Below are 70220 nucleotides of genomic sequence, written 5' to 3' on the forward strand. Positions count from 1 at the left end.
TATCGAGGTCTTTAATCCATTTGGATTTACCTTTGTACATGATGTTAGCTGGGGGTCTAAGTTTAATTTTTTTGCAAGTGGCTATCCAATTGTGCCAACACCACTTGTTGAAGAGCTTTTCCCTTCTCCATTTAGGATTTCCTGCTCCTTTATCAAAAATTAGATGGTTGTATCTCTGGGGAACATTTTCTGAGTATTCAAGCCTATTCCACTGATCTGAGGACCTATCCTTATTCCAATACCCATGCTGTTTTGATAACTGTTGCTTTGTAGTACAGTTTAAAGTTGGGAAAAGTATTCCTCCCATATTCTTTTTCCCAATGATTGCTTTAGCTATTTGAGGGTGTTTATTGTTCCAAATGAATTTCAAAAGTGTCTGATCCACTTCTTTGAAGAATGTCATGGGTATCTTTAGAGGGATGGCATTAAATCTGTATAATGCCTTGGGGAGTATTGACATTTTGATGATGTTAATCCTGCCAATCCATGAGCAGGGTATGTGTTTCCATTTCCGTGTGTCCTCTCTTATTTCTTGGAGCAGAGTTTTATAGTTTTCTTTGTATAGGTCCTTCACATATTTAGTCAAGTTGATTCCAAGATATTTGAGTTTTGTGTGGTACTATTGTGAATGGGGTTGTTTTCCTTTAATGTCCATTTCATCCTTATTACTATTGGTATATAGAAAGGCCATTGATTTTTGTGTGTTAATTTTGTAGCCTGCCACCTTGCTATATGAGTCTATTGTTTTCTAGAAGCTTTTTTGATAGAGTCTTTTAGGGTTTTCTAAGTAGAGTATCATGTCATCTGCAAACTGTGAGAGCTTGACTTCTTCCTTTCCTATCTGGATTCCCTTGATATCCTTTTCTTGCCGTAATCGCTATAGCAAGTACTTCCAGTGCTTATGTTGAAATAGGAGTGGTGAGAGAGGACAGCCTTGTCTTGTTGCCAGAATTTAGAGGGAAGGCTTTCAGTTTTTCTCCATTGAGGATAATATTTGCCACTGGCTTGTGGTAGATGGCCTTCACTATATTGAGAAAGGTTCCCTCCATTCCCATCTTGCTGAGAGTTTTGATCAAGAATGGGTGTTGGACCTTATCAAATGCTTTCTCTGCATCTATTGATATGATCATGTGGTTTTATTTTTCTTGTTATTGATGTTGTGTATTATGTTTGATAGATTTACGGATGTTAAACCAGCCTTGCATTCCTGGGATGAAACCTACTTGATCGTAGTGGATGATCTTCTTAAACGAGGCATTGAATCCTATTTGCCAGGATTTTGTTGAGGATCTTTGCATCTGCATTCATCAGTGATATTGGTCTGTAATTTTCTCTTTTTGGTAGCATCTCTGTCTGGTTTAGGTATCAAGGTGATGTTGGCTTCATAAAAGCTATTTGGAAGTGTTTCTGTTTGTTCAATTTCATGAAAGAGTCTTGCCAAGATTGGCAGTAGTGTCCTCTTGGAAAGTTTGATAGAATTCATTAGTGAATCCATCTGGACCTGGGCTTTTGTTTTTCGGCAGACATTTGATTACTGTTTTTAATTTCATCAATGGTGATGGGGTGTGTTTAGATATGCTACATCCTCTTCCTTCAAACCGTGGAAGATTATAAGAGTCCAAGAATTTATCCATTTCTTCCAGGTTCTCATTTTTAGTGGCGTAGAGTTTTTCAAAGTAGTTTCTGATTACCCTTTGAATCTCTGTCATAATCAGTAGTGATCTCTCCTTTTTTCATTCCTGATACGAGTTATCAAGTTTCTCTCTCTCTCTTTCTTTGTTAGGTTTGCCAGTGGTCTATCAATCTTGTTTATTTTTTCAAAGAACCAACTTCTGCTTTCGTTGATCTTTCGGATTGTTTTTTGAGTTTCCACTTCGTTGATTTCTGCTCTCAGCTTTGTTATTTCCTTCTGTCTTCCTATTCTTGGGTCCTTTTGTTGAGCATTTTCTAGTTCTATTAGCTGTGTCATTAAGCTACTCAGGTAAGCTCCTTCTTCCTTCCTGATGTGTGCTTGCAAAGCTATAAAATTTTCCTCTCAGTACTGCTTTTGCTGTGTCCCCATAAGTTCTGAGAGTTTGTGTCTTTATTGTCATTTGTTTCCAGGAACCTTTTGATTTCCTCCTTGATTTCATCTCGGACCCACTGGTTATTGAGCATGAGGCTGTTTAACTTCCAGGTGTTAAAGTGTTTCTTCTGAGTCCCTTTGGGGTTCACAAATAATTTCAGAGCCTTGTGGTCAGCGAAGGTAGCCTGCAAAATTTCTATCCTCTTGATCTTATGGAGGTATGTTTTATGTGCCAGCATGTAGTCTATCCTGGAGAATGTCCCATGTACATTGGAGAAGAATGTGTATCCAGGTTTCTGGGGATGGAGTGTCCTATATATATCCACTAGGCCTCTTTCTTCCATTTCTCTCCTCAGGCCTAGTATATTCTTGTTGGGTTTCAGTCTGGTTGACCTGTCCAGTGTTGACAAAGCCGTGTTAAGGTCCCCCACAATTATTGTGTTGTTGTTGATATTATTTTTCAGATTTGTCAACAGTTGTATTAAATATTTTGCTGGCCCCTCATTCGGTGCATATATGTTTAGGAGAGTGAATTCTTCCTGCTCTACGTACCCCTTGATTAATATAAAATGTCCGTCTTTGTCCCTTACAACCTTCCTGAGTATAAAGTTTGCATTATCTGATATTAGTATGGCCACTCCAGCTTTTTTATGGGTGTTGTTTGCTTGGATAACTTTTCTCCAGCCTTTTATTTTGAGTCTATGTTTGTTCTGACTATTCAGGTGCGTTTCTTGTAGGCAGCAGAAGGTTGGATTGAGTTTTTTGATCCATTTAGCCACTCTGTGTCTCTTAACTGGTGCATTTAGTCCATTGACGTTGAGAGAAAGAATTGTCCTGGGATTTAACGCCATCTTTATTTCAAAATTTGGTGTGTCTTTTGGGTAGTCTTGTCTTAGATTAGGTCTTTCAGTTTTTCTCTTAAGACTGTTTTTTTGTCTGTGAAGTTTCTGAGCTGTTTTTTGTCTGTGAAACCATGTATTCTTCCATCAAACCGGAAAGTGAGTTTTGCTGGGTATAGTATTCTGGGTGAAGCATTCATTTCATTCAGTCTTGTCACAATATCCCACCACTGCTTTCTGGCATTGAGCGTTTCTGGTGACAGGTCTGCTGTAAATCTCAGGGAAGCTTGCTTGAACATGATTTCCCCTTTTGATCTTGCTGTTTTCAGAATTCTGTCTCTATCTGTGGGATTTGTCATTGTGACTAGGATGTGTCTTGGGGGGGGTTTTTCTGGGGTCTCTTTTGGTTGGTACTCTTCGGGCATGCAGGATTTGATCACATATATTCTTTAGCTCTGGAAGTTTCTCTTTAATGATGTTCTTGACCATTGATTCTTCCTGGAAATTTTCTTCCTGGGTCTCTGGGACTCCAATGATTCTTAAGTTGTTTCTGTTGATCTTATCATAGACTTCTATTTTCGTCTGTTTCCCATTCTTTGACTAATTTTTCCATTGTCTGCTCATTTGCTTTAAGTTTTTTGTCCAATCTCTCCTGCTGTATGGAATTGTTATGTATCTCATCTTCCACAGCACCAAGTCTATTCTCAGCTTCTGATACCCTGTCCCAGAGCTTATCCATTTTGTCATTCACTTCGTTTACTGACTTTTTCAGTCCTGTTAGTTGACATGTTATTTCAGTTTGGAGTTTTGTCATTTCTGCCTTCATATTTTCTTGGTTCTTATTAGTGTTCTGTTCAACTCGATCCATGGTTTCTTGGAGTCTGTTGAGCACCTTCCATATTGCTAGTCTAAAGTCCTTATCTGAGAGGTTGATTAGTTGTTCAGTCATTATCTGGTCCTCAGAATTGTCATCTTCATTCTCTATGTCTGATGCTGGCCTGCGTTGTTTCCCCATTGTCACACTTGTATTGTGGGTTTTTCTACGTGTTGTGGTGGTATTCATTATCTATATGATGTAGGCAGCACACTCCTCTGGCTCCTCCCTTTCTGGATGGGCTGACTTGCCTCTAAGGGAGGGGAGTCCTCCGTGGATGAAGCCTCACACTGGGTCAAATCTTAGGCCCGAGCATGCAACAGAGAAGACAGTCCAGAGAGAAATGTTTGCTTCTGTGATATAGCGCCGTTCTTAGTGTGATTTTTCCTTCTTGTTGCAATGGTGTTCTTTCCTTAGAAAGAGTGCACGGCCGCGTAGCAAAGCGGAGCGGCCGTGCTCCTCTGAGCCTCTTTTTGCCCCACTCGCAAGAGTTTCACGCAAGAGGACAGTAGACAGACATAGACAGGTCACACTCACAGTCTTTCACAGTTGAGCCCCACTGGGCCAGTGTACTTTCGCGGATTTTCCCCGCCTGGTGTCACACACAGGGAGCCAGCTCTTGCAAAGCTTAGCGGTTTTTATGCTCTGAAGTCCCTCCCTGAAAATGGCGTCTCGAATCAGTTGTTTTTTAAAAATTAAAAGAAGCTCAAAAATCTCCTTGACCTTTCATGTTTGTTAAAAGATAGGGATTTTAAAATAAAATAAATTTTATATGAAAAATATGAGAAATATTTAAAAGGAAAAATGAGAAGGAGTGTAAGAGACATTCTATGGGGGAAAAGAGAAATTATGTCTCCTGAATCAATAAAAGGGAAAATAAAGATTCTGGAAGCAAGTCAATAGAAGGTTTGTATATGTGGCAAAAAGAAATTGTGAAATAGCTCAGCAATTGAGAGCATGGTCCCAGACACCCCTGTCAACCATAAGAGTGAGGTCCTCAAGATCTTTGATAACTGAAACAGGCAGAGTAGGATGAGAAGGATAAAAGGATCTAAAAGTAAGTAGAGGTGTTGACAGTCCTCATCAAGTCCTTTCAGGCATGCGCCCTGCATACTAACTCTAAGAAATATGGTGTTGAAGGATGGAATGATGAGGAGGCATCAGCTTGAAGTAATGGGCATGATGAGGAGGATCTGAAGGAAGTAAAGAGGCAGGCAGCCATAAATAAAAGCCTTCTCTGACCAACCTCTTGGCTGAGAGGAGCATTTACTGCAGATGACAGAAAGAGCCTGAGAAGCTTCAGGGCTCCATCACCATCTGAGTCCATCGTTGTTTCACCAATGGAACATGAGGTAGGAAAGCTATGTTTTCATTTGATATGGGAGCCTCCTACTCTCTCCTGACTCAACCTGCTGGACTTCTCTGATAAGAACCCTGATAAGAATTTATGGTGAGACTCGGGTAAGGCATCCTACTTTCCCTCTTATCAGTTAAGAAAGGCCCAATAGCTTTACTTAACCCTTTTTCACATGTATCAAAATACCTAAGTTACTATTTGCTATGGAGAGACATACATTTTTGACATCATAGCCCCAACTTGTTTTCTTTTTGGTAATTAAAGATGCCAATCCCTTAATGGCACATATTTATTTATTTCCTCTCAAAAGTCTGGGAGAATTCCAAAGTACATTTTGGGAAATGACAGGTTTTTTGTAGTCTTGGAGTCTTGGATTTTGCCTTAGAGCAAAATTATATGAAACTTTCAAGGAACCTGAGTAGAGCTTCAAAATTTAACTGGAGTACAACAGAGCACTAAAATTTTGAAAATCCAGTTAGAAATGTCCCCAACTCTACTTTGACAGAAGCCTTTCACGCCTTCTGTAGAAGAAAAAATATATAAGTTATTGCCCTAAAAGTTCTGACTCAAAACTTTGAAAATGTTACTTCTGCAACAGTAGAAACTGAATTCAGTGGAAACTGGGTGGTCTACTAGCCTAGGAGTAGAAAATACAACAGCTCTTCTTTCTGGTGGAAAAGGCCTCTCAGTATAATGTAAATCAGCTCTTTGACATTGTAATGAATGTCTCCTTAGATACTTGCAGTACTGGAAGTCAAGTGACAACTATGAGTAAGTGGTGGAGATTATTCAAATACCAGGTCTTATTGTTAGATTCTCCTAAAATCATTCTTGAGCATATTATACTCAAGCCTGCAATTTAGTTCTCTATAAGTAACTCAGAGGAGACTCTGAGACATACTGTACTGAAGAAATGGAACAGATTTGGTCTAATTGCCCTGATTTAGAGGAAGTCTCTTCCAAATCCTAACATCGTAATTTATTGATGACAATAATTTTTTTCTTTTTTTTTTTTTTTTTTTTTTTTTTTTTTTTTTTTTTGTGGTTTTTTGGGTCACACCACCCGGCAGTGCTCAGGGGTTATTCCTGGCTCCAGGCTCAGAAATTGCTCCTGGCAGGCACGGGGGACCATATGGGGCGCCGGGATTCGAACCGATGACCTCCTGCATGAAAGGCAAATGCCTTACCTCCATGCTATCTCTCCGGCCCGACAATAATTTTTTTCAAAATCAAGCAGCAAGCCATTTTGCTGCAGCAGTTCCTAGATCATCACATTTTTTGTTTGTTTGTTTTTGTTTTAGGGTCACACCCAGCAGCACTCAGGGGTTTCTCTTGGCTCTACGCTCAGAAGTCGCACCTGGCAAGCTTTGGGAACCATATGGGATGCTGGGATTTGAACCACCGTCCTTCTGCATGCAAGGCAAATGCCCTACCTCCATGCTATCTCTCCAGCCCTAGATTATCACATTTTTGCATTAGAGGGTGTAGGGACAGGTAACAGGAACTAATTTATAGGACTTTATTTTTTTTATATGCCACAGGCAGTCAGGTCTCTGTTTCCCAATCTACTTTATCTTTACTTCTTCTTTCTCCTTTGCTCCTACTCATTATAGTTACTGGAGATTAGCATATGTTCTAATTAGTCCTCTGTGAATCCCTTGTATATGAAACAATACTAAGGTTCATTAAGGAGAGTGACACAAGCAGATACAGGCCTTCCATGATATATATTCTGTTCAGTTTCAGATCCAGTAGGAAGTTGTTAAATGACACCCCTACTCATAGATAGATAGATAGAGAGAGAGAGAGAGAGAAAGAAAGAAAGAAAGAAAGAAAGAAAGAAAGAAAAAGAAAGAGAGAGAGAAATAAATAAAGAAAGGAAGGAAGGAAGGAAGGGAAGGAAAGAAGGAAGGAAGGAAGGAAGGAAGGAAGGAAGGAAGGAAGGAAGGAAGGAAGGAAGGAAGGAAGGAAGAAAGAAAGAAAGGAAGGAAGGAAGGAAGGAAGGAAGGAAGGAAGGAAGGAAGGAAGGAAGGAAGGAAGGAAGGAAGGAAGGAAGGAAGGAAGAGAAAGAAAGAAAGAAAGAAAGAAAGAAAGAAAGAAAGAAAGAAAGAAAGAAAGAAAGAAAGAAAGAAAGAAAGAAAGAAAGAAAGAAAGAAAGAAAGAAAGAAAGAAAGAAAGAAAGAAAGAAAGAGAGAGAAAGAAAGAGAGAGAGAAAGAAGGAAGGAAGGAAGGAAGGAAGGAAGGAATGAAAGAAAGAAAGAAAGAAAGAAAGAAAGAAATGAAAGAAAGAAAGAAAGAAAGAAAGAAAGAAAGAAAGAAAGAAAGAAAGAAAGAAAGGAAGGAAGGAAGGAAGGAAGGAAGGAAAGAGAAGGAAGGAAAGAGAAGGAAGGGAAGGAAGGAAGGAAGAAAGAAAGAAAGAGAAAGAAGAGAAGAAAGAAAGAAAGAAAAGAAAGAAAGAAAGAAAGAAAGAAAGAAGAGAAAGGAAAGAAAGAAAGAAAGAAAGAAAGAAAGAAAGAAAGAAAGAAAGAAAGAAAGAAAGAAAGAAAGAAAGAGAGAGAGAGAGAGAGAAAGAAAGAGAGAGAGAAAGAAGGAAGGAAGGAAGGAAGGAAGAAGGAAAGAAAGAAAGAAAGAAAGAAAGCAAAGAAAGAAAGAGAAAGAAAGAAAGAAAGAAAGAATAAAGAAAAAAGAAGAAGAAAAGAAAGAAAGAAAGAAAGAAAGAAAGAAAGAAAGAAAGAAAGAAAGAAAGAAAGAAAGAAAGAAAGAAGAAAGAAAGAAAATGGGGAATGTTAAAGTGCCTAAGTTCCTAAAGATTCCCTAATCCTACTTTTCTCATCTTGTTGATTGTGTTTGGATAAAAATCATTGTCAAATCTGTATGCCCATCCTCCCTTCTACATATACTCATCGTACACTGCACCTTAATTAACTGTTAAAATATAAACTAAATATCTTCAAAACTGAGATGTTTCCCTCCCCTTTTGAGTCTTTTCTTGGGAAATGGAGCGGGGGTTGTCATCCTTGAACTGTGCACAGGAGTAAAGGAGAATGGATTGTCAACAACTTTTAAGATTCTACAAAGTCTTGTGAAACCAAATCCTATGACCATGAAAAACAGCTGACTTCTCTTCTAAATTTTTTTGAGAAATATTTATTTTTCTTAGTTTTCTAACTTTATGTAGATACCATGGTTTACAAGGTTGTTCATATTGTTTCAGACATTCAATGTAGAAAAGTATTGTCATCAGTTAATTTTACCACCAGTGTGACCTTCCACCACCATTTTCCCCAGTTTCACATCCACCCCCAACTTGTTCCCTTATTGTGATAAAAATAATTTATTTTATATTTCTTGTTACAATAAAACAATAAATTGAATTATCAAAAGACAGTTAAGTAAAAAAATTTTTTTGAAAATTGCTATATCTCAGAAAGGTGTTATTAAAGTCATTGTCTGAGGATTTATTGAGCTATTTATTACCAGTTGAATTGTCCATGTTAAGGTTCCTATTTCTTGAGTTTAGTGAATTTTTTTGCTCTTTTTCCTTGTTACTAATGAGCTGCTGTGTTGTGAAATTTGGAGGTGTCTCCAGGAGCTAAAGAACTGGGATCTTCTGAGATTAGTTGTGAAGCTGTGGATTAGTGGAATTGGGCCATTTGTATGCTGAAAGCTGCAAAGTTTCTAGCAAGTGGTGGGGCAAGTTGCAAAGACCCCTGAGAACACCCTAGAGTTTTCAGCATGAAGACCTGAGAATTTGATCAGCCTGTTATCTCTCTTTGAGAAAAAGTTAAATTGCCTTCATTTATTAATCATGTTATTTTTATTTCTCCTTCTTTTTTTGGGGGGGGGGGGCACACTGGTGACGCTCAGGGGTTACTCCTGGCTATGTGCTCAGAAATTGGTCCTGGCTTGGGGGACCTTATGAGATGCCTAGCGATCAAACCATAGTTCGTCCTAGGTTAGCGCATGCAAAGCAAACGCCCTACCGCTTGTGCCATCGCTCCAGCCCTTCATGTTCTTTTTCAAAAATAAACTTAAAACATTTACAAAATGACAAAATTTATAAAAGACTAATAAGTATTTAGCAAGGTCACATGCAGCATTCTGATAATCTAGCAATTAAGTATTAAGAAAATTATTAAAATGTTTTTATTTAGAGTAACTTATTTTGAATGTCAACGAATACACTTAATTAGAAAAAATAAGACTACAGAAAAGTAGAAAATATAATTGAGATAAATGTAAAACCAAATCCATAGAGAGACATATCTTTGTAGGTTGGAAAATGTACAACTTTTTATGATATACACTCTCCCCAAATAAGCCATAAATTCAAAGTGGTCCTAATTAAAACTTGACATTTAGGGCCAGAGAGATATCACAGAGGGTAGAACATTTGCCTTGTATGTGGGCAACCTGATTCATTCTCCAGCATCCCATATGGTCCCCTGCATCTGCCAGAAGTAATTCCTAAGTACAGAGACAGAAGTAACCACTGAGCACTGCCAAGAGTGGCCCCTAAAACAAAAATAAAAGATAATTCTAGAAAAGCATAAAAGAACTGTTTTTAGGAAAAAGATTCCTTAAATGGAACATAGATATGAAACAAAATAGAATGAAGTTCAGAAATAAGGACAATGCATTCCTTCATAAAGACATTAAACAATAAGTAAGCCACAACTGAGATAAAAGATAGGATAATTGCCTTATGTGCTGCCAGTATTCAAACCCCAGCACCCAAATGGTTGCCAAGCCCACCAGAAGTGACCATTGAGCACAGAGACAGACATAACCCTTGAGAATAGTAGGTAGAACACAAAACCATTTAAAAACAAAGAATTCTGTAATTCGGCTACATCTTGTTTTATTCAGAGCTGACTTTTGTCCTCAGGTATCACTCCTAGCAATGTCAGGGATCTGCTATGTACAAGACAAGCACACTATTCACTACCTAAAGAAAACTTTTCTCAAAAGTTTTAAGCTCAGTAACTAAATTTGAGTATAGCTTAAAGGACTCTCTGACCAAGTTTTCTTTTTAATGGAATATATATAATTATCAGTATTACCAATATATTTATCTTTTTAGTTACTTGCTATTTGGCTTTTTTTGGGGGGTCTACACCCAGTAACTCTCAGGGGTTACTCCTGGCTATGCACTCAAAAATTGCTCCTAGCTTGGAGGACCATATAGAACGTTGGGGGTAGAACCCAAATCTGTCCTAAGTCAGCCATCTGCAAGGCAAAAGCTGTGCTATCGCTCGGGTCCCTCAGTTATCACTATTTGATGGTGGAAGAATTGAGAAATCATTTTCTGTTTGAAAGTGGCTTAAGAGACAGAAAGATTACTATAATACAGTTCTCAGACATTCATGTGCTCTGAGACAAAGGTGGTAATAGTTTTAGTAAATTAAAGGCAAAGTTAGGATGAAGGGGTAAAAAATTAAGTGCACCTGGGTTGCAGTGCAATTATGAAACAGCATTTTAGCATCATGCAATTCATTCTCAGCAATAAAATGAAATATTTCCTGAAGTAAAGACTATCTTGCCAAATCAGAGATGTTGGAGAAGAGATTCCTACAACAGCCTGTGCATCATCTGCAAAAAACTTTCTTCCTGATTTTGGGAAGGAAATAACCATCCAGGGCTGTGATACCTAAAGTGTTTCTTATAACTATCTCTTGTAAAATCCAATTTTATTTTAGGACTCTGCTACTTGGATAAGCATGCTTTCTGTGTGGATCTTATATACATTTGTAGATATAATTAAGTCTTGAGGGTATTAAATTTAAAAAATATGTAAAGGTCGGGGCCAGAGAGATAGCATGAAGGTAAGGCACTTGCCTTTCATGCAGAAGGTCATTGGTTTGAATCCTGTCATCCCATATGGTCTCCCGAGCCTGCCAGGAGCGATTTCTGAGCATAGAGCCAGGAGTAACCCCTGAGCACTGCAGGGTGTGACCCCAAAAAATTATGTAAAGGTAATTTTTTTATTTATTTTTAAAAGTATATTATTCATGCACTTTAGAAAAAGTGGCTATTTCTTCTATTCGTCAAATGAAATTTCCCTCTACATATTTCTCTGGGCCAGAAGACAGAGGTAGGATATACTGAAACAAATCAATTGAATGAATGCTTCATCAAGATACTTTACATAGCCAGACTCTTATTCAGATTTGAAAGAACAATGCACAACTTTATGAATAAGCAACAGCTCTGGAACTTGATAGACTCAGAACCACTCTTACAAGAAGAACTAAAGGGGCTACTTTAAAACAAGATGAATCCCACAAACATACCAAACAGAAAAATAGCACAAAACTCCATGGCAATAATCTCTATTTTAGTGAACTAAACTCAACAGTTAAGAGATAGAGTGGGCAGGATGGATTAGAAAAGTAAACCCAATATCTTACTGCCTGCAAAAAACACATTTGAACAGTTAAAGCAAACACAGGCTCAGAGTCAAAGGTTAGAAGATAGTTATTCAAGCAAACAACCTCCTCAAAAAGGCCAGTTTGGTCATAGTAGTATCAGATGACATAGACTTTAAGCTCAAAAAATTATAAGAAACAGTGAAGGTTATTTCTTAATGATCAAGGGACATCTATACTACAAAAAAAACTCAGACTCCAAAATATATATGAACCTAATGAGGGACCAGGAAAATATTTTTCAAAGCTTGCAAGACTTGAAGAAAGACATTGATAACAACACAATAGTAATAGATTTCTTTTTATTTAAATAATATCTTTATTTAAGCACCATGATTACAAACATTTTGTAGTTGGTTTTCAATCATAAAATAACCCTCCCTTCATCAGTGCAACATTCCCACTACCAATGTCCCCCTTTTCCCTCCTCCCTCCACTCCTGCCTGTATTTGAGACAGTAGGAGATTTCAGTACCATTCTATCACCTCTTTATAGGTCAATCAGACAATATATATGTATAAGTATACATATATATGAATTTTTTTTGTTTGTTTTTGGGCCACACCCGGCGGTGCTCAGAGGTTTCTCCTGGCTGTCTGCTCAGAAATAGCTCCTGGCAGGCATGGGGGACCATATGGGACACCGGGATTTGAACCAACCACCTTTGGTCCTGGATCGGCTGCTTGCAAGGCAAACACTGCTGTGCTATCTTTCCAGGCCCATATATATATATGAATTTTAATTCCCAAAATCCAAATACATACTCTTCTCTAGTACACATCGGACATTCTCCAGGATAGACCACATGGTGGGACACAAAACATACCTCAACAAGAGAATAGAGTTCATACCAACTATTTTCTCAGATCATTATTTACTGAAAATAGAAGTTAATTACAAACAGAAAAGAAAAAACATACAAACTCCTGGAAATTAAATAGCTAGTTACTGAACAACCAGTGGATCAGAGAGGAAATCAAAAGATTCCTATAAACAAGTGAGAATAAGGATACAAGCTACCAGAACTTGTGGGACACAGCAAAAGCAGTGTTGATAGAAAACAAGCATTCATCAGAAAGAAATCAAAGACCACATAAATAAGTTGACTGCACAACTTAAGAAACTGGAAAATGACCAGCAAAAGGACCACAAGCAGTCAGGGACAGAAGGATACTAAAACTTAGAGCATAAATTTATTAACTGGAATTCCATAAAACAATCCACAGGATCAATAAAATCAAGAGTTGGTTCTTTGAAAAAATAAACAAGATCAATAAACCACTAGCAAACTGACAAAGAGAGAACCTTAATAACCACAATCAGAAATGAAAGGGGAGGGGGCATAACAACAGATGTCACAGAAATTCAAGAATTGTTAGAGATTACTTTGAGAACCTCTCTGCCATTAAATTAGAGAACATAGAAGAAATGAATGAGGGCCCGGAGAGATAGCACAGCGGCGTTTGCCTTGCAAGCAGCCGATCCAGGACCAAAGGTGGTTGGTTCAAATCCTGGTGTCCCATATGGTCCCCCGTGCCTGCCAGGAGCTATTTCTGAGCAGACAGCCAGGAGTAACCCCTGAGCACCGCCGGGTGTGACCCAAAAAACAAAAAAAAAAGAAGAAGAAGAAGAAGAAGAAGAAGAAGAAGAAGAAGAAGAAGAAGAAGAAGAAGAAATGAATGAATTAGACTGAAATCCAAGACAGAACCAAGATGGTTTGGAATACCTGAACAGATATCTCACTATTGAAGAAATTGAAATGATAATCAAAAATATTCCTAAAAACAAAATCTAGACCCAGATGGATTCACTAATGAGTTCTTTAAAGAGAACTGTCGATATTTTTTCTGGCTCTTCCAGGAAATTGAAGAAACAGAAACACTCCCAAATTATTTCTATGAAATTAGTATCACCCTGAAAACCAGACAGAGACAACACAATAAAAGGGAGAATTACAGGCCATTATCATTGATGAACACAGCTACAAAGATCCTTAGCAAAATGCTAGCAATTAATATGGACACTCCTCAAGCAATTAGAAATTGATCTTCCAGGGCTGGGATGATAGCACAGTGGTAGGACATTTACCTTGTACACGACTGACCAAGGACAGACCTGGGTTCAATCCGCAGCATCCCATATGGTTCCTCAAGCCAGGAGCTATTTCTGAGTGCATAGTCAGGAGTAACCCCTGAGCATCACCGGATGTGCCCCCCCCTCAAAAAAATATTGATCTTCCATTTGATACAGCAATATGACTCCTGGGAATATGCCATAGGGGTCCAAAAATACAATGCAGAAAAGGCATCTGCACTCCTATGTTCATTGCAGCATTATTCACAATAACCAGAATCTAGAAACAACACAAATGCTTGAGAACAGATGAGGTGATAAAGAACTAGTGAATGGATGGATGCCTAATGGATAAGTCTGGGTTTTAACAGGTTTTGTATTAACCTATGAATAGGAGTAGGGTTTGGTGTATGGATGTTTTAGTTGTTAGGTTTTACTATGTTCATCTGTAAAAATTAATGTAAAGTAAATTGGAAGATTTGGGCATTGGTACTGATCAGGTTTATTATAGGTTAGGATTAGAATCTGGATTAGATTAGGGTTAGGGATTGAATAGTATGTAGGTGCTATATATGCTGTTTCCAGGGATCAAAAGGATAGTAAACCAACAATTGTTTAAAAAAATGTACTAATAGACAGGTGTATGCTTATGTACATACATACAACTCAGAATAGGCATCCGTCCATTCACTAGTTTCCCTAGCTTCTAGGTCCCTAGAATTAGCAGTAAAAATAACCTAGGGCTATGGTTAGGGTTAAGTGTGTGGATATTTTAGTTGTTAAATTTTTGTGTTTATATTTACATATAGGAAGAGTTTTATATTGAGGTAAATTGGCAAAGATTGACATCAGTAAAGAAAGGTCCTGTTCATATGAGTAAGGATTATGGTTAGGACCAGGCTAGTGTTAGGAATTGCTTAGGGTTTCATTATGTATTGCTGTGTTCAGGGTTCAAATTGAAACTGAAATGTTTGGACTTATGGATAATTGTATTCCTTGTCTAGGTTTGGGTCCCTCCATTACATTAAAATTTTCCTAGGCTAGGGTTTGGGCTAGCTGTGTGGATGTTTTCGGTGTTAGTTTTTCTGTGTTTATATGTAGAAATTAATGTTAACTATTAGAAGATCTGTAAATTGAGGTAAATTGACAGTTTTTGACAATGATGCAGGTCAGCCTTACTATGGGTTAGGGTTAGGATTATATCAGGGTTAGGGTTGTGTAGGGTTTGGGTGTTTAAGGACTAAAAGGCAAGTGAAGTCCTAGGCAAATGCTAATTTCGTACTGGTAGATAGGTATTTGCCTATTCTGGGTATAGTTTACTACATTGATAGCGCTATCATCAGCATTATCCTAGAGCTTTTGTTAGGGTTAGGTATGTGAAAGTTTTATATTCTATATTTTACTGTGATCATACTTTAAGGTGGATATATATAGAGAGAGATCTATTGAGGGATATAGGCAATGTTTGGCATTGGTACAGGTCAGGTAATTATGGGTTAGGGTTAGGTTAAGATCAGGGCTAGGGTAAGGGCTAGGCTAAAGTTGGGCTTTTAATAAGGCTTGGGTGTCAATTTTTTGTTTTTAGGGATTGAAAGTCATTTAAAATACTCATTGTTAAATTTGAGCTAATTCATAGGTGTATGTTTATTCTTGGGTCATGGTCAGTACATTGATTGGATTAGTACTTGTAGTAAATTAGGGCTAAGGTTAGGATCAGGTCTGTGAATGTTTGTGGCATTAGTTTTTTCTCTGTTTATACTTAAAAATGAATGTTAAGGTAACCACACCCCACAGCTGCTGCTATATCTGCTCATTGACCAGTTCCATAAACTCTTTTTATTCTCAAAAGAGATGTAAATCAAGCTGCAAAAAATCATGGGTATATCAGTCTTACAGATGAAAACTTGGGCACTCTCAGAAGGTGGGATGGACCAAGGCCCTGTCGTGCTGAAGCCTCTACAGCTACACCCACAACCCTCAAGCACCACTTTGCCAATGGCCCAATTTCACCATTTTACCACTAATCTCTTCAGAGATGTTGAATGAACCTAAACCAAAACCAGGTATGACCAGGTCTTTATCAGAATGAGTGCAAGTATCCTTCCCCACTATCATCTTTTTGTACTTTTTCAAGGCCTGGCAGCAATAACCATGCCCATCAATGTCTGATCTATCAGCCACAGCACTTGGAATCCCTGGATCTCCATGAATTCAAATTTTTCAGCACTGTAATCCAGTAGAAACACACCAAATTAGATGTCAAAGTGGTATAAAAGTCACCTAATGTTAATAAATAATAACAGATAAAAGAAAGATAAATTAGAACCAAATAGCTTAGTAAATCTTCAGACAATAACTTAATGATCATAATGCAAGATTTAATAATTTTTGTAATTTTTCATTTGCTATAGTTTGGTTTTTTTGGAGGAGAGTTGTTTTGTTTTGTTTGTTTGTTTTGGTTTTTGGGCCACACCCGGCATTGCTCAGGGGTGACTCCTGGCTGTCTGCTCAGAAATAGCTCCTGGCAGGCACGGGGGACCATATGGGACACCAGGATTTGAACCAACCACCTTTGGTCCTGGATCGGCTGCTTGCAAGGCAAACACCGCTGTGCTAACTCTCCGGGCCCGAGTTGTTTTGTTTGGTTTTGCTTTGCTTTTTGGGCCACACCCGGTGTTGCTCAGAAGTTACTACTGGCTATGTGCTCAGAAATTGCTCCTGGCTTGGGAGACCATATGGGACCATATGAGGATGGAACCACAATCCGTCCTAGGTTAGCACGTGCAAGGCAAATGCCCACCACTTGCACCACTGCTCCAACCCCATCGTTTGCTATAGTCCTTTATAATTTTATTACCACTTTACCTGTAAATAAAGAATATAAAGTATATTATTTCTTGCCTGCCAAGGGGACAGGGTTGACAATGGGTGGGAATCAGGGACAACGGTGGAGGGAATTTTACACTGGTGGTGGGAGTGTTATTAGAGCATGGAATGGCAGAGACAAATATACTATAAGCAACAATTGCAAACCACAGTGTATAAATAAAATAATAAAAATTATGAATGTTAAGAGTAAGGAAATCTAAATCGAGTTAAATTAGCAGACTTTGGCACCATTATAGTTCAGACTTATATGTTAGTGTTAGGTTTAGATTAGGACTAGTGTTAGATTTAGGAATTGTACGGGATTTAGGTGTTTACTCTTCACTGATCAAAAGGCAGTTCAAGTGTCGTGTGATTGTTAAATCCGGGCTAATTTTAGGTGTATGGTTTTTCTTGGGTCAGGGTGAATACACCGTTAGAATTAGCATGAGGATTAGCCTAGGGGTTACGGTTAGAATTAGGTCTTTAAATGGTTGATGTGTTAGTATTTTTGTGATTATACTTAAAAGTAAATGTCAATTATAATGAGATTTTTTTAAATTGAGATAACTTGGTAGATTTTGGCATCAGTACCTGCCAGACTTATTTACGTGTTAGGGTTAGAAGTATGATGAGGGCAATGGTTAGGATTAAGAATTGTGGTCGGGGCCGGGCGGTGGCGCTAGAGGTAAGGTGCCTGCCTTGCCTGCGCTAGCCTAGGACGGACCGAGGTTCGATCCCCCGGCATCCCATATGGTCCCCCAAGCCAGGAGCGACTTCTGAGCGCATAGCCAGGAGAAACCCCTGAGCGTCACCGGGTGTGGCCCAAAAACCAAAAAAAAAAAAAAAAAAAAGAATTGTGGTCATGGTGCCACCCCTGGTGTTTGTCCTCCTTTTATAGTTGTCCTTGCACACATGCTCTCTAGGGGAAACTTCTTGTAGAACAAATTAAGGTGCTCTGGGACCCTGCAGGGTTCAAACATGGGTTGAGAAATATGGCAGTTACTGACCCATGGCACTCACACATCTTCTTTAGCTGGATGCTGTCCCTTTGTGGGAGGTGTACAGACTTTGTTTACACACTTTTCTAATGTCCCTACTGCCACACAGCCAGAGCTTGCTTGCCTTGCCCAGGATCACCCAGATCAGACCTTACAGGTTCATGGATCATGCATGCCGGATACCATGGTTAGAACTCATGGCCACAAGCTAGCCAGGCAGGGCCTTGAAGTCCCTAAACTATTCCTCCGAATACTGATAATCCCTCCCCTCCCCACCCCACCCCCCTGAAAGCTTCCAGGATGTTTGAGACAGCAGGTGACACATGCAGTGTATGTGATGAGTCAGACAAGGCCCTGAAGCTGGGAACAGGGCTGTCACCCCAGCTGTGAGTCTCAGGAGCCCCTTCATTCCTTCCACTGTCACACCCATAATCTTAGCCTTATCACTTCAACACCAAACCACCGGCCACCTCCCTAAACCTCTCCCCAGAGCCAGGCTCAGGTGGTTCCAACTGCCTTAGATCAGTCTCTCTGCCCACAGCCTCAAAGACAGCAGCAAAGCTTAGGACAGTCAAGCCAGCATAGCATGTCTGCAAATGCTGATTACTGGGTTCCACTCTAGCATTGTTAAATCCATCTCCTCACCTATCCTTGCACAGTGTCTGCTTCTGATGAGCTCCAGTAGAACTCCAAGATAGTCTTAACCCTTAGTGTTAAGGGTTGAGAAGCATAAGCCTGGGGCCAATGAGGTGGCACTAGAGGTAAGGTGTCTGCCTTGCAGTATGATCCCCCAGCGTCCCATATGGTCTCCCCAAGCCAGGGGCAATTTCTGAGCGCTTAGCCAGGAGTAACCTTTGAGCATCAAATGGGTATGGCCCAAAAAGAGAGAGAAAGAGAGAGGGAAAGAGAGAGAGAGACAGAGAGAGAGAGAGAGAGAGAGAGAGAGAGAGAGAGAGAGAGAGAGAGAGGAGAGAGAAGCAAAAGCTTGTGAATAAGACCCTTCTCACCCCCAGAAGAACAAGGCATGGGTCTGAGAGACAAACAGCTTATAGACTGCAAGAAGCCTGGCTACAGATTTATGTAGGGGCAGAGGGGAGGGGATAGAAGAGCCTATGTTCTAACAAGGGTCATTTGGATATTTATAACATTACTCATGAACCATACATACAGGCAACCAGGCCATGGCATATGTGTCTGTCCTTTCATATACCAGGGCCAGACCCCAGGACTCCATAAACTGGACACTCCCCACTCTTAGGTTCCAGAAAGGCCATATCAGTACAGGGTGAGAAAAAGCTGGAGAGATAGTACAGTGGGTAGGGCTCTGGCCTTGAATGCATCAGACCTGGGTTCAACCCTTAGCACCACATATGGTCCCTCACACATTCCAGGAGTGATTCCTTAGCACAGAACCAGAAGTCCTGAGTACTACTGAGTGTAGCCAAAAAAATGGGGTGACAAACAAGAGTTACCGAGTTCCAGACTTCACTAATTTTACTGCTTTCCATCTGAGTGACCTTGCACTCAGCCATCCCAGCTCTACCTGTGCACAGTTCCCTGCCTGCCAGGTACTGAATGGTCTGAGCTATGAACTTCACAATTTCTCAAGTAGGCAGTTACATTTTTTTGGACTAGAGAAAGAGCTGAGATTCAGACCTTGCTGTTTCGGCACAACAAATAGTTCATGTGCCATAGGCTGATTCTTCTGGCTTCTCCCAGATACCATAGGGGACAATGCAAATCTTCTCCCTGGAAACCATATGGACTTGCTGGACTTGCATCAATTACACCTAAAAAAAAAATGATATCTTTTCTTTAAAATTATTTTACTTAAAGAACCATGAGATACACAATTATTAATAGTTGAGTTTTAGGTATATAACGTTCTAGTACTAATCTCAACAAATCTTTTATCTTTTTTATTTTTGTTTTGTTTTGAGGTCACATCTGATTATGTTCAAGGTTACTTACTTCTGCTCTGCTTATTCTACTCAGGGATCACTCCTGGAGGTGCTCAGGTGATCATATGGGATGCTGAAGAACCGGTGGGTGGAGGGTTGGTCATGTACTGTTTTATTGCTTCGTACACACACACACACACACACACACACACACACACACACACACACACACCAAATCGTTTTTTAACAAACTGTCAACAAACCTGTGTGATTTATATTTGGAGAGTGAGGGAGCATCACCAAAATACATAATAATAAATGAAGAAATAAAAGAGGGGCTGGAAAGGTAGCACAAGTGGTGGAGCATTTGCCTTGTATGCGCTGACCTAGGTACCCCCACATACCCAGTCCCCCAAGCCAGGAGTGATTTCTGAGCGTATAGCCAGGAGTAACCCCTGAGTATCACTGGGTGTGGTTCAAAAACAAAACAAAAATAAATAAAAGAGCCAGAAAGAACTCAAAGGAATGAATTAAATGTTTGCATGCATGTAGCCAGCACTGCAGATCCTGAGCACATGCCATCACGAGCAACTCCTAGCACCACCAGGTGTGGCCAAAACAGAAAAAAACACCTCTAATCAAGAGGGAGAAGTAACCTCTGTCTCCCCGGGCAGTTAACCGTCAGAACCTACTCAGAGAGATAGGTCCCAACATAGCCTGTCTGGGCCTCCAATGCCAGCTGTGTAGAAATGCAGAGCCTCTGTGCTGTGTCATTACCACAGTCACAAATGGACCGTCAATCTCTCCTCCTTCAGGGAAGGTACAATCTCTCAATCAGATTGTGGGAGGAAAAGTTCCTGGGATAGTGAAGAATAATTACCCCAGAAGATAAGGCAAGTTTCAAATAATGAGAATCAAAGGAGAAGAGTGATAAGCCTTTCATAATAGAACCTGTGGGAACAATAGAGTGGAAAATATATTGAAGCCAGTATCATGGAACAAAGACTAATTTCCTCATGTCACAGGAATGTTTCCTCCAAACTAAGAAATTCCTTCAAATAACTAGGAGGAAAGGGGCAGTGGGGGAAAAGACCAAAAACTAAGATTCTGAGCAGGCCCTTTCAAGAAGATACAAGTTGCAGTTAAACCTATGGAATCTATGAAAATGATTAACCTTACTCCCAATAAAAGGAAAGCAGCATTAAATTGCTATCAAGATTTTTTTTATTTTTATTATCGGTGGGGAGGGATTAGGGCACATCTAGAAGAGCTCAGAGATTACTCCTGGGGCTCAGAAGATCAAATATGGTATTGGAGATCAAACTAGGATCAACTACATTAAAGTACCTCCTGTACTATCTCTCCAGCCTCAGTGGAACTTTTTTTTTTTTTTTGGTGGAGGAGGAAACACCCAGTAGTGGTCAGAGGCTATTCCTGGCTCTGTGCTCAGGAGTGACCCCTGGCAGTGCTTGGAGGACCATAAGCAGTCAGCTGCATGCAATACTACACTTTGACTTCTATAACATCTCTCCGGGAACCATCAGACATTTTTTCAAAACATGTCAGAGTGGTAAATAGTAAGAGTAGTAAACATGGGGCCAGAGAGATAGCATGGAGGTAAGGCGTTTGCCTTGCATGCAGAAGGGCGGTGGTTCGAATCCCGGTATCCCATTTGGTTCCCTGAGCCTGCCAGGAGCGATTTCTGAGCACAGAGCCAGGAGTAACCCCTGAGCATATGGTAAACATAACTGTTATTAAAAGTTTTGGGGACTTTCTACACGTTCCTGCCAGTGATTAAAAACAATCAGTATCAACTCAATAGTGATGCCCAATTTTTCCAACTTTTTTTTATAAAATCTTTATTTAAACACCATGATTACAAGTATGTTTGTAGTTGGGTTCAGTCATAAACAGAATACCCCCTTCACCAGTGCAACATTCCCACCGCCATTGCCCCCCTCCTCCCACACCCTTGCCTGTATTCACCACAGGCATTCTACTTCTCTCATTCTTAACATTGTCATGCTAGTTTTTTGTTTTTTTTTTGTTTTGTTTTGTTTTTGTTTTTGGGCCACACCCGGCGGTGCTCAGGGGCTACTCCTGGCTGTCTGCTCAGAAATAGCTCCTGGCAGGCACGGGGGACCATATGGGACACCGGGATTCGAACCAACCACCTTTGGTCCTGGATCAGCTGCTTGCAAGGCAAACGCCGCTGTGCTATCTCTCCGGGCCCGTCATGCTAGTTTTTAGTGTAGTTTTTCCCTAACAGCGTTCACCACTCTTTGTGGTGAGCTTCAAATTGTGAGCCGGTCCTTTTGGCCCTTCCAGCCCTTAACTCTATTGTCTCTGGAATTATTACAATCATGTCTTTAATTTTTTCTTAAAACCAACTTTTAAATATAGGAACCAGGGAGATAGCTCAAAAGGACTGGATATATCTTTTACATGCATAAGCCCCAGGCTTGATCCCCAGCACCATATCGTTCCCAAAACACTAAACCAGAAGTAATTCAAAACAACACGTACAATTTAAATACCAGGACTTGGGAGTGTAGCAATGTAACTTCTTGTGGGGTCACAATTCTATCCCCCAGTACAATCTCCAGAGGCACAACTGTTGCCTGATGCCACAAGTTTGCCGTCTCTGTGGCACGACAGCCCATGGTATAACCACAGGGGGGTAACTATTACATCCAGAGCCCTCAGTTTCACTTACAGTTTGTCTATCTTTTTTGTTTGTTTGTTTGTATGTTTGTTAGGCCATACTCAGCTGTGCTCAGGAGTTATTCCTGGCTCCGCACTCAGGAATCACTCCTGGCAGGCTCGGGGAAACATATAGGATGCTGAGGATTGAACCCAGATCGGCCGCATGCAAGGCAAACATGCTACCCACTGTGCTGTTTCTCCAGCCCCTAGTTTGTGTATCTTGTAATCATACTGTGGCACAGGGCAAAGTGGCGTGAGGTTCTGGGTTGTGGCCACCTCAGAGGAATCACCCAATTATCCATCATTTGAGACTGTCGAACAGAAATACCATGTGAAGGTGGGGAGGGGAGGAAAAGAAAAAAAGTACTGAGTGATCTGTCATGAAGACCAGATCATTATGAACTAGTAGCACAACCAGAAAATTCAGAACATATTTTTTTAAAACAAGGTTAGAAGCCTCACGTATGGCTCGTACCTTGATCTGCTTACTCTGGGGAACCACAGACACACCTGTGTTTGATTCTGATGGAAAGACACACACGGAAGTGACAGTCGGGCCAGTATATAAAAGAAAAAACCTTTTATATGCCTGTAAAATGTGATTTTTTTTAAAAAAAATGAGTGCTTTTTTATTGCATCCTGTATTTGCAATGTGTTACCTCTTCTAAAAATTATAGGTAGTCTATTTGTAAGAAGAAAGCACATATTTCATTTGGGGGATTTGCCCTTATCTCGGATTGAGATGTGTAATTCATTCCTTTTATAGCACATTTCCTCTCTTGAAATGCTTACTCACTTGCTCATTCTCTCTCTTATTTCTCTAAGAGATCCTTTATAAAAATGAAAGAGAGCTGGAGAGAGAAGGCCCAGAATAGAGCCATAAGTAGCCTTTTAACACCATTGGGTATAGCCTAAAAAAATAATAATAATAAAATAAGAGAAAAGAAGAAAATACTTGGGCTTCCAGCTCCTTCTATTTGAACTGGCCAGAAGTCCAACTCTGGGCCTGGCACTGAGACTGAGATCCCCTGGCACTGATGATTACAGTGGGCACCTCCAGCTGTAGTTCCCAGCTCTGCCCAGAGCCAGCCCAGGGAGCACCATCTGTTCCTTGGTCACCTGCCCATCTGCTGGGCTGTGCTCTGAACTGTGCTAGGTGCACTTGCAGTGAAGGGAGATACTCCTACCTCCCCCACCACTGCATAGCCCATATATGCCCTGTCCCTTAAGCAGAGGAAGCAGGTCATGAGACCAGCCATCACAGAGACCAGTCACATTTAAAGCCAATGGTCCTGACATGTCCCAAGGTCTCAGGCAGGTTTGGCCTTTGAACAAGCCTCACCTTATAAACTGATTATTTACCTGCCCCAGGTTTCCGCTTCCCCCAGACAGCTGCCGCCTGGGCTGAATTCACAAGTACTTTTATTTTATTTTTAATAGGATCACACCCAGTAGGACTTGGGGCAATATGTAGAGCCAGGAATGGAAGCTGACACATTCTCCCATGTGCCCACTATCTGAGCCCCCCACCTAAACCCTAACTTTATCCTGCGTTTAGGGTTGAGTGTACTTCCCCTTCTTCCCTCCCTTTGCCATGTAGTAGCAGCATTTATCTAGAGTGCCTGAGATCGCACATAAAAATGAAGGTACCCGAGGACAGAGCTTGTGGCCTCATGCCTGCAAGAGAGGTGCTCTGCTCTGCTCTGCTCTGCTCTACTCTGCTCATGCCAGGGTTTCCTGTGTTATTTAAGTCCCATCACTTACCCTCTGCAAGTCCTGGTGTCTTATCCCTGAAAGAGGTCTGGGCTAGCCCCGAACTCAAAGGATTTATGGGGCCCATGCACAGTAACTGTTGCGTGCGGGAGCCATTGTTGGTGTTGCCCTAATCTGTACGGCATCTCCTGCCGAACTGCAGGGGAGAAAAAACCACTGATGATTCTGGAAGGGATTTAAAGTCCAAGGGCCAGGGAAGTTGTGGGGTGACCCAGGCCTGTGCTTCATTCATCAGGGGAGGAGGCCAGTTCTGCACAGTCTGCAGGGGACACAGTGGGAGGAGGCAGGGGTGCCTGCTGGCTGTGGCCCCATTCCCCCTCCCCAAAAACCATTTGTGCCCGACTACAGCTGAGGAGCACAGGCTGAGCAGAATGCACCTGGGTTCCAGCCTTCTGGAACAATCTGTCCCCTAATCCGAGTCCTTGGCACTACCCTCTCAACTCCCCAGCCTGTTCCTCCAAACCACACCTTTCACAGGCACTTGACAGGTGCCAGCAGAACCCCCAGATCCTCTATTCAACTCTCCCCAGGACTGAACCCCACATCACACACAGGCCACACATCGAGAGGCTCCAGGGCACCTCTCTCCCCAACTGCAGATTTCTTCTGGACAGGGAAGTGGGTGGGCATGGAGAGGGGATGTGAGGGTGGCACCACAGGCTGGGGTATGCCAGTCCTTCCTTCCTGCCCAGCTGCCTCCTTACCCTCCCTGCAATACAGGGTGCTACGGGCTGGGCGGGCTTTCCCCTTTGCCCTGAGCTACCAAATGACTCATGTCTCCCGCCTACCTGGCCTGACTATGACCCTGCCAGAGCTGGCCAGAGCTGGTTTCCTCTCCTGGACAAGGCAAGTTGTCACCACCCCATGTTCCAGGACAGCTCAGGGCCACAGTCAAAGCCCCAGACCCTAACCCAAATTCACTCACTACTTGCACGAACCTCCCACCCATTGTCTTTTCTCATTCATTAGGTCTTTCTCTTTTCTTTATCTATTTTTTCTTCCTTTCTTTTCTTTTTTCTTTCATTCCTTTCTTTATTTCCTTCTTTCTTTTTCTTTTCCTTTTTTTTTTTTCTTGCAGCATGAAGTACTCAGGGCTTAACTCCTGACTCTGATCTCTGGGATCACTCCTGATGGGCTGGGGGAGACCATATGAAGATTGAACCCAGGCCATATGTATGCAAAGCAATCACTCTTCCTGCTCTCCTATCTCTCCAGCCTTATTAAGTTTCTTTATCACCCTTATTTTAAACACAGCCACACCCAATGAGACTGAGAGGACTGGGGACACTCCCAGCAATTCCCAACCCAGTGGTGCTCAGAGGCCACCAAGGCCATACCCAGAGGTGCTGGGAAGAAGTGACCACACACAAGGTTGAGAAGCAAACTCAGATCTTCCACATACCAGGCAGATGCTCTGCAGCTTACGCTTTGCCCTGAGCCCTCTATACATCCATTCCAGACATTTTTTTAGAACAGCCTTGCAAGGGAGGGAACCACCACCAGTTTCGAGATGAAAGGACTGAAGCAATGGCTCATGACCTCTCTGAGGCCACTGGAGCAGGCCAGGATGCTGACACCTTTCATTACAGTGCACCTTCCATTTACCCCACTCCAAACTGGGCTCTATCTTCCAGCAACGGAGAATTGAAGTGAAACTCTAACACTCTCTGAAACTGTTTCTCCACCATGGAACAGGGTATGCAAGCTTGTGTGCCCCTTTCTGAACCAACCATAGGAGAATATAGAATATGTGCGGTCAGGTGCTTGCAAAGTCCATCAGAGAGAGGCCTGGCATCTCTGCCAAGAAAGGAAGTGGTGGTGTCCACTTAAGATCACTCATAACTCCCAGCAGGACGGGCAACTGTCACATGGCCTGCCCCTGCGAGTTCCCAGCTGGTGTGCATGGGGGGGGGGGAGAATGGGGGGAGAGAGAGGGAAAAAGAGGGAGGGGGTAGAGAGAGAGAGAGAACAGTAAGTGCCTGCTGCTATCATTGTTCTCAGCACCCTAAACTCAGAGCCTTTGCAGGAAACGCCCAGGTTCCCTCCAACTCAGTGACACAGCGTCCCCTGGAGGTCATATAGGGATTCACTACCCTGATCCAGGCTCCCCACATGGTCCTTGATTTTGAGAGGGGAGGAAAGGCTGAAAGGGATAGTCTGGACACAGGCGGGCCCTACACTCTGACCCCTGGCCCCCCTCACAGCAATATGAGCTAAGAGTGGATCGAGAGACAGAGCTTCAGGAGAGCTCAGAGTCCAAGGCCTGGGTTTGAGCTGAGTGAGGGTGGGTGTGTGTCTTTCTCTCTCAGGCCAACAAAGTATAGAGGAGACTCTTTGAGGGAAAGTGTCTCCTTTCTCAGCCCTAATCTGTAGCCTGTCTCTGAGTTTCTTAAATTGGGGGTGGGGGGTTTCGTCCCTGAATGTAGGGCCTGGAAAAGATTTTTAAAAAATACATTTTAGAATAATTGCTTTATAATCAGTAAATGTTCACTTTATATACCTATTTTCTGTGTCTGTTCACCTGGGATGCAGGAGATCAAACACAGGTCGACTAAGGTGCAAGGCCTCCCCAGTATACTATTGCTACAGCCCCAATAAAATTAAAAGTAATATTAATTTTGCCAATGGGGAAGGGAGGACACTGACCCTTGTGGGCATGGAATAGGAACATTGTAAGTCTAAAACACTCGTATTAAAAAGTGTTTGAACCACTATGCCTACATTTGAATCGTAAAAGAAAAATTAAATGAAAAAAAAAAGAATTGGTTTAAAAGAGCTGCAGCCCTGGTCTAGCAAGGGCGCCATTCCTTTTGTGCAGAGTGGCCACCAGGAGGCGTTGCTGCCACGCTGTGGAGGAAGAAGAAAATTGATGCAGATTGAAGTTACCTCCTGCTACTGGATCTGCTGGCATGGCAGAATGACCCTTCCACGGAACACCTTCCCCAAACAGGACAATTCCCCAAAATTAGTGTTGTATTGAGGTGGAATTTGGGGACAGGTTAATGAGAATGGTCCTACCAGTATTGCAAAGTCCCATAAGCTGAGGCCTGTAGGTATCTCCTGAGCCTCTCTCTAAATTTGTTTCCTTCAGTGGGAGGAGACTCTCTAGGAAAGGGTCTTGGGAGAGAGACCTCCACAAGCATCCCTCTACCTGCATAAACAGAAAGTATGATTCTTGCAGAGGCCTGAAGGCAGCCTGGGGACCTGGAAAGATGGAGTCATGGTTTCCATATCTAGCAAACATAGGACCCATGTATGGCTTTCAGAATGCTCCAGACCCAGCCACTTCCACTTCAGCTTCAACACTTGAGACTTTCTTGCTCACAGATATCCACATGGTCTTGATTGGGTTGGGTTGGGGCATGCTCCCAAACAGTGCTCAGAAGACCCAAGTGTCACCCCACCCCCATCTTCTACATAACTTTACCTTAGGGTAAGACCTGCCCATTTCTGGGAGGGGTCTTGAGGAGGTCTCAAAAGGTTTGCCTAAAGGAGCAGGAAAGGAAGAGAAGATTTGGGAGAAGGAGAGACGGTTGAAAGAAGCTAAGACACAGGGCAATCTGAGGAGAGGATGCTTAAATAGGTTTAAGATGATAGGCCACTCATGTTGGCCAGGGCTAAATAAAGATGCTATCTCCAGAAGCCTGACTGCCTATGAGTTTTCTCCCTGACAATATCCTGAACAAGCAGCCCCAACTGCTGGAGGGGGTTGGATACACGTGGCCTGGGCTGGAAGAAAAAGGCCTCATCTCACCATCTACCACCATCCAAGCCCATCCAAAAGGCTTTTATTCTACACCGAGCCATCCAGGTGGCCAAATAATCAAAATAGTTGAGGGCCAGAATTCAAAAATGTGGTACTGCTCTGGCCCTGAGGTGCCAGGGACTACCAAAAATATTTCCCAGAGAAGCCTGAGGCCTTCAGGGCTATATCTATTGGTATTCTTAAAGGCCCTGCAGTGCCAGGAATGGAGCCAAGGTCCCACACATATGAATATGAACACTGCCCCCCACCCCTGCTGTACTATCTCCCCAGCCTCTAGTCTTATGGTTCCCTAAATGTGCCAGACTGACTCTGACCTCCAGGGGTCTATGGGTGTCATTCCACCCCGATCCATTCCATCACCCACAATGTCTCTACCGTATCCATTCCAACCTGTGTCTCCTTCATCCTCCCCCGACAGGTCTCAAGACCCCATCCCTGCTCCAAGATCTCTCCCCTGCTTTTCTCCCCATCACAACCTTTATTCCACCACTACTTGGGGCCTGGTTCTCATGTGAGCCCTGGTGAGGTTAGTGAGAACAGAGGTCATGTACTCCCAGATCATCTATCAGCTGCATGGACCTCTGGGAAGTATATAACCACACAAGTATATAACCACACAGTTAGGAGCAATTTGGGGGCAACTGATCTAGTTTGCCTTCCTTCTTAGATTCAACAGAGCCACTGTGTCTCCTGGGGTCTGGATGACCATGATCATTTCCATTGCCTTTCTTGGCTCTCCAAACTCCCCATTTAAAAATCCAGAGCATCAAAAAAAAAAAAAAAATCCAGAGCATCTCTGACATAACCAAGAAATCCAGGAAAGGAAATGAGGAGAGGGGAGCGGGGTGGAGAAAAACTAGTATATCTCTCCCCTGGGGGGTGGGGGAGATGTGAAATCCTGAGATCCCATAGACTGACAGGAAAGGCCCATGAGAAAGAGAAAACTTTGGAAATAGTTTCCTTTTAGATTACTGGGTTTAGAATCCTAGATCAAAAAGCTGATGTTCACCAGCAGGAAGTCAGACGAGCAAGTTCTTACCTGCCCACATGCCATCTAAGTGACTAAAAAGGCAATAAGATTCCTTCCTGCCACAAGGGGGCCCACTGGCCACAGTCTTGATCCAGGCTCTGCCTGCCACTTACAGACTCCATAACCTGGGGCAAGTCATTGAACAGGTCTGGGTGTTGGAGCTATAAACTTGCTCTCACACGCAGCACGGTTGGGAGTTAGTGTGGCTGGGAGTTAGTTTGACAGTAAATCTAAGGCACCTAAGACCAAGAAGTTTTCCCCCAGGGAGTGTCTCAGTTCTGCATCTGTGACCTTAGAAATCCAGCTCTGGAACTTCTACGAATGAAGGAAGAGAGGCGACATCAACACAAGGTGCAGCTACACAAGGAAGTCTGAAGACCTGGGGAACCAAAGGGCACTGATGTCAGCTAGGACCACACAAAGCTAGCCTGGCTAGTTGTTGGAATGAAGGGGGAAAGGGACCTGGACAGAGTCATTGAGGCAGGAAACTTCCCTCCTCTCTCCCCTCCTTTTCCCTCTCGAAGACCAGAGTAGATAATTGTTCTATGTTCCTCTCCATGTTCAAAAAGAAGATGGTAGTTTCTCAGAAAATCTGAGATAATCATGCCTCTCCTCCTGGGAAGTTCCCTCCTTCTAAGTAAGAGTTGGTGGGTGCTTAATACCCTGCAGGTATTACCTGTGTACTGCAGGTACCACCAGTGTTTCTCCACAGTATAAAGTGGGTGCTGGAATCTCCCCTCAAAAAGTCATAAAGTACCCCAAGAAAACAAAGGCCTAAAATGCCAAAAAGTAAATTGCCTCTTTAGTTCTACATTCCTGTTGGATTTGATCACAAATGTTTTAAGGGTCTTTATGGAGGGGATGATTTTAATGTTTATCAATTTCTTTTTTTTGTTGTTTTTGTTTTTGTTTTTGGGCCACACCCGGTGATGCTCAGGGGTTACTCCTGGCTGTCTGCTCAGAAATAGCTCCTGGCAGGCACGGAGGACCATATGGGACACCGGGATTCAAACCAACCACCTTTGGTCCTGGATCGGCTGCTTGCAAGGCAAACACCATTGTGCTATCTCTCCGGGCCCCAATTTCTTTTTTTGTTTTATTTTGTTTTGGTTTTGTTTTTGGATCACACCCGGCAGTGCTCAGAGATTATTCCTGGCTCCAGGCTCAGAAATTGCTCCTGGCAGGCATGGGGGACCATATGGGATGCGGGGATTCGAACCGATGACCTCCTGCATGAAAGGCAAACGTCTTACCTCCATGCTATCTCTCCGGCCCCGATGTTTATCAATTTCTGCAGGAAGTTCAAGTGCTGAATAACCCAGAGACCCCAAGAGTTTAGGATAGTCTGTATTTAGGAGAATTATGGAAAGGACTTTTTAAGCCAACACACACACAAACACACACACACACACACACACACACACACACCACATGCACACACATTTTATATACATTGCCCCATACATGTTACACATTCTCAAATAATCATATAGACCCCCCCCACACTATGGAAACCTCTTATATATGCATAAACACACAGACATACACATCACAAATGCCCCCTATAAACACATGCACTTTGCACCTCAAATGTAACTAGGGCTGTGAATTTTTTGTTTATTTAATTGCTTTGAATATGCCCTTCATTTATTGGACATTCCCACCAAGCTTGGCAGATGCTCCCTTGGAAAGTCCCAGCGCCCTCTCTCCCAAAGGGAGTGAAAGATGAGATGAGATTTGGCTTTATTCATGTTTGGGGCCAGCAAAATGGAATAACATTTGTTCCTAGGGTTAAGGGGACTGAGAATAGCAAGTATGAATGCAAGAATTTTCTCTCAGGGGCAGAGAAGACTTGGAGATATGAGTCCTGATTTCCAAAATTCGGAGTCCTAATACAATCATTCCCCTACAGCATCTCCATTCACACACTCACAGATGCATTCACACTGAGGATCTCCCTTGAGGAAACTGAGGCCCAACTCCAAAAATAGCTGGGACAGGGTCTCACAGGAAACCCTAAGAAGAGGTTTCAAGGCTCTGCTGATGGACTCTTCCCTAATCCTAACAGATCTCAGTGGCCCAAGAGGATGAAGTAGGCAGCTCCTCTAAGCCTTGTTTTCCCCTTGTTTGCCATTGGTAGTGGTGGGAAATAACTTTCATGACTCACAGGAAGGCTGCCATAGCCCTACACAGCCACTGTGAGGTTAGCAGAGAAGATTCGGTGGTCATGACCAATGAAACCCCTACTTTCAGGGTGGGGGGTGCTGTCCCTATGGATGAGAGCAGGGGGCTCCCCAGTAAGGGTCTGACAGTACACAGGAGTCTCTTGACTGAAACATCTAGACAACCAGTCAAATCCTGGTCAGTGGAGCTGTTTTCACTCCCAGAAGCAATTATTACATTTTTGTTTGTTTGTTTTAGTTTTAGTTTCAGTTTTAGGGCCATACCTGCCGGTACACCAGTCTCTACATTCAGGATATACTCCTGGTGCTGCTTGGGGGACTATATGGGATGCTGGGGATTAAACTCAGCTCAGCAGCCACATGCAAGGCTGTACTACCTGTTCCCTATGCACTGTCTCTCCTGCCCCAATTATCAAAATTTCTTTTAAACAGAAAGAACTTCTAAGTTCTTTAATACCTTAGCATTAATACCAAGCATTGGCTACTTACAAAAGTAATAGAAGGCTGGAGAAATAAAATGATATTAACACCCCAAACCAACCTCCAAATAACTCCTAGCTAGCCTTGCTCAGAAATCTAGGGACCCGGGAAGCTATGGCCAGAAGTGAGGTCAGTGATGCCTATTCCAGAGCCACTTCTACTGCCATTTTCATAAACTCTGACTCTGCCCCAACCCAGTTTCTGTCAGAAGTGACAACTCCAGAATTTCCTTTACTTTCCTTTAGCAACCCTACCTGCCCCCTCCCAATCTCTCTCCACTCCATCCTGCACCCCAGAAGTGGCTGCTGAGCCAGCACTGGAAAAGTATCTGGGAAAGCAGTCTTGAGATGGCCTACAGGAACTCACCAGAAGGATCTGGAATTCCGTGAGCAAGTCTATCTTCCATACTTTCTACTTTGGGTCTCCCCTACACACACCTCAAGAGAAAGGAGTATATCAAGACAAGACCAGTCTGAAGTCTCACAGTAAAGAATACTAGATATTGATTTCTAGAAGAGAATCGCTTCCACAGACCCAGAATTGCTGTGTGAGACAGGGATGGTAAGAGTCCTGAGGAAGAACCCACACAGTGTCTCCCACTCATCGTCCTAGACAACAACAAATAACACTAAGCTAAAATGATAGTTTTAAAATATAAATATCATACCAATAATAGCTTGTGGGAGAAGGACCTGGAAGCTGGAAGAAAGAAGGGAAACTCCTAGTCCTTAAAGGATCCCTAAATCCTGACTCTTAAAGCCAGAGAGATAGCATGGAGGTAAAACGTTTACCTTGCATGCAGAAGGTCAGTGGTTTGAATCCCAGCATCCCATATGGTCCCCTGAGCCTGCCAGGAGTGACTTCTGAGCATAGAGCCAGGAGTAACCCCTGAGCAAGGCCAGGCGTGACCCAAAAACCAGAAAAGGAAAAAATCCTGGCTCTCTGCTCATGACTGTGGCTTTCTCTGAAAATGTAGACCCACACTTGAAACACCATTCAGATTAAAAGCTTATAGAAATGTGTTTTATCTATCATTTTGGTTGCTATTCTGCTATTCTGTCCCAGGTAAATGCCAAAACTACACTTCCCAGCCGCCTTTGCGGCTTAGATGGACCATATGGTTTAGGCTCCCCCATTCTGGACATCTCTACTGAGACAATTTAGAAAGGAAGGAGATGGGATATCTAGCTGGTTAGCCTGGGGAAGAGACAGTGTGGTTCTGAAATCTAAGCTAATGATTCAGTGACCACAGACTGACTTGGCAATTTCCTGGTCTTGGCAGAAAAGGTAGATACAATCTGCTGTGTCTTCTATTAGAAATTCCAAGTTCAGCCTAGCTCTTTTCTCTCTCTCTCTCTCTCTCTCTCTCTAGCTCTGAGTAATCTGGCACTCTTATAAACTCCTTACTTTTGAAATGGCCAGAGGAGGGCCAGAGAGAGAGCTCAGTGGATTGAGCAAATGCAGAAAGTCCAGATTCCATTCCAGCATCACATGGTCCATCTTCAAACACTTTCAGGAGCAACACCAAATGCCATTGAGTATGGAAGAAAAAAAAAAAAAAGGCAAAATGTAAGTAAATAAAATATCAGAGTAACTGCTATTGGTTGGTTACAACTGAAAATTTGACCCAGAAAAAGGATCAAATGTTGTAATCTTGTGAATCATAGTGAAAAACTAGTACTTGGTTTTCAACTCTTTTCTGGCATAGAATGGAAACCTTTGACAATTCCTGAGTCAGTGAAAGGAAAAATAAAGTTATTCTTTGTTGTTAACATGGTGACATTTGGAAAATCCCTTGGCAACTCAAGGATGGGTGTTAGGTTGCACCTTAATTTACCTAAAACCTTATTTTACCTTGGTTCCTTTGTATGTTTGTTTACAATTTAGATTTGTCTCCAAACAGATATTGTCTTACTTGTAAACCTGGATAGGATTGGTTCAGGAGAGCCTGAGCGACCTGTCCTTACTGTTCCACCCAGGGGTGGTCTCTATACTCAATAAAAACGGCAGTTCTGGCAAGCAGCTTACTTTCCATACTAGGTAGAAGACTGCCAGACTACATGTGTTTGACCCTGGTTTGAATTATTTCGTACACAACCCTGATTCAGACTCCTTCACCTGGAGTTGGAAATACAGGGCATGGGGTGATTTTATAGATGGGGACTGATCACTGTGGATTCAATTCAGTGATGAGAGTGTTTTAGTTTTCAGTAACCCCACCCCAATCTCATACTGGAAGGAGACAAGTAAGAAGGGCTAGAAAGTGAATTCAAGCACCACAGGCCAATCATGAGACCAATGATGCCTATTCCAGAGCCACTTCTACTGCCATTTTCATAAACTCTGACTCTGCCCCAACCCAGTTCCTGCCATAGAAGAGTCTACTCAGCATTTCCTTTCCACCCAAGGCCAGGGCTTGTGTAACTGGCTGCCACTCCACATGTCCACACCCTGGCCTCAAGAAAAATTGGGAAAGTAAGTTTCTAGGGTCTCTTCTGAGAAGCTACAGACTCAAGATGAATAATTCCTCAAATAGGGATAAGAAGCAAAGTGATTGTATTAAGGAACAACCAGGGTTTGTGTGTACTAGGGTGGTGGTGAAATCTACTGAATGGTATTGGCTTCAAAAGCATCAAATTATCTCATATTGTCTCTCATGTGAAGAAAAGCCTCAATTACATGGTGGTTGACTATTGAAAATGCCAGATCCATTAAATATGGAACACTTGGTACAGCATCTTTACAGCAGAGATATTTAGCTACTATGGATGTTGTGAACCTTCATATATAGAATTTGGAAATTCTAGTGACCCCAGTATATTCAGTCAAAAGCCACAAAGAAATTATAAGTTGTATAGGTGGTGTAGGTGGGCTAGAAATTGAAGAAGGAACACCTGAAATTGTGACTGGCAACTGAGATGGAACTGTGAAGGCAAAATACCCATTGCTAATATGAAACCTGTTTAGGGAGAAAACAAAAGACTGTTGGACTATGGCATTTGTCAATGTGTTGTTTGTACTGACTATGATATTGGGGATATTAAACTGTTTGCCCTCAGAAATATTTCATTATGATAGGAAACAAATATAAAAAAATGTATGTAGCTTGTAGTTTGACAGAAAAGTTGTATGAAATAAGTTAGTAGCTACATCTCTGCAAGGGAAGTTTCATGTTTTTCACATGAGAAAACAGCATCCAACCGAAGGTTTTGCTTCTGTTTCAGAAAACCTCCTAAAATCAGTGTGTCAGGTTCAACACCTGCCCCAGAACAGAGAGATCTTTCTGACAGCTGGAGGGAGTGGCACCATCACATCTGGACGTAAGAATACACACTGCTCAGAAATCCAAAAAATGCTTTCAGAAAGTAGAGATGGGCATTGCAGCTTCTGCAGTGTTACATTGTCTACCTAGCCTATATCAAACTTGGACTAAAGTCCAGATAGAAGGATGTGAAAAATGTTTTCTTCTTCCTCGGGGGGCATGACAGAAAATAATTGAGAAGCACTGATTTAGGGTATGTTCTCAAATGTTCAGACCCAATGAATGAAGTTAAATTTTTGACTGTTGGAAAAAGGCCCCAGATGTGGACCTTAGAATTGGCCATTGGGCCCGGAGAGATAGCACAGTGGTGTTTGCCTTGCAAGCAGCCGATCTAGGACCAAAGGTGGTTGGTTCGAATCCCAGTGTCCCATATGGTCCCTCGTGCCTGCCAGGAGCTATTTCTGAGCAGACAGTATTTCTGAGCAGCTCAGGAGTAAGCCCTGAGCACTGCCGGGTGTGGCCCAAAAACCAAAAAAAAAAAAAAAAAAAAAAAAAAAAGAATTGTCCATTGACATATGTATACTGGGCTCTATATTCCCATGATGGACAGGCACTACTGTATACACAGCTGGTGCCTCTGCACCAGCTCAACACCCAACTTTTCTACTAAAAGATCTATAGTTTTAAATGTGGCCCCAAAGTTCCACATTTATTTTTACACTTGTTGCATTTTACTGTTTCCAGTGTTGGGGTAGGGGGTCACTGCATTTAACTTTAAATTGTTTGCCTTGGTAAAACTACTATAAATTAACCTTTGTAAGTATATGTTGAGAGATTTCAGTGTCAGCAAGTTTTTTCGGAGAACTTTACCCACATGGAGTGTGGTCAAACTGGATCTGTCATGCTGTGATTTACAAAGATCTGGTTTTTCACTTAAAAAACAGGAAATGAGGGGCAGGAGAGAGAGCATGGAGGTAAGGCATTTGCCTTTCATGCAGAAGGTCAGTGGTTCTAATCCCGGCATCCCATATGGTCCCCCGAGCCTGCCAGGAGCAATTTCTGAGCGTAGATCCAGGAGTAACCCCTGAGAGCTGCCGGGTGTGACCCAAAAACAAAAATAAAAACAAAAACAAAAACAGGAATTGGACTGGAGGAGTAATACAGCAGAAAGGGCACTTGCCTTTCATTCAGCTAAAGTGGGTTCAAACCCCAGCACCACATATGGTCCCCTGAGAACCACTGGGTGTGGCACCAAAAAAAAAACCAGTAATTGGAAACCAGAAATAGTATGCTAGGTAAGGCACTTGCCTTGCATATGCCTGTCTTGGATTTTATTCCCAGAATTTCATATGGCCTCCCAAGTCCCACTAGGAGTGAACCCTGACTGCAGCACTAAGAGTAAGACCTGGAGTAAGACCTCCAGATGTGGCCCAAACCCCTCAGCTACACACACCCAAAAAAAATCAATCAGAAATTGAATTAGTGAGACTTTTGATTGTTGACTGTTTTGATGTTGAAAGGTACAAGATGGTGGGGTGGGGGACATAGGGGTTGTGACCTTATTTTTGGTCAAAGTTTATAATATATTTTATCAATAAATTTTTGTTTTGAAATCTATGGAAGCTGTGATCTTTTCTAACTGAACACTTGTAATAAAGTCAACAACATCAGCTCATTTGTTTTATGTGTTTAATAAATACTTTTTTAATTCACTTTGGTTCTTTAATTTCCACTATATTTTTAGGTATGCTGAAAGGTATTGACTTTTTTTTTAGGACTGAGCCTCTCCTCCCCAGCTCCTCCACTCAAGATAGATTCACCTGGGGCCAGAGAGATAGCATGGAGGTAAGGCATTTGCCTTTCATCCAGAAGGTCATTGGTTCAAATTCCGGCATCCCATATGGTCCCCCATGCCTGCCAGGAGCGATTTCTGAGCATAGAGCCAGGAGTAACCCCTGAGCACTGCTGGGTGTGACTCAAAAACAAACAAAAAAAGATAGATTCACATGTAGCATTTGTAATCTATAGACTCATAAGTATTGGGAGATTTTTAGAAAGTTTCTTGTTTGTAATATTCAATTGAGAAAATTAACTTTCAAAGAAAGTCCCAAAGTATTTACTAGAAAAGTGTTCTACACATAACTATAGAAGTAAAAATTAGGGGCCGGGCGGTGGCGCTCGAGGTAAGGTGCCTGCCTTACCTGCGCTAGCCTAGGAGACGGACCACGGTTCGATCCCCCGGCGTCCCATATGGTCCCCCAAGCCAGGAGCGACTTCTGAGCGCATAGCCAGGAGTAACCCCTGAGCGTCACCGGGTGTGGCCCAAAAACCAAAAAAAAAAAAAAAAAAGAAGTAAAAATTAAATTGAATATTAAAGAAAGGAACAATCAGGAACAGGAAGAAAACCTGAGAGGAGTCAGGCTGCCCTGCTGTTAGGGTGCTGGGGGGAAGCATCACATATCTCAGTAGTGCAGAATTTTCTAGAGCCATGCTGGGACTGGAGAACCCATTCAGCTTCTGTCTCCATATTTTCCAGTATGCGCTCTCCTCACTTCCATGTCACTTAGACTCCCAAGCTGACTCTGTCTTAGCACTTCTGATGTTTGGCCAATAAGAGACCAATTGTTTTCCAAAGATCAGTCATGATATTGCACATTCTGTTCTTCTATGTGACACTGACACCTCTTCCGTGTTGAGATGGAATCTATATTGGGGTCAATGCAGTTCAACAAGTCACTGCAAGGGCCCCTAGTCTGCAGGTGTGGCTAAATTCTCTATGAAGGTGTTACTGAACCAAGGTATCAGTCGGGGCTGGTAGAGTTCCCAAGGGGCCAGTAATATATATATATATATATATATATATATATATATATATATATATATATATATATATATATATATATATATATTTTTTGGTTTTTGGGCCACACCCGGCAGTGCTCAGGGGTTACTCCTGGCTGTCTGCTCAGAAATAGCTCCTGGCAGGCACGGGGGACCATATGGGACACCGGGATTCAAACCAACCACCTTTTGGTCCTGGATCGGCTGCTTGCAAGGCAAACGCCGCTGTGCTATCTCTCCGGGCCCCAGTAATATATATTTTACATGCAGAAACCCCAGGTTCAATTACAGGTATTGCAAATGAGGAGGGGATTCCTCCTAGCAGATACACAGAGAAGCTGGGGAAATAGTAGAGTGATTAAGGAACTTGCTTTGCATATGACCAATGCCTGAGCATTGCATAGAGTAATCTCTGAGGGACTGGAGAGATAGTATAGTAGATAAGGTAAACTTGCCCTATACACAGTAATTTGGATCCAATCCCCAGCACCTCGCATGGTCCCCTGAGCATCTCCAGAGTGATCCATGAGACAGAGCCAAGAGTACAAGCCCTGAGCACAAATGAGTGTGGCCACAAGACCAAGAAAAGAGGAACCAGAGAAATAGTATGGTGGGTAAGGCATTTGCTTTGCAAGTAGTTGACCCAGTTTTGTTCCCTAACATTCCATCTGGTCTCCTGAGCCCACCAGGAGTAATCTCTGAGCACTGAGCCAGGAGTAAGTCCTGAGCACCACCAGGTATAGCCAAAAATAAAAAAGAAATAAAAGATAAAAAACAATAAAAGAAATGACACATGATTCCCAAGTCTGTACATTAGAACAGAATCACATTCCTACCTGTGAAATGGTGGGGTGTGCATTCCACAATCCCCAGTTCTGAGACAGGAAATAATCCACACACAGTTGGGAAGAAATAGCAGGCTAGAACTCACACAGCAAGCTGTTCACACACAAGCTAGTTGCTCCACCACTTGGAATCATGAGCCAAGATGGCAGCAGCTTCTCCAGGCCTCGATAGCAGCCTTTATTGGGAAAAAACAAAGGCTACCCGCAAGGGGAGAGGAAAAATCCAGATGGGGAATGGGGAAACATCTTTTTAACATATATACTAAAGGAATCAATTGAGAGACATCTAATAATGAATATGAGGACCAATCCAAAGGCCTCTCTACCAATACCTGTCTATTTCTTACTTAAGTGTCTGGTCTCAGGAGATCTTTGTCATTCCCCATGGTAGTTGGAGGGCAGCATAAGGATAGATACCCCCAGAGCCTACACAGGGTCATCTCCCAGGTATCTACTGCCCAAATGTCAGACACAGGGATAGGCAAGGTAATGCCAGGTGATTGCAGTACCCAGCCACGGTGCTGTCAATTATTCCCACCACACCCCGTCAGACAGTGAGTTCAAAGGGGAAGAAGCCATAGTACAGTAGACTCTACCACCAAAATATAGAAAGATCAGGGCCCAAGCTATAGCACAATAGGTAGAACACTTGTCTTTCATGTAGCTGACCTAGGTTCAATCCCTAGCATCCCATAACATCCCTCAAGCCTGCCAAGAATTATTTTTGAGCACAGAACCATTCAGTAACCTCTGAGCACCACTGGGTGTTGTGGGGGGGGGGGGAATGCTGAAAATAGCAAGATCATGAACTTAATCAATGTAGTGAGCATGTCAAGTTTCTAAGCTTTGAGAAGGTTGAATCTGTGCCTGTAGAATCAGGAACACAAGATTTCTGAGGTCAAGAAAAGAAGTTTTGACTACCAGACTCATTCGAAGTTCTTGAAAGATATTATCAAGACTATTCCTAAAAACAAAATTTATTTGTACCTATATTTTTTACCGTAGGTTAAATTATCCAAAGCAAAACCCTCATCATTTTTTTCTGATTGCCTTCTCTGATATATGATCTGACTATGACAATTGCTTGCAAATACTAACCTAGGAGCCAAAGAAATAAAGACAGAAGGAAAGATTCTTGCCTTACATGTGATGAACCCCAGTTCCCAGCACCAGAATTCATTCTTGGGTGTCACCCAAAGTCTACAAAAAAAAAAAAAAAACCCCCACTGGCCTCAGTTCACCCTACATCCTTGCTTCTGACTTTACAGCTTCTCCCATCATGAAAATGTTGCTCTTAAGTCTTACCAGGGTAATGATTTGCTCTGACTACAGACCATGAGTCTGTTTTGAGTCCAAAGCTCTAGCAGCTTCACACACTCCTGCTCAGCATCTCAGACTCTTGTTTGAGCCAGTTCTGAGAAATGAGTCCTCACACCCAGCCCACAGTCAAGTCCCCAGGCAACTTAGACCTACCCACAGCAATGTGGCAGAAAACAGGAAAGTGTAAAGGTATCTGTCTAAATTGTCCACGGCCTCATTTAAAACTTTATACAAGGCTGTTATTTCAGGCCACAACTGCTAGCAAACTGATAGAAGGCTAGTCAATTTCTTTTTTTAAAAACTTTATTATTGATTGATTGGTTGTTGGGTCACACCCAGTGGTGCTCAAGGGTTACTCCTGACTCTGCACTCAGAAATCAACCCTGTTGGGCTGGGAAGCATATGGGATGCTGAGAATTGAACTGGGTCCCTCCCAGTCAGCCACATGCAAGGCAAATGCCCCACCACTGGGCTATCTCCAACCCCTCCATTTTTTTATTTTATTTTATTTTTTTTGGTTTTTGGGTCACACCTGGCAGCACTCAGGGTTATTCATGGCTCTATGTAGTATATGAAAAAGTTTCCATAAGATTATTTTTGGAATTGTTGTATATAAAAGTATTTCCTTAGGATTGTTTTGTGATTATTGCCCCACCTAGCCCTTCCAGGTGGGGCGCTGTGGAGTTGGCAAAAAATAGCTTGATGGACAGGGGAGAGGGGTCCTTTTGCAAAAGCTGCAGGCTGCAAGAGGATTCTCTGGCTCTCTTTGCCCAATCTTTTACACCCTATCCTTCTTGTCTGTGTGGATTATTATTTGCTGCGGATAAATATTACCAAGATCTCCACCCGAAAGGGGACAAGGGGATGGGAAGTAATTTCTCATTCTGGGAACTGTTCTTGGATTCACAAATACTAACAAAGAATTTAACAGCCAAGATAATTTACAAATGGCGCCTGCAGCTCTACACTCAGAAATTGCCCCCAGCAGACTCTGGGGACCATATGGGATGCCGGGATTCGAACCACCATCCTTTTGCATGCAAGGCAAACACCTTACCACTGTGCCATCTCTCTGGCACTTTTTTTTTTAAGCACGTTCCATTGACTTTATCTTTTCCCCCAAGAGCTAAGACGTCAAAGTCCTATTTGAATTTGCAGTAGGAAAGTTTTATTAAAAGGTCGAGAACAGACAGGGCATAGAATATACCCCAAACTGTATTGTGGAAGATAGGTTTCATCCCCACCTTCCCAGGAGAGTCGGGCAAGAGCAGCTAGCATCTTGGCCCAGCCAGGCCATACCACAGGACCTAGGAACCCTCCACCAGCAGGCTGACTTTATCCAGGGTCTGTCCATCAGAAGGATGCTCAGCTGGGGGAGGTCAGGGGTTGCATGGAAGGGTTTAATATCGCATGAAGTAGCCTGTGGAGAGAAGAAAGAGTGGTGAAAGGGAGCACAGGGGGCATGAAATACACAGGTGATGTGGGAAAAGCTGGGAGCTCTGAGACTAGAGAGCTGCAGAATCCTAAAATGGGCCAATCTTGGGCCCATCTGGCTCCCCTCTGAGTCCTCAAATTCCCCTGCAGTAGCCCTAGCAGATGGTCCCCCATTTCAGAAAATCCAGGCTTCTGAGCTGCCCCCATGCTCCCCTCAATAGTTTCATTAGCAAATTCTTTGGCTGCTGACACCAAGACATCCGTCATGATCCAGAGTCCCTCCTTGATCCTGCAGCCAGACTCAAAGAGCACCACAGCAGCACTGAGCAAAGGACAGCTCTCCCAGCTGCTCCGGCATGCTCTTTCTGGACCAGTCACCAGCTCTGCTATAGTTTCCTGTTACTGTATTATTTTACAAAACTCAGCATGCACCAGGGAAAGAGTTCTTTAACCAAGAGACTACTTGCCCAGGATGAAGCATCTTCCAATTAGCTGATTCCATTTACACACCCCTTTGAGCAATGGCATCCTATAACAGGTTCGTACTGGCAGAACAGACCCATTGACTACTACTACTGAACTGTTTTTACTGCTTTACTGATCTGCTGCTGATCCAAGTTCCCCTCCTCAGAATGGTTAGTATGGCTGGCTGTGAGCTGCATATTGATGACTCCCTTAGTTAAGCTTTGTATAGCCTCCAATAAATTCCTTACCTTCTCCCAACCTCATTTTCCTGATCTCTTCAGTATAGGTACTAACAAAAACTACCTCATAAGGTGTAGTGAAACTACACAAGAGAAGACACAATTTTCAACCTTCCCTACACTCTTGTTACTCAGGTCACATAGAGATTTGGTCCTAGCCTTATCAAAGGCTCTCACAATGATAATGATCCATTCGGGACCTGGGGTAAATCTGTGATACCTCACTAGAGGCTTCTATTAAATCTAGTTCTGATCAGAATCTGAATTACAAGTAGCACCCTGAGAGGTAACACTTGTGCCCCACCCCACAAGCTAAAGTTATCACTTACCTTGGGAATCATCACAATTGCCAGAGGAAGAAGACTGGGACTGTTTTCCACTTCCGCCACCATAGCTGCCTCCACTTCCTCCTTTCGATCCACTTCCTCCACCATGGCCACCACTGCTTCCTCCCCCATAATTGCCTCCACTTCCTCCGCCATGGCCACCACTGCTTCCTCCGCCATGGCCACCACTGCTTCCTCCCCCATAGCTGCCTCCACTTCCTCCGCCATGGCCACCACTCTTTCCACCCCCATAGCTGCCTCCACTTCCTCCGCCATGGCCACCACTGCTTCCTTCACCACAGTTGCTTTCACTTCCTCCTTTTGATCCACTTCCTCCGCCATGGCCACCACTGCTTCCACCCCCAGAGCTGCCTCCACTTCCTCCACCATGGCCACCACTCTTTCCACCCCCATAGCTGCCTCCACTTCCTCCGCCATGGCCACCACTCTTTCCACCCCCATAGCTACCTCCACTTCCTCCACCATGGCCACCACTGCTTCCACCCCCATAGTTGCCTCCACTTCCTCCGCCATGGCCACCACTGCTTCCTCCCCCATAGTTGCCTCCACTTCCTCCGCCATGGCCACCACTGCTTCCACCCCCATAGTTGCCTCCACTTCCTCCGCCATGACCACCACTCTTTCCACCCCCATAGCTGCCTCCACTTCCTCCACCATGGCCACCACTGCTTCCTCCCCCATAGCTGCCTCCACTTCCTCCGCCATGGCCACCACTGCTTCCTCCCCCATAGTTGCCTCCACTTCCTCCGCCATGGCCACCACTGCTTCCTCCCCCATAGTTGCCTCCACTTCCTCCGCCATGGCCACCACTCTTTCCACCCCCATAGCTGCCTCCACTTCCTCCACCATGGCCACCACTGCTTCCTCCCCCATAGTTGCCTCCACTTCCTCCGCCATGACCACCACTCTTTCCACCCCCATAGCTGCCTCCACTTCCTCCACCATGGCCACCACTGCTTCCACCTCCATAGTTGCCTCTACTTCCTCCACCATGGCTACCACTGCTTCCTCCCCCAGAGCTGCCTCCTCTTCCTCCTCCACTTCCACCTTGAGATCCACCTCCAAGGCCCATTTGTTCAGCTCCACAAGATTCACTGAGCAGGAAAGAAACAGAGAGAAAATGAGTGTCCCCCATCAACCTGTACAGTCAAGACCTAAATATGAGTCTTCCTCCACTGTCCGTCCCACAGAACCAAGGACAGAGGCAGGCTGGCCCCATAGCTCCCAGAATAGAGGATTCTCTCCCAACAATAGAGACCAGTCCCTAGCCACCACCCCCTATCTATGGGCCAGAACCCCTGGTCCCTTATAGGATGAGGAACCCTCATGAGACTTTTGTGCACAGGAACTTTCTCAGTTGCCTCTGTCCCAATGACAGTAGTGACTTCAGGGATGCCACAAAGTCCCAGCACTTACAAGTCCTCCTGGCCTTCCTGCAGAAGATTACGATAAGTCTTGATCTCCTGCTCCAGTCGTGTCTTAATGGAGAGCAGAAGGCTATATTCCTGATTCTGGCACTCGGTCTCTGCCCGGATCTCAGTCAGCTGTTCCTCCAGGCTGTTGATCTGTTCCTGGATCTGCTGCAGCTGCCCACAGTAGCGGTTCTTGGTGTCTTCCAAGGACTTCTCCAGGGCTGATTTCTAGAGGCAGGAAGCGGCTCTCAGTGGGCCAGTGCAGGATGGCATCCCCTTCTCTCACCCCAGATCCCACCAACCCATCAGAGGGTCCATAGGACAATCACCAACCATGCTCAGCTGCGACTGCAGCTCAATCTCCAGCTCCTGCACACTTTGTCGAATTTGGGTCAGCTCCTTGTGGCTGGACTCCGTCTCCTTGTCGCTGTTCTTCACCTGCTGCTCGATCTGCTCCATCTGCAACATAAGCAACTCAGTGAGGACTAGCAGAGGCCAAAGCTGCCAGGGCAGGGTCCTGCCCCACACACAGGAGGACCAGACCAAGACTGAACCAAAGCCCAGGATGCTGTATTTTGAACACTAGGTCTCTCTGGCCTGGCAGGACAATCCAGTTTCCACAATTTCCTCGAGGAAAAATCTTTCACAGTTTGCTCCTAAACAACCTTTCCAAACCTGTTTGGGGTTTGGTTTTTGTTTTTATGTTCGTTTGGGGAATACAATCAGCAATTCTGGGGTGGGAATGCTCCCAACTTGCTTACAGGGCAGGATTGCTCTCACGGGACCATGGCAGTGTCAGGGACCAAGCCTGAGCTTCTTGCATACAAAGTATGTGCTCAGCCCTTTGAACCATCTCCCTGGCTTTCTAACCTTATTTTAAGCTATATATCCACATACACATTCTTACACTGCAGCCCCTGCCCTTGGGGGGAAAGAAAGACTGTAGGCCAGGGGTTGGAGGCCTAAGTCAGGAGAATGGAGTATAAAGTTTAGAGTAGGGAGAAGGGTGCACTGTTGACCCCTACTAGAATCTGACCTCTCAGGGCCCTGAGTTTCTGTGCTCAGTCACCACTCACAGCTCTGTAGAGCACAAAGTGTCTCCAGAAACCTTCTAAGGTCTCTGAGCTTAGCTCAGCTCTACACAAACAGCCACAGACCAAGAAACAGATTGTTCTGTTTATACACCATGGAATTGACAGGTGGTGAGTGACAGGGTTTGGAAGATAGAGGGGGATTGTTGGGGTAGTGCACAAGAAAAAAGAGGGAAGAGGGCCTGAAAGTGGTCTGGCAGCCCATTTTTCTCACCTCAGACTCATAGCGCTGCTCAATGTCCTTGCGGTTCTGTTCACTGATCTGCTCGTACTGTTGCCGCATTTCGTTGAGGATCTTGGTGAGGTCTCTGCCGGGAGCAGCGTTCATTTCCACATGAACATCCCCAGTGTTCTGGCCTGTCAGCTGGCTCATTTCCTGCCAGGTAAGAAGACACCAAGAGGTCAGGAAGCTGAAACAGTTTGCACCTTCTCTGGCCTCCCCATTGCCTACAACAAGGGGACTAGGTAAAGAAGCCAAACTCAGCCCCTCCACAGAAAATGCTAAGGGCAACTGGAGGTGTTTTCAAGCACAAAGGACTGGGTACCTCCCAAGCAGTGCCCCCAGCTCATCCTCCATGTAACACGCCCTCCCCACTATCTCTGCACTCCTGTTTCCTTCTTTCCCCAAAGCCAGAAGAGTCGAAACCCTACTTCTTCATGGTTCTCCTTGAGGGCCTTCATCTCCTCCTGAAGAGACTCATATTGCATCTCCAGGGTTGACTTGTTCATGAGCAGGTCTTCCTGAATCCTTTTCAGGCCATTGATGTCTGACTCCACAGTCTGGCGCAAGCCTTGCTCCATATCATACCTGCAAGAGCAACCAGGGGTATGCAATGAGTAAGAGGACATTAACCCCTGAAGAGCACCAGAGGGGAGAGGAAAGTTCTGATGACAGGAAAGAGACCAGCAGCAGGGCTCACTTCATCCTGAAGTCATCTACGGTCATGCGAGTGTTATCCAATTCCAGGAGGGTTTTGTTGTTGTCCATTGTGAGGTCCATAATCTAAAAAAAAAAAAAAAAAAAATGAGCCAACATGGAGCATGGACTCCTTTCTACATGGGACCGCTATTGGGGGAGAGGTTAGGCAGCAGCAAGAGAAAAATAAAGTCACAGAAGAGGAGGACTCCATCCAGGAAGATGCGCAAACAGTGGGAGGTGCTTCAAATATCTGGTATAGGGGGCCCCACCCTCACAGCCCTCAGCAAGGAAGCTGAGTCTGGCCTTTGGTCAGTCATTCGGGATGTAGCTGAGGACACTACAAATAATGCTATGGGGACAGGGGACTACAGATCAAGGATATGAGTCCTCAAGGATTCTAGAGTTGGCTACTATGTCCAGAGCATTCTAGTTCAAGGAAAAAGAGCTTGTGGCTATGGGAAAATCAAGAAAAAGTTCAGGAGGGAGGAAGCCATTGAAATGGTTTAACCTTGAAGGATGGCTATGATTCCGAGTAATTGAATGAGTGGAAGAGATTTTTGGTTCTGCCTGCCACAACACTGAGGGGCTGTCACTCACTAAACTGGGTAAATGGATAGGTTTGTGGAGTGTGGATCAATAGGAAGGGAGGGAGGGAGGAAGGGAAGTGGGAGGGAGAGAGGGAGGGAGGGAGGGAGGGATGGAGGGAGGGAAGGTGAATGAGTAGATTAGCAAGTGATTAGATGGTGGATGGGTGGATGGATAAATGGATATGAGTTGATAATATATGATTAAAAAATAAATAGGTGGGTGGAAGAATTGATGAATTAATGGCACTCACCCAGAATAGATAATTTCCTTGACTTAAACAAGTCATTTGTGTATCTAGGTTCAAAAAGGCTGAAAAGGCCTAGGTATGCTCTGAAAGGAGCCTCAGAGGAGTAGAAAGAAAATTTTCTGATCTTCCAAACTAAAAGGATTAGAACTTGAAGAGAGTGAGGAGACAAGCTCAGATGTCCCTCTCCTGAGTGATGTTTTGGGCAGAAAGACTCATATTCTTCTCTCAGAAGAATTTTTAAATTTTGGAACTGAGAGACTGGTCTTCCGAACTTCCATGTTAAATAGGTAAAAGACACCAGAGAAGGCACCAGCTCCCTAAGGTCAAAAATTCAATTGGTGGCAGATGAAGGACTGCACCTTTGGGTCCTAGAGAGGGTTCCCTTTGTTCTGCTCTCTCCTGTGTGAAAACACCCCAATTAGGAGCCAGACTATGAAGAAGGACCCACAACTAGCCCTGGGTCTCTTCCTGGTTCTATCCAGACTCAGATCTGGCATGTTGAGATTCCAATGGCCAAAATTTAGTTTCCAAATGAGATGGATTCCCTGACTCTTAGCTAAGCTTAGAGAGCAGCATCTTGGGGGACAGAGTGATAGCATAGCAGTAGGGCGTTTGCCTTGCATGAGGCTGACCTGGGAGGGACCCAGGTTCTAATCCCTGGAATCCCATATGGTTCCTTGAGACTGAAATCACCCCTGGCTTGGGAGACCACATGGGACGCCAGGGGATCCAACCATCTTACCCCCTTGCACCTCCACAACACCCCGAGAGAGCCAGCATCTTAACTGAAAGAGGAGAAAGCTCAACAAAGACATCTTGGCACCCCACCTACCTGATTCTTGAGATCTTCAATTGTATCATAGTAGGAGGAATAATCCTTTTGGTCGGACTTGGGTCCCTGCTTGTCATACCACTCTCGGATCTTTCTCTCCAGGTCAGCGTTGGCATCCTCCAGAGCCTGTACCTTATCCAAGTAGCTGGCCAGCCGGGAATTGAGGCCCTGCATCGTGGTCTTCTCATCAGCATCCAGAATACCACCATCACTGCCTCCAGCTCCACCAAAGCCACCTCCAAAGCCACCTCCAGAGCCCCCAAATCCACCTCCAGAGCCCCCAAATCCACCTCCAGATCCACCCCCAAAGCCTCCTCCAAACCCGCCGCCAAAACCACCCCCACAGCTTCCAGAACCCCCAAAACTTCCTCCAGACCCACCACCGCCAAATCGTCTGGAACTTCCACCAAAGCTTCCGCAAAAACTACCGCTGCTCATGCCCCCACCAGATCCTCCACCGTAGCTGGATCGGAAGCTTCCTCCTCCACCCCGGCCACAAGCTCCCCCAGAGCTGCCCCCGCCGAAGCTGCTGGAACCCCCAGAAGAGCTAAAGCGGCTGCAGGAGGAACGCATGCTGCCGCCACCCGACCCGCAGCTGAGGCTGTAATAGGAAGATTGTCCGCAGCTCATGGTGCTGCTAGTGGGTTTCTGTGGCTAGGAAATATAGGAGCACAGCTGCTGGCTCCCTGGTGCAGAGCTGTCCCCCAAGCTGCCTACTTATACCCCTGTGGAAGGTGGCACGCCTGGGTGTGTCCTCTGTGCCAGCCTTGAAAGAGTTCTGGGACAAGCAGGCTGCTGACTGAACCAGGTTCTGCGTACCTTGGCGACTGCCTGGAGGTGGCCCAGCCTTTCTCTCCATTGTGTGGGGTAATTTAATGATATTAGCCTGTCAGGGGCCTCATAAATCATTACTACCCCCAAGGGGGTGACCCAGATCCTATAGGTCCATCTCTGACTGCTCTGCCAGCACATCTAAAACTGAGCCCCTCTTGGATAGATTCTCAGGACCAGAGTGCCCCCCATACACCAGGGATGGTGATCCCTCCCTGGCCTCTTTGTACCCACACTGAGCTGAGCTGGGGCTAAGGCAGCAAGGAGTGACTGTAAAGGCCCACAGGAGACCTCAATCTGATGCAAGGAGACCTTGCCTACAGGAGACCCCAATCTGGACCCCAGAGCCTGGTCCTTTATCCAGACTGATGGAGAAGGCTCCAGCCTAAAGGAGGAGGCAAGCAAGTGGGTTGCCAGAAAGACTGAGCCAGTTACAAAGCAGAGTGTAGGAAACAGCAGGCATGAGGAGGTTTCTAGGGGGAAGTAGACTAGGTAGATAAAGGGGAAGGTGATGTTAGCTAACCTCCAAGCAGGAGCCACTGTCTGCCAGCAGCCAGTGCGGACGTGACCTTGGCTGGGTCTGAGTTTGGGAGAGACACTGAGACTACCCCCAGGCCCTCCAAAATGAGCAAGCCCTGACTCCTGGGAAAAAGCAAAGCGTGTTGCCCCACAAAGGCCAGAGAAAAGAAGACAAACCCAGGCCAGCCCACCTGAGCTCCATCCCCGCTCTGGGCTCCATCCTGTGCTGAGTTTCCATCTTCCCCCTCCCCTATGAAGAAATGCTGCAGAGCTCTCTCCGGCCTGTAAATTTCCTGTACCCCCTCACCCCAAAATACCTGAGCTCAGCCATTATGTTAGATCTTTTTTATTTCATTTTATTTTTGGTTTTTGGGTCACACCTGGTAGCCCTCAGGGGTTACTCCTGGCTTTACATTCAGAAATCGCTCCTGGCAGGCTCAGGGGACCATATGGGATGCCAGGACTCCAATCACCATATTTCTGCATGCAAGGCAAACGCTCTACCTCCATGCTATCTCTCAGCCCCAAAAAGATCTTTTCATCCTGACCCTATCTCCTGCCATTCCCTAGTCCCCCTCCCCTAAGCCATGCCATGCTCTGATTACCTTCCCAACTCAGATAATCTTCAGTGCTCCCAGATCCCACCAAAGGTCCCTCCTTGTCTTTTCTACCAGAAAACTCCTGCTGATCTTCAAGGACACTTCTATGAGCACCCTTCTCCAGGAAGCCTTCCTAGTTTCTCCCTCTGCATTTTGCTCTGATAGTTTCTCACACTGTTTCTCCCTGGCTCCAATCATCACCCCATGTCCACAGAAAAACCCAGCTCCCCTTGTACCTACTCAATGGTTTCTTGCCCAGGACCCAGCACCCTGGATTCAGGTAGGATTCCAAACCTTGGGGATGAAGGAAAGCTAAGCAGCTATTTCAGGAAGACACTAAAAACCTAAGGCAAGATTTAAAGGCAAGATGACAGGACCTCTGAGCTAATGGGCATCGGGGTTACCTAGTAGACAGAGGTGCTCTGGGATGAGTCTCAGGGAGAGTTCAATGATCCAGAATCACTTGGCAGGATGGTTCTGCCTTCCTCTAATTTCCAATTCTCTGAATAGGAAAGGAAAAGTCTCAGTTGCACCCCCATAGTCTCTCAAACACTTATCTATGCTTAAGATCATCTGGTTAATGGAACCTAAGTCTGTCTCTGGCTCTGTGCCTGTAGGAAGCAATAATTACTTTCTAAGAGTTTATTCACATGGGCTGGAGCATTAGTACAGAGGGTAGGGCATTTGCCTGGCACACGGATGACCCAGGTCCAATTCCCTATATCCTATTTGCCCCCTGATCAAGCTCACCAGGAGTAATTCCTGATTACAGAGCCAGGAGTAACCCCTGAGCAGTGCCAGGGTGTGGTTCAAAAGACAAACAAAGTTTATTCATGGGCTGGAGAGATAGTACAGTGGAAAGGCGCTCACTCACTGACCTGGGTTTGATCCTCAGTACCTCATATTATCCCCTGAGACCCACCAAGAGTAATTCCTAAATTCAGAGCCAGGAGTTTAGACTGAGCATTGTCAGGTGTGGCCCCCAAACAAACAAACATAAAAAATTTTATTCACAATGTGCCCCTTGCTATCTGCAGGTGATTTTGATGTTCACCCTTGAGTAGTTGCATAGTCATCAAATGTCCTTATAAGTGCGTCTCTGTTGAAATTAAAGGTGAGCTGATATAGCAAGATGAGTTTTATAAATGTCTATACAGGTAGTACAAAGCACCTAAAGTGAAAAAGTAAACACAGATAAACTAGAAAAAATCTGGAAGGCTTTTCATGAGCACTAATGGGTAGTCTCAGGCCACGCTGTGGACTTTGCCCAGGCTTTTGCCCAGCTCTGCTGGCCCCCATCTCTCCAAAGACTGGGGAGGCCCCAACCTGGGCTACACCCCCTCAGCTGCCCTTCTCTATGTTAGTCTGTGATGCAGGGGTACAGCCTTAAGTCCAGAGTGAACTGGGGAAGGAGAGGTGAGGTCAAGTCAGAGTGAGGAAGAACTAACCAAGTGCTACATCCGGGGCCCAGCATCTACCCTCTCTGCAAATGCATTGGTGTCCCTGCCCCAGGGTCTTAGCACCCAGGTCTGACACCAGTCCAGCAGCCATACCTGCATTCCCGAATTCCCACTCAGCTACCCAGGGCCACCTCACACATCTCCCAGGACCCCCTAACTCACTCAGCTCTGAGCAACAGCTTACCTGCTGGATTGCATTGAGGGCTGGGTTGGCCCAGGACCACTGAGCAGGCCTGTATCATGAGCACCTTCCAACTGCCTGGCAAACCTGGTTCTCCCCAGAAGTGGGGGAATCTCCCCATCACTGATTTCCCATCTCCCCTGGTCTCTGCCAACTCCCCGTATTTGAGAGCTAGGAGACACCTGTCTTTCTCCCACATCTGACCCCCACTCTGATTCCAGGGTGCCAGGCCATCCTGGCTCTGCACCACTCAGCCCTCCACCTCTGGCACAGGAAGTCAGTACAGGGCAGTGGAGTAGATTAAAAAAAAAAATGCCATAACTCCTAGGGTTTTTCTCCTCTGGGTGCCAAGCCTTCAGTTTCCTCCAGAGAAGCCCCTTCATGCAACATCATCAGATGCAGAAAGAATGGGTGGGCAAGACCTAGCATGAGGAACAGAAGGTGAATCCCTCCCCCCACCCATGTCAGGCCCCCCAGGCTGCCTTCGTTTCCAGCACAGAGGGGTGCAATGTACTGGGTGGATCTTGTGCCCACAGAGAGAATGAGGGACCCTGGGCACCTCCCTCCCTTTCTCCACATGTGGCAAGAGATGCCAGCAGGGCAAGATGAGTTCAGGGCAAGGGGTGGGGCGCTAACAGCCCCGCCCCAAGAGCCATTTCTTCCAGGCCCTGCTTCCCAACTCTCCCCTGGACCCTCTCTGAGCCTCCACCTCCCATAGCCTGGATGCTCTGCTCTGCTCGGGGCACCCCTACACCCACCCACCCCCTGCCCTGCATCTTTGCCTCTTCTCACTCCTGGTGCAAACTCTGCCAGGTGGAGGAAACAGTGGTATGAGGGATCAGAGGAAGCAAGAAGGAACAAAAGAGTGGGCCTGGAAGGGCCCCCCAGAGGGCAGGGACAGGGGCATAGGTCAGCCTTTCTTTGCCAAGACACCCCCACCCCCAGCCTGCAGTAGCTGCTCCTTGCCTATTGCTGACCCAGAGCCCCAGGCAGCTGCAAACACCTGACTCAGCCCTGGCAGCTGGTGCTGGCAGCTGGGGGTGGGCTGGGCGGCTCCTGGGTCCGCCCCACCATTAGTGACTGACCTGCAGCCCCTCCTTCTTCACCTGGGTCCAAAACCCCATCAGGGCTCTATGTGACCCAACCCACCCAGGTCAGGGCACCCCAGCCCATATCCTTAGGACATGCCAAGCTGAGGCAAAGGGCACCTCCTTCCACTTATCAGAAATCTGAACCTCATTTCTCCCTGTTCAGATTTTTGTCTCCAGATCCATTCTCCATTCCAGGGTGAAAATGGGTCACATAGAGCCTGGGGTAAAAAATGGATCCTCTATTAAAGCCTTGCATGCAGAAGGTTGGTGATTCAAATCCCAGCATCCCATATGGTCCCCTGAGCCTGCCAAGAGTGATTTCTGAGCATAGAGCCAGGAGTAACCCATGGGTGCTGCCAGTTGTGACCCAAAAACAAACAAAAAAAAATATGGATCCTCCAAAAGTGGCCTTAATGTTATGCAGAAGAAAATGGGAAAACACTGGGAAGGTCTGGGAGGGTTTCCCTGAAGCAGAGATGTGAGTGAGGGTGAGTAGGAAGGAGCTGGGGAATGAAGAATCCCATGGGGCAGAAAATGACTACAAGGTCAGTGCCAGAGAGTGGCTGATGGCAGAGGCCTTCACCACTGAGAGCAGGGTGACTGGGTGCAGCATGGCTGGGGGCAGAGGCAGAGAGGTGAATCATGATGCCTCTGGGAAGCATGAGCAGTGGGTGAGCAGTGAGGAGGTGTGATGAGGGTGTCATGAGGTTGTGAAAGATCTATGGGGCCGACCCCAGGAGGACCTTTCCTGAGCAGGGCAGGGCCTTCCCACCACCATCTCTGGGGACATTCACCATCACCTTATTCCTCCAATTCTGTCTTTCCCAAAGTGGACAACAATGCTAGAACCATCTGGAACATGGTAGTCACCTTGAGTGGCCCTGGAGAGCAGTTTGATCACTTAAAGAAGATGGGCAGGGGCTGGAGAGATAGCATGGAAGTAGGGTGTTTGTCTTGCATGCAGAAGGACGCCGTTTCAAATTCCAGCATCCTATATGGTCCCTCGAGCCTGCCAGGAGCAATTTCTGGGTGTAGAGCTAGGAGTAACCCCTGAGCACTGCTGGGTGTGACCCAAAAACCCAAAAAAAAAAAAAAAAAAAAAAAAAGAAGAAGAAAAAGATGGACAGGTTTCAGTGGATGCCCAGTGATCTTTTTCTGAAAGGGAAGTGATAGGCCAAATTGATTTAGGGATTTCTGCTTTCATTATTGACTCCCCATTCAATGAAGGCCTGGGGCAGAGGAGGAGGTCTGCAAAGGTTGGGGGACCCTGGTTTCTTCCATCAAGGGGCCTCCAGTGTTCCCAGGCAGAACACTTTTTTTTGCTGCTGCCTACATTGTCTTTGTCATCTTAGCAATTGTTTTTGTTTGTTTGTTTGGAAGCACACCTGAAGGTATTCAGGTGCTACTCCCACATCTGTACTAAGAGGTCACTCCTGGAGGTAGCTTCACACCGCCTGGGTTCCACTCTGCCCTTTCCCCTCACTTGGTCTCCCTCCTTGTTCTGTCACAATTTCCCCCCTAGATTCCACCACATCTAAAAGAATAAGCTTCATAAGCATATCTGAGGGAGCAGATAAATAGTACAGCAGGAAAGGTGTTATTTGGGTTTGATCCCAAGCATTCTTTTTTCTTTTTTTTTTTTTTTGGGCCACACTCGGTGACACTCAGGGGTTACTCCTGGCTATGCGCTCAGAAGTTGCTCCTGGCTTGGGGGACCATATGGGATGCCGGGGGATCGAACCGCGGTCCGTCCTAGGCTAGGGCAGGCAAGGCAGGCACCTTACCTCTAGCGCCACTGCCCGGCCCCGATCCCAAGCATTCTATATAGTCCTTTGAGTCCAGAAATTATTTCTGACTGCGGAGCCAGGAGTAAGCCCTAAACACCACTCTCTGTGGCCCAGAAAACAAAACAAAAATAAATAAACACATCTGGAGAGTGAGTAAAGGAATGAATGAGGACTGAGTGGATAATGGATGTGTGAATAAACGATTCTCACGATTCTCACTAGTCTTAGCCCAGCAGTCTTCATACCTTCTCTCTCTCTCTCTCTCTCTCTCTCTCTCTCTCTCTCTCTCTCTCTCTCTCTCTCTCTCTCTCTCTCTCTCTCTCTCTCTCTCAAGCTGGTGTCTGTCCTTCCTTCTGTTCTGTATCTGCCCTGCATGTTCCTGTATCCGCTGTCACCTCAGGACACCACCCAGTTCAGAGAGGGAGATCAGGCCAGGACTCAACTTCCTGAATCTCAGGCTCCAACAGCCACCTGGGACTTCAGCCTACAAGACTGGTGGCCATGTGAGAGTAACCAGGTCATTGAGTGGCCTCAAGGAAGAACCAATCCCCAGAGCAGGAGCTGGAAGGATCATCTTGGGAGCCATTATCATCCCCAAACACTTCCCAAGTCCTTCTGAAAAAAAAAAAAAAAAAAAAGAACTCCCAAACTCTACAAATTTAGAATTTCAAGGTGCACCCCCAATTCTAAATTTCAAGATGGGTGCCATCCCATCGAACAAAACCTTTGGGCTTGGCTAGTGGAGCTCACCATGTCAGAGAGAGACAGAGATAGTAAGCCAGAGACAGAAAGTGAGAGACAGAGACAAAAAGCAAGAGACAGGGAGACAGAAAGCAAGAGACAGAGATTAAAAAAAAAAAGAGCGAGAGACTGGGAGAAAGCGAAAGACACAGAGACAGAGACAGAAAAAACAGAGAACGAGAGACAAAGACAGAGAGAAAGAGACAGAGCAAGCAGGCCAGAACAGCAGCCCAAGCAGCCTAACTGGCCCTGGCTGGACCTTGAGCCCGGCTCCTCCCACCTGGCCAAGTGGAACCTGAACTCTGAGCGACAGTTCCTGCTGTGTCCACTGGACTGTGCTGTGGAGTCACTTTCCTGGCTCCTGTCTGAATTGAAGTGGGGCTGGGGGTGGGGAGACTGACTTAGTCTTCGTAGGGTGCTGGGGAGGGGGAACAAGAGTGTCAGTTATATGACTCAGTGCTGCCCTGGAGCAGGGATCATGAAGAAAGAGCCTAAAATGCAGTGGCCTCTGTGTGGGGCACTGGGACAACTGCTCTGGGAACCCTTTCCCTCTAGGGTCCCCTGCCCAGGATGGGACCACATGGAAGTCAGCTACCTGGCCTCCCCCACCCACCTCTGAGCCCACTAGCAGCGAGTGGCCTCTGATCACCATCTGGACCCCAGGCTTCCTCCCAGAAGCCCAGCTCCTGCTCCCAAGTCTCAGTTTCCTGCATTCATATAAGACAGCTCCCTTTGGGGTGGCACTAGAATCTGGCACCCTGCCAGGCTTGGGTGGTCAGGGGAATCTCTGTGCCCAGCTGAACATTATAATCTAGGGTCTCCTGACAACTGTTAATGTTCTCTGCTCTTTACTCAAAGCCCAAGTTCAGGCCTAGGGGGTCAGCCATCATTGGGGGCATCCTGTAGCCCTCCCCCCAGGTCCTTCAACAAAGCTTCCCTTCCCAGCCTCTGCTACTAGAAGACTCCTTCTATCACCCCTCCTCTTTGTCTGGCCCTTCTCGAACTTATCTCTCACTTCCTCAATAGCCCCTGTCACCCAAGATCACCCCAGTTCAACTCTTCTTACTGCCAAATACAGGGAAAGAGACAGCAGTACAGGGAACTTGGGGACACAAAGCTCACCTCCCTTTCCTAGGGTTAAAGCCAGGCTATGAGGAACACACATCACTCCATTTCTTTCCCCATTAACTCACTCTCTTCTATGCCCATTGATGAAGCTCTGGGTATGTGCTAGTCACTGTGCCAAACCCAGTGCCTTGTATGAGATCACCAAGTCCTCCTTTGGCCTGTTAGAGTCAGCATATGTGTTCTCCATGTAAGGAAAGAAGATTTTGCCCAAACTTTTATGGCCTATCGGCACTGGAACTAGAGTGGATATCTGGTCCACTGTCTAGACTATCTGCCCTGGCCCTCAGAACTAAGCCTGTTGTTAACCCTGGTCACATCCTCAGTTCCCCTTTCATTCATGCTCCAAACAAGTGAGCTGTTGAAACTGATACCATGACTAGTCTGCGAGTCGGAGCTTTCCAAGCCCTAGGCACTGTGCCCCACCTGTCTCTGGAATCTTCACTACTCATGCAGATGAGCTCCTTCCTTTCCTCCTCCTTTGCCAGCACCCCCACTACCAAGACAGCTCCCCATCACATAAAAGTGTCCTCAATCTGCTCTTCATATGCATTCATTGATTGTTTCCCCATGGCCACCAAGACCAGAGCTTACTTGCTTTCTAAGTGGAGAAATTGGTTTTCAAGCTAATAGAAAACAAAGCCAGGACTGGAGTCACCATGCCTGAGATATAGCTACCCAATACCCCCAGCCTGCCATGCATTAGGCACTAAAGAATCTTCACACAAACCCACAAGCTAGGTACTATCATCATGCCCACTTTACAAATGTGGAGACTGAAGTTTGGAAATGATGATCCCTGGTTCTCTCTGCCCTAACAACAGGCTGATTCAGTCAGCTGAATGAATGCAAAGCATATGGGCTGGAGAAGAGAGAACACTCAGCCAAGTGTAAGTCCCTGCTGGGTGTGACATCTCCACAAAGGAGCTCAAGGGGACCCATGACTTGTAAATAGATGTGTGCATGTGAAAAGACAGATGTTCTATATCTTTCAGAGGAATTAATTCCCAGTGAACAAAATGTTAAGAATTCCTGAGAGGGGGGTCAGAGAGATAGCATGGAGGTAGGGTGTTTGCCTTGCATACAGAAGGACGGTGGTTCAAATCCAGGCATCCCATATGGTCCCCCGAACCTGATAGGAGTGATTTCTGAGCATAGAGTCAGGAGTAACCCCTGAACACTGCCAGGTGTGACCCAAAACCAAAAAAAAAAAAAAAAAGAATTCATAAGAGGGGGCATAGAGATAGTACAGTGGGTAGGTCATTTATTTGTCTCGCTCATGGCACACCTAGGTTCAATTCCAGCATCCCATATGGTCCCCTGAGTACTATCAGTAATATATTCCTCTGTGAAAAGCCAGGACTAAGCTCTAAGCACTGCTTAGTATGGCCCCAAAACAAAAAAGATTCCCTAAGTTTGGGGCCAGAGCAATAGTAGAGCAAGTAGGACACTTGTCTTACATACAGCAGAGCCGGGTTTGATCCCTGGCATCTCAAATGGTCCGCTGAACACTTCCAGGAGTATATTCCTGAGTATATTTCTAGCAGAGCCAGGAGTAAGCCTTGAGCATCGCTGGGTGTGGCCTCAAAAGCTAACGAACAAAATATTCCTAAGCTCACAGAAGGCCTTCAGTAGTAGCTGATAAATAAAAGAATGAATCAGCAGAAGAACCAATGTGGGACTCTAGGAGTGAGTGAGCATGATCACATGTCTCCATGCCCAAGAACACACTATGACCCAGTACACAGAGACCTATTGGTGTCTTTGAGATGGTGAAAGTTATCCTGGGACCTGAGCCCAGTCCTCCCCCAGGCCCTTTCCCCCAGTCCCAGGGGCCCCAGCCAGGTGCACCCCCTCACTCTCCCACCCTCTCTCCTGACAATGGCCAAGCAGAGGCGGACATTGTGCAATAGAGATAATAAGTTTTATTGATTGCCAGGAGGGGGCAAGGGCGAGGTAGGGTTCGGTGTGAAATGCTTGGGCTGTAAGAGACTGGGGTGAGCAGGAGAGGGGATCTTCATGCAAATCTTTGCACATACAGGGTCTCCTGGGTTGAGTACTACTGGATAGTCTCAGTTCTTGGTGCGGAGGACCTGCTCATGGGTGGACACCACCTTGCCATCATGCACGTCCACGACCTTCGTGCGGACTTGGCGGCTGGAAGAGGTCACTGGGGAAGAGGGAAAGGGTGTTACCAGCAGTGGTTGGGCAAAAAAGAGGCCAGAAGGGAGGAGCAAAAGGGCTGAGGGGGTCTTAAAATTGTCCTCCTGCTTACCCCCTACATGTAATACCCCTGGCATCACTATATTCTTGAACCCACTGCCATGTCTCCTTCAGAGAAGGTTTCCCCCATGTCATGGGCAGTCTATGTCCTCAGGCTGAAACAACCTAAGGACCTAGACTAAACCCAAATAATTTGGTGATGGGGATAGAACCAAGTGGGGGGCTCTGTCCATGGTGCTGACCTCAGTGCCTTGGGGTCTATCATGGACAGCCTAGCTAGAAGTAGAGACCAACCACCAAGAAGGCTTTACTAAAGTTCCTTTCTTGCAGTGGGGTTTGTGAGAAATTCTTGAGAAGGTACTCATTCATCTGTTCCCCCCCCCAAGAAGTCCTGCTTTAGCTCAAGATTTTGGGGGAGACAAGGTGGTCTAAAGAGCAAGTTGAATGAGGAGACTCTTACCATCTCTGGATGACTGAGAGCCAGAGGAGAACTGGGAAGAGGAGAGGCTGTGAAGACAAAAAAAAAAAAAAGATCATTCAATCATTAGGTCATGGTGGGAAGAGGGGGTGAAGTGAGTGAATCATGGTGATGGACAAGCAGGGAGGGGTCCCCACTCACTGGGCATCCTCGCCCTCTAGCAGGCGCCGGTAGGTGGCAATCTCCTGTTCCAGGCGAGTCTTCACGTCCAGGAGGATCTTGTACTCCTGGTTCTGCTGCTCCATCTCGCAGCGGAGCTGGGCCAGCTGCTCCTCCACATTGCTGATCAGGTCCTGGATCTGGGACAGCTGCATACAGTAGCGGCCCTTGGTCTCTTCCAGGCTGTTCTCCAGGGAGGCTTTCTGTGAAGGAAAGAGTGAATTAGACGTAGGCATAACTGGTCCTCCTTTCCCTCTTAGTCCTGGGCATACCCTTGGCCTGGCAGTGCCCTTACCATGCTGAGCTGAGACTGCAGCTCGATCTCCAGGTTCTGCACAGTGCGCCGGAGCTCAGAGATCTCGCTCTTGCCACTCTGCACCAGCTCGCTGTTGGTGGTCACCTCACGGTTCAGCTCCTCGGTCTGCAGAGAAAACTTTTATTGAAACAGTTCTGGGAGGCAACTCCCCTGGGACTCTTCCACCCTGGTTCACACTCACTTTGCTGAAAAACCAGTCCTCGGCATCCTTGCGGTTCTTTTCGGCCATCTTCTCGTACTGCTCACGCATTTCATTCAGGATGCGGCTCAGGTCCACACCAGGAGCGGCGTCCATCTCCACATTAACATCTCCACCCACCTGTCCTCTCAGGGAGCTCATTTCCTGCATGGTTAAAAGCAACCAACTTTAGAAGCCTCATTCTGGCATCATGGGGGCCCCTTCCTAGAGATGTTGCTGACTCCTGGAGATACCACCCACTACCAGCTCTACCCTCCCAGCTCAACCTCTACAGTGGCTTTTACTGGGCGCCCTCACCTCCTCATGGTTCTTGCGCAGGTAGGCCAGCTCCTCCTTCAGGCTCTCAATCTGCATCTCCAAGTCGGCCCTGGCCAGGGTCAGCTCGTCCAGCACTCTGCGCAGGCCGTTGATGTCGGCTTCCACGCTCATGCGCAGGTTCAACTCAGTCTCATACCTGGAATGATCCAAGAGAAAAGGCATGAGATGCCCATTCTGGTCACACTACAGGCTTTGTTCTCTCCTCTCCGTAGCTTCTTCCCATGGCTGGCACCTTGTGGGCAGAGCAGGAGCCAACTGTGAGCACAGCAGTGTTGAACACAGTGCCCATTCAGTGCTCAGATCTAAACATTCCTGAAGGGAGGGCAGGGACTTGGGCACCTCATTCTGCTGCAGAATCAGGGCAGGGGAGCAGCTTTCACAATGGCCCAAGAGGCCTCCAGCTATGGTTCCCTCCTGATGCACTTGTAAGGCAGGTGGGGCGGTGCAAATCGCCTCTCCCTAAAGCCACGCTTCCCAGGCCTGGCTATGTGACAGGATCGGCCCTATTCAAAATGTTTGAATCATGATCCCCAGACTCCAGCATTTATATAAGCACCCCGAAGGGCTTGGACTCAATGCCATTTTGGCACTCCAGTTCCACTCCAAAAGTGCCCCACCCAGAGGAAACAGCCCCAAAAGTGCACCACTCCAGGCAGGCAGGCCACTGCCCCAGACTCACTTGGTACGGAAGTCATCAGCAGCCAGGCGGGCATTGTCGATCTGCAGCAGGACATTGGCATTGTCCACAGTGGCTGCGAGGATCTGCAGGTGGGAAAGACATAGGATATTGGTCACAGATGGCAATGGCCAATCTTTTCATAGTCAGTAAAAAAGTGTTTGCTGTTATTAGAGTCTCACTCTCTGGGCCTGATCTTGGCCCCGCAAGGTCCTCTCCTGCCAGCGACAGTTTTCAGGGGATAATTCTGGTTGTCTATCTTTGTTCTGGGACAGCTGGCTCATGCTCAGTAGAGAAGGAGAAATGAACCCAGATTTCCAGGTCAAAAGCCTTCATGTCTGGGTTCTGACCTATACTGAACCTGCTGCAAAGTCTGGGCAGGTTCATCCCCTGCTATAGAAAACATCTAAACACCTAAAAATTTCCAGAATCGCCCCCACCCCGCCCTGCAACCTGTTTCTCCTCTGCGTCAGCCAGTCCTGCCATCCTGGGTTTGCATTAGCACCCATTCCCACTCCCACAGGACAGGGAACCGTCAGTAGAATCTTTCAAAAAAAGGACACCCAGCCTGCACTATGGATTGGAGTGGATCAGAGATAACATGGGTAAATATGGAGCCCTGCACAGACAGGAGTTCCTGCCTTTACTACCTAATTACCCTAATCCACAGCAAGCAGCAGCCAGACAGCCAAGGCTGCCACCTCTAAAGGATGGAGACAGAGACACCCACCCACCAGGCTCTCTCTTGGGTAGGACAAGACCCCCCAATCCTGACTAAAGGAGGGACAAGCCCATGTCAGGATTCCTGGGCGTTGCCCTACAGCTCAGGCTAATGAATTAAAGAGTGATTTGGGTGTTAACCTGGTCCCGTTAGTGCCGCTCCCCTGTGCCTGAGGGTGGCAGGAAAGGAAGAAAGGGCTGGTTCCCCCATTCATCCAGTTCCTCTCCAAGAATCCACCTCCTCTCTGTCAATTGTGAAGGCAGGGCTTGCTGAATTTACAAGTCTGGAGAGCTGAACCCAGGAATGTCTGCCCTGAACCTGGAAGGAATCTACTCCCCACTGGCCTGACTCTTGGGGTGTTCCAGGGCCAGAAGAAGAGTTCTGGAGCCAGAGTATGTCCTGCCTGGGATCTAGACATGCTCAGGGCCGGATGCCCACAGCTCCCAGTGCCAGGGCTAGAACAGTTTCTCCTGCCATGCCTCAGCCCCCTACCTTGCTGCGCAGCTCCTCGATGGTCCGGAAGTAGGGGCTGTAGTCCTTGCTCTCGGCAGGGCGCTGCTTCTGGTACCAGTCTCGGATCTTCACCTCCAGCTCGGTGTTGGCCTCTTCCAGGGCTCGCACCTTGTCCAGGTAGGAGGCCAGGCGGTCATTGAGGTTTTGCATGGTCACCTTCTCGTTCCCGGAGAGCAAGCCATCGCCACCGCCCAGGGCCCCACCAAAGCCTCCACCAAAGCTCCCACCATAACCGCCTCCGAAACTTCCACCGAGTCCTGCACCCAGGCCCCCACCAAAGCTGCTGCTGCTGAAGCCACCCCCCATGCCCATGCCACAGGCGCCCCCGGAGGAGAAACGAGAGGAAGACATGGACAGGCCCCCATAGGTGCTGGGCGCCCGGCAGGTGCCTCCAGTCAGCACAGTGGACATGCGGCTGGAGCCACCACCGATGCCACAGGAGCCCTTCATGGAGCTGGAAGAGAACTGGCGGCTACAGGTAGTCATGGTGCTGAGAGCGAGTGAGCAAAAGAGCAGAGAGAGCACGAGAAGTCAGGTAATAGGGATCGTGCTTAGGTGAGCTGGAGGAGGATGCAAAGTTTTATACCCCAGGGAGAGGGCTGGGCCTGGCCTTCTCCGGCCCCCTGGGCTTTCATCACCCACAGGCAGTGCCAGCTCCCATCCAGGCCCCTCCTCGCCTCCGCCTCGTCATGTCTGTCATATTTTACTGGAAACTCATTGTTTGGGGTGTTTGGGGTTTCTGGTCCTGCCAGGAGTGATTCACTCAAGGAGGAGTGGGCCTGCGGCTACACTTTCCCATGAGCCCCCAAGCTCCGGTGCTGGCTGCCCTGGGTGGCAGGGAGCAAGGACCATCTGCATCCTAAACCTGGTGACCTACTCACACCGCATTAGCTAATTGGGCTTCTGATATTGGCCTTTGACTCCAGGTGGCACCTGGTTGCAGGTATACCCACAGGCACCAGGGATGTCCATATCCAGGGAACAATGTGACTCCATACCCACCAGTGTAACCCGGAAGCCAGGCTCTGGGGACTGGTCCCTCTCTGAAACTGCCTCCCTAGACCCCACATTCAGGCTGTCCTGGGTAACCCCTCTGAAGAGAAACCTCTAGTCCTAGGTACAGATATTAAGAATCCTTGCAAGGGCCTAGGTCCCCATTAGGCTAAAGCATTCCCTAAAGAGTTCAGTTCTGCCCTTATTGCTGTAAAACCCAGGACTCATGCTTCTCTGTGCCTCAATTTGTCCATCTGCAAAGTGGGAACTGAAGCCATCAGCAGCACCGTACACCGTCTCAGATTCCCTGTTGGCCACACGAGTGAGGGGAGACCTGGGAAGCAGGTATGGTTAAGTCTGGTTCTCTTGGTTGGAGGCCAAGCTGTGCCCCTTAGTACACAGTGCTAAACCCCAGAGTAGGTTAAAATGGTCTCCTCAGGCAGGGCTCTTTGCAGAGCTAGCCCAAGAAAAGCATTTGAAACTCAAGGAAGGGGTAATCTGATACTTGGAAGTCATCCTGAGGGTCCCTGCTTTCTGAACTCTCTGGGGACAGGGATGGGGATAGACATGGGGGGTCTGTTTGCCCTGGTTTGGAAGTTTTCTGCTGAAGACCTCAGTTCCCTCCCATATCTTCAGCAACCTTTAAGGCACCCCCTACGACCCCACCCTGACTCCTGCCAGCCCCTCAGCTCCGCAGACCCTGCAGGCAAGTCTGGAGGAATGTGGTCTTGTCTGGGGCTGCCTGACACGTCCCATCTCCCCAGACAGGCCCCAACAGCCCTGCTGGCGGCTGCTGCTCTTCCTAGAACCAGCTGCTCCTCAAAAGGGAAGGGAAGGGAAGGGGAGCCACCCAACGACCGTCATCCTCATAGGAGTCATGTTAAGGACCACAAACCCCCAGCCCGGGCTTAGGAGCTCAGAAAACAATGCTGAGGCTGACTGTGGGCTCAGAGGTAGGTGAGGTGAGCCCCGCTGAGCCCGCAAAGATGTGAGTAAGCATGGCCAGGCCCGCCCTGCAATTTTCCTGGGGTGGGGCGGGTCTGAGACTGAGCTTTGAAGGCTCTTGTTGGCACTGTCTGTTGGGCTGAGGAGGCGGGGCTCACCAGAGAAAAATGCCATACATAGAGTGATCAGGGGAGCCAGAGGGATATGGGCTGCGGAGCTCAACACCTGTGTGACTCTGGAGCCCCCACCCTATCTCCCTTCACTACAAAGACTTTGGGGAGGGGGTGGTCGGAGAAGCAGGAAAAGCTTTCCTCCTCCTTTCTGATTCAAGTCAGTGCAAGAGGCCCCCCTCACCCTCTCCAAGACAAACCCCAAAAGACAGACTTAGCAACAGAAAACCCCTGATTGATAAACTCACACAGTCTAGAGGGAAGTAGCCCTCTCTACCTCCATGATCCTGGAACCCCAGCAAGGAACTCAGGCCTGTTCTTCTCCCCCATCAGAATGAGTTCCCTAACCTTGACCCAGAGCTCTACCCACCCCATGCCGGTAGGGGGAAAGGGGGTGCATATGGCCTGGCCTGGGGCTCTTGATGCTGAGGAAAGGCAAGCTTTCTGGGGCAGCAGGGGTAATGGGAGAGATGACAGTGTCTGATGGGACCTAGTGTACCCCCAGCTCTAGACGCACCTGCAGGTTATGGAGCTGGGGGTCTCACCTGGTTCTAATTCCAGATACCTCTGCCCAAAAAGAGGGGGGAGAAGATGGGACAATAAGTGAGTCCTCTGAACCAGTGAGAGCCAGACTGACTCACAGAGGGGATTAGCACATGGCTAGACACCTGGAGAGGGGGACAGGATCCTCAGGAAGGAGCCTTGGGACGGTCCTGCTGAGGAGGGAGACACAGCTTCTACCCTGGACTCCAGTCTAATGGAAGCCTCTAGAGAGGACAAAGGAGCCATTCAACATCCCTTCAGGGGCTGGGAGAGCCTCCCAAGGTCTGGAGACTATTTGCCTGAAGGAGTCCCAGTCCCTCACCCACACCTGTGTCTTCTCCTGGGGCTGCTGGAACCAAGGACTCCTTGTGTTTTGTGTTTTTTTGAGGGAGGAGACACACCAAGCAATGCTCAGGGGTTACTCCTAGTGAGTTCGTGGGTTCATATGGGATGCGAAGGATTGAAGACAGGTTGACAGTGTACAAGGCAAGTGCCCTACCTGCTGTACTATGGCTCCAGCCCTGGATTTTGTGCTTTTAAAGAATAGTTATCCCTTCACAGAATGGATGCTAGAAGTTAAGGAGTCGGTGACCATAACCCTGAACAGATTGGTAATTTTCTCTTGCCCCTTTCAGCTTCCGCTGGAAATTTCTGGCATTCCACTTTCCTTGTCTGGCAAACTGTCTTCCTCCCATCTCCACCTCTTTCTCCACTTGCTCGTGGCATCTCCATGTCCCAGGAGTCCTTCTGACTCTACTGAAACTATACCCAGTGGATTGAGTGGCCCCTACTCTAGTGTGGGATCACCCAGTCACCTGCCACAGTGATATCAAAGAGGACTTTTCAAAGCAAATCCCATCCCAAGGTTTCAGGGGCCATGAATGGTAGGTCCTGTTGCGGGAGGGGGATCACTGCCCTGCCCTCCATACTTTACAATAGGTTGGAGGTAACCCCACCTCCATAACACCCCATCCCCATCCTCTGCCATAGAGACAGCTGATAATAGTGAGTGCAAAGCTAGTTGTGATCAGACATGGACAGGGCTGGTCTGGGAGCTGGTGGCGCAGCTTTTAACTCAATATATCAGTCAGGAATGACTCCGTTCATTCTTCCCAGCTTCTCAAGCTCTTTCTCAAATCCACGGTTGCTTTGGGAAAAAACTTAAGTTTTCTACCTTTTTTTTTTTCTTTTGGTTTGGTTTTTGGTCACACCTGGCAGCACTCAGGGGCTACTCCTGGCTCTACACTCAGAAATTGCCCCCCAGAAGGCTCGACGGACCATATGGGATGCCCGAATTCGAACCAACGTCCTTCTGCATGCAAGGCAAACACTTACCTCCATGCGATCTCTCTGGCCCCAAGTTTTCTAACTTTCAATTTTGAAATAATTTTAGTCTTTCAGAAAAGTGGCAGGTAAAGGAAGAAAATGTGAGCCCTGCTTCCTCCAGAAGAACAAATGCCATATACAGCTCAATTTACCAAAACCAGGGAATCGACTTCAGGTCTAGTACTATAGCTTAAGCATACACGTTTTCTCCACCACACTCCAGGGCCAGCACCAAGGCAGGATCTGAATTCTGGGCCCCACTTCTCTCCTCCCAGGCTTGGCTGACCTCCTTTGCTTTGTTCACAAGTCCTGTCCAGGCCCAAGAGATTATACAGCAGGTAGGATACTTGGTTTGATCCCTGGCCCTACATATGATTCCCTAAGTTCACCATTGAAGAGCCAGAAACAATCCAGAGCACCACCAGATGTGCTCCCCCCCCCCCCAAAAAAAAAATAGAGTTCTGGTCAGTGCTGTACACAAGGTTTCTCGGTGTTGGTGGGAACCTTAAAAAGCTCAATGCAAGCAGAGGGAAGCTTCCCTCTTATCAGTCTGTGAAGGTGGTAGTGGCTGATTTCCCCACAGTCACTCCTGATTCTTGTTGAAATCCATCAGGACCCTGAGAAGTGTCATCAGTGCCCTGAGGAAAACAGTATCTCTCTGATTTTTCTCCCCTTTAACCCCTGCAGAGGAGAGCAGGAGCTCTTAATACCGCAGGTCTCCAGTGTTTACAAGTCCTTAAAGGGCTGTGATTTAGGGGAGGGACTGCTAAGGGAGAGGAGTCCAAGGCCCAAGAAAGAACTCCTTTCTCTCATGTCCCGTCTCAAAGCCACATCAGACCTCCTCCAAACCTCTCTGCGACTTCCCAGCCAACCAACTAACTACCCTTCAAGAAACATTCAATATTCCTCTAGTTGCTATTATGTCTCCTTGTTTGCTTGTTTTTATTTTTAGATCACACCTGCCAGTGCTCAGGGATTATTTCTGGCTCTGTGCTCAGGAATGATGATCCCTGGAAGTGCCTGGAGGACCATATGTAACGCCAAGAATCACTATAATTAAGGCAAGTGACTTCTCTCCTCCTCCTCCTCCTCCTCCTCCTTCTTCTTCTTCTTCTTCTTCTTCTTCTTCTTCTTCTTCTCTCTCTCTATCTCTATCTCTATCTCTCTCTCTCTCTCTCTCTCTCTCTCTCTCTCTCTCTCTCTCTCTCTCTCTCTCTCTCTCTCTCTCCTCTCCCCTCCCCTGCCCTCCCTCCCCCAGTCATTGACATTTCAAGTATTTCCTCCTCCCATACAACTCTGGATGGAAAAGAAAAAACTGTTAGGATCTACCCCGTTTCATAAATCTAGTGCCCAGGAAGTGTCCAGATAGAGGCCACCTGATGATCCTGAAAACCCCCAAAGCTCCCCATGATGAGATTGCAGCTCTCTGCCCTCCCTGCTCTCCCCCACCAAGTCCCTGCACCCATGCTCTAGAGGAAATAAGATCCCCTGACCCCATATCAGCTGCCAGACAGCTACCAGGCTGGGGTGCCCTTTCTGCTAGAAAGCTCTGCCACCCTGGGTCCCAGGTGGGCCTGCCGTGGGACTTTGTGAAAGCAGATGATGGGTAGAATCAAACCTCACCGTGTCTTTACCTTGCAGGAGCCTGTAAACAGTTCAGGGGGAGCAGACATTGCACTCCCACATTCGAAATGCAGGAGACTCCGCTATTGGACTTTCCAAAGTTCAAAGCCAGGAAGCTGCTTAGCTAGGATCCAGCCCAGCTCTGCTTGCTGAGAGCCTCAGTTCTCCATGAGAGTTTCCCTTCTGTGAGAGGGTTCCCCAAAGTCATAAAGGACCTCAATAATCACCTAGATCATTGTTTTTGATGGGAAGATCCCAAGTAGTACTCAAGGAGCCTGGGTGACCCTCTTGGCAATTTTAAACCCAACAGTGCATACTGGAAGATTTAAAGCTTGGGCCCCGTGTAATGGTGCTATTCCAGCAGCAATATTAATATTGGGACCACCAGGACTAACCCTATTGATGTTCCAGGAACCAAACAGTACTAGGAATCAAAACCTGGGGTTGGGCCCGGAGAGATAGCACAGCGGCGTTTGCCTTGCAAGCAGCCGATCCAGGACCAAAGGTGGTTGGTTCAAATCCCGGTGTCCCATATGGTCCCCTGTGCCTGCCAGGAGCTATTTGTGAGCAGACAGCCAGGGGGTTACACACACACTGCCAGGTGTGGCCCAAAAACCAAAAAAAAAAAACAAAACAAAACTGGGGTCTTTGCATACCATATGTGGGCAATCTTCTGGGTCCAAAAATCTGCCTCTTTTTTTTAATATATTTTTTATTTAAGTAACATGATCATAGTTGGGTTACAGTCATAACCAAAACACCCCCCTTCACCAGTGTACCATTACCCCCTCCCCCCTTCCCATCCCCTGCCTGTATTCGAGACAGGCATTCTACTAGTTATTTGTTTTTAAGTTCACTAAATTTTTTTTTTCTTAACTTCACAGATGGGAGCACAGCAAGTGAAAAGGGTGTGTCCAAAACCATAAGCAAAGTCTGTTTTAAAAGCAGAGCCTAGGGGCCAAAGAGTAGAACTTGCTTTGTGCATAGCCAACTTAGGTTTGATTCCCAGAACCCCAAGTCCTCTAGGAGTGATCTCTAAACACAAAGCCAGGAGTAAACCCTGAACACCACCATGTATGTGGCCCAAGAAACAAAAAAGAAAAAAAAATGCAGCCTCTAGGGGTAGCCAAGAATCATGTCTGCATCTCAGATTCAACTGGCTTGTTAAAACAACATGAGTTAAGTGGCCGAGGTCAGCAGTAGAGAGGTGTGTTGACACTGTGCTCTCAGAGGGAGAAAACTTCACTCATCCACACACTCACCCATGATGCCCACTACAAACAGCTCCAGCTCAAAACTCTAGGCCCCTTGTGAACCTCTCCATGCCCATTCACTTCCCAGCCTCTCTCCAAATGCCCACATCTGTGTCCTGTCCTATCTAAATTCCTCACATTTGTAAAGGTCAAGTCACCAAGTTCAAAGCACAGATTTAACATAGAATTTCTACAATTTTGTGGCATAAAGTAGATGTTCAAGGAAGGAAAGATAAAGGAAGGAATAAAATTGAAAAGGAAACATGGTAAGTGAAAGGAAGGAAGGAAGGAAGGAAGGAAGGAAGGAAGGAAGGAAGGAAGGAAGGAAGGAAGGAAGGAAGGAAGGAAGGAAGGAAGGAAGGAAGGAAGGAAGGAAGGAAGGAAGGAAGGAAGGAAGGAAGGAAGGAAGGAAGGAAGGAAGGAAAGGGAGGAAGGGAGGAAGGGAGGGAGAGAGGGAGGGAGGGAGGGAGGGAAGAAGAGGGAGGGAAGGGAAGGGAAGGGAAGGGAAGGGAAGGGAAGGGAAGGGAAGGGAAGGGAAGGGAAGGGAAGGGAAGGGAAGGGAAGGGAAGGGAAGGGAAGGGAAGGGAAGGGAAGGGAAGGGAGAAAAGGAAAAATGGACAAATGTCTATATAGATATGAGTGAAATGGGTGAATGGGAGAGAGAAGGGGAGTGAGTGATGGAGAGAAGACTCAGGGCCATCACCCCCCCCCATCCCAGGAAGACACCTGAGTAGGTGCTAAACAAGGGGGAGCCCCAGCTAAGATTCAAAGCACGCTGTAAGGGAAACCTAAGACATCGACACATAGCACAGACAGAACAGAAAGGTGGACCTGCCTAGGGGAGCCCAGAGCCAGGGCTGGGTTACTCAAAGCTTCCCCAGTTAGGGCTCAAGCCTGGAGCCATAGTAGGACTCTGAACAGGGAGAGACATAGTGAGGCGTGTTTTATGAGAGCCTCTACAGCATCCATGTGGAACATGATGTAGGGCAAGCAGAAAAGAAGAGCTGGAAGCATTAGGTCAAGCCTGTCATCTCAGACCCCTGCTTCTCCCGCCAGGCCCCTTGTCCTGTTCCCCAGCTCTCCTGCTGCCTCTAGAGTCAAGACTGAGAGCCTCAGGGAGCCCTAAAGTGGCGCTGGCAGTTGCTGCTCATACTCATTTGCTGTAATTATTCTGCTCTGATGGGAGAGGCCCAGGCCATGCCCAGATGTCTGCCCTGCCCACAGGGGTGGCAATGTAGGGAAGACGGTTCTGTGACTTTGCGGCTCTGCTCCACAGGCTGCTCCACAGGCTGGCGTGGCCCTGGAGCCACCAGGTGGGGCAGGTGGCTCGTGGCAGGCTCCTTTCTGGGAAAGAAGGAAAAGACTGGCTGGGTGGAGCGGGCCAAGACATTCCCAGGCAGGGGTGCGGCTGGGAACTCCTGCACAGCAAGCTGTGAGTCGAAGGAAAGTCAGCACCTGCCATGGGAATGGCTGTGTCAGGAGTCCTGGGCCAGAGGAACAGGGTCCCCAGAGTCGTCTATCCTACCAGTGGACAGAAAAGGAGCATTTGCATCGATGAGTGGCTTAGGAGCAGATTTGGGGTCCCCGCAGGTAGGGATGGGGAAGCAGCAAGTTTTCCCTAATCTGTCAGATGGGGCTTCCAGTCTGACTGTGGGGAAGAGGGTCGGAGATGTCCCAGCCTCATCCTGTGGTCAACACTGAATCTATTTTGGTCCATGAGGTCCCTGAGGTTCCAAGGAAAGGTACCAGGGGAGCTCCAGTGGAGGCATCGGCACTGAGATGAAGGGAAATACACAGATCAAGAGGGTCCAAGAGCTCTGGACAGAGGAACTGAGTGGGGAGACTTCCTGGCCAGTGCTGAGGGGGTGAGGTCTGCCAGGCATGAGCTGTGGAACTGAAGCCATGGTGCTTCCTCATCAGGAAGTCTGTTGTGAAGGCAGAAGTCTCAGAAGGTTCAAGAGGTGGGGGCTCCCTGCCCCCCACTCTGAGGCTGACACCCAACACAACCCCCACCCCCAGACCTAGAAGTGAAAGGATGGAAAAGCAACCAGAGGGGGAAGCCTCAGAAAGAGGGAGCCCCATACATCACTCAGTAGTCCCGGGGTTACACACACAGGTCTATTCATAGACAGACATTCTATTCATTCATGCCTATTTATATATACACATTTATAAATGCATATATGTATACATATATATTTATAAATGTATATATTTACATATTAAATGTATATATTTATACATACC

General features: G+C 46.1%; 2 protein-coding genes and 1 pseudogene across 3 annotated transcripts; 1 reads left to right on the forward strand and 2 right to left on the reverse strand.

The window, feature by feature from the left end:
- Positions 1 to 33781: 33781 nt before the first annotated feature.
- On the forward strand, positions 33782 to 34795 carry LOC126000810 (dynein axonemal assembly factor 10-like; annotated as a pseudogene).
- A 6214-nt stretch (positions 34796 to 41009) lies between these two features.
- On the reverse strand, positions 41010 to 47813 carry KRT9 (keratin 9). Its single transcript, XM_049767969.1, has 9 exons — positions 47184 to 47813; positions 45518 to 45600; positions 45249 to 45405; positions 44812 to 44973; positions 43840 to 43965; positions 43511 to 43734; positions 42707 to 43188; positions 42077 to 42157; positions 41010 to 41029 (listed from the first exon to the last, which is right to left on the reverse strand). Exons 1-9 carry the CDS (start codon positions 47811 to 47813, stop codon positions 41010 to 41012), a joined length of 1965 nt encoding a protein of 654 aa, XP_049623926.1.
- A 9606-nt stretch (positions 47814 to 57419) lies between these two features.
- Positions 57420 to 61606, reverse strand: LOC126017918 (keratin, type I cytoskeletal 14). 2 transcript variants are annotated; one of them, XM_049779992.1, is made up of 8 exons: positions 61100 to 61606; positions 59890 to 59972; positions 59190 to 59346; positions 58875 to 59036; positions 58673 to 58798; positions 58360 to 58580; positions 58069 to 58088; positions 57420 to 57687 (listed from the first exon to the last, which is right to left on the reverse strand). In XM_049779992.1, exons 1-8 carry the CDS (start codon positions 61604 to 61606, stop codon positions 57590 to 57592), a joined length of 1374 nt encoding a protein of 457 aa, XP_049635949.1. In that variant the 3' UTR covers positions 57420 to 57589. The 2 variants fall into 2 exon arrangements, with proteins under 2 accessions (XP_049635949.1, XP_049635941.1); XM_049779984.1 differs by lacking the exon at positions 58069 to 58088 and adding an exon at positions 58201 to 58247.
- Positions 61607 to 70220: the final 8614 nt, after the last annotated feature.

This window comes from Suncus etruscus, chromosome 1, assembly GCF_024139225.1.
Source record: "Suncus etruscus isolate mSunEtr1 chromosome 1, mSunEtr1.pri.cur, whole genome shotgun sequence".
Lineage (NCBI taxonomy): Eukaryota > Metazoa > Chordata > Mammalia > Eulipotyphla > Soricidae > Suncus > Suncus etruscus.

What these genes read in the sequence shown, in the direction of transcription:
- KRT9 (XM_049767969.1), bottom strand. Translation starts at nt 47,813, where the DNA reads ATGAGCTGCGGACAATCTTCCTATTACAGCCTCAGCTGCGGGTCGGGT. An exon ending in TTGAAGATCTCAAGAATCAG is followed by an intron (nt 45,601 to 47,183) that starts GTAGGTGGGGTG and finishes TTTTTTTTTTAG; the next exon opens with ATTATGGACCTCACAATGGA. An exon ending in TGGGGGTGGAAAGAGTGGTG is followed by an intron (nt 42,158 to 42,706) that starts GTCATGGCGGAG and finishes GTGGATCGAAAG; the next exon opens with GAGGAAGTGGAGGCAGCTAT.
- LOC126017918 (XM_049779984.1), bottom strand. Translation starts at nt 61,606, where the DNA reads ATGACTACCTGTAGCCGCCAGTTCTCTTCCAGCTCCATGAAGGGCTCC. An exon ending in AGGACTGGTTTTTCAGCAAA is followed by an intron (nt 58,799 to 58,874) that starts GTGAGTGTGAAC and finishes TTTTCTCTGCAG; the next exon opens with ACCGAGGAGCTGAACCGTGA. An exon ending in CTAGAGGGCGAGGATGCCCA is followed by an intron (nt 58,248 to 58,359) that starts GTGAGTGGGGAC and finishes TTGTCTTCACAG; the next exon opens with CCTCTCCTCTTCCCAGTTCT.